The sequence below is a fragment of the Bos grunniens genome, chromosome 20 (genome assembly GCF_055505025.1).
Source record: "Bos grunniens cultivar Pamir isolate PY7600 chromosome 20, Bosgru_T2T1.0, whole genome shotgun sequence".
Lineage (NCBI taxonomy): Eukaryota > Metazoa > Chordata > Mammalia > Artiodactyla > Bovidae > Bos > Bos grunniens.
In genome coordinates this window covers 67,460,736-67,531,562 of record NC_141184.1, presented here as the reverse complement: position 1 = coordinate 67,531,562, position 70,827 = coordinate 67,460,736, and the positions used below count along the sequence as shown (strand labels likewise).

The window sequence follows — 70,827 nt, the reverse complement described above, 5'->3', positions numbered from 1 at the left end:
TGGAATCAACTTCTTCAAAAAACTCCTATTAATGATAATAGTTTTACTTTTTCCATGAATCATGAGGGTTGTTAATGACATCTAGAATGGAGAACCCTTTCCAGAATGTTTTCAACTGACCTTGCCCAGATGCATCAAAAGAATCACCATCTATGGTAGCTATAGCCTTAAATAAGAAGACCTGAATATCCAAAGCCTTCCTTGATGCATGGGCTGTAGAATGGATGCTACATTAGCAGGCAGGAAAACATTAATCTTGTTGTTCTTCTCCATCAGAGATTTTGGGTGACCAGGTGCATGCATTGTCAATGAGCAGTAATATTGTTAAACAAATCTTTTTTTCTGAGCAGTAGATCTCAGCAGTGGGCTTAAAATATTCAGTAAACCATGTTGTAAACAGACGTGCTGTCATCCCGGCTTTATTGTTGTAGTCACAGAGCACATGTGGAGTAGATTTGGCACAGTTCTTAAGGGCTGCAAGATTTTTGGAATGGTGAATTAGCATTGGCTTCAACTTAAAGTCACCAGCTGCATTAGCTCATTAAAAAGAGAGTCAGCCTGTCCTTTGAAGTTTTTGAAGCCAGGTCTTGACTTCTCCTCTCTAGCTATGAAAGTCTTAGATGACCTCTTCTTCCAGTCAAAGACTGTTTTGTCCACCCTGAAAATGTGTTGTTTGGTATAGACACATTATGAATTCTCTTAGCTAGATCTGGATAATTGCTGCAGCTTCTGCATCAGCATTTGCTCCTTCACCGTGCACTTTTATGTTATAGAGACAGTTTCTTTCCTTAAACCTCATGAGCTAAACTCTGCTACCCTCAAACTTTTCTTCTGCAGCTTTCTCCCCTCTGTCAGCTTTCAGAGAACTGAAGAGAGTTTGGGTCTTGTTCTGGATTATGCTCTGCCTTAAGGGAAGGTTGTGGCTGGTTTCATCTTCTATCTAGACCTCTAAAACATTCTCCTTATTGGCAGCAAGGCTGTTCAGCTTTCTAATCATTCATGTGTTCACTGGAATAGCACTTTTAACTTCCTTCAAGAACTTTTCCTTTGCGTTCACATGTCTGGCACAGGAGGCTAACTGTCTGGCACAGGAGGCCTAGCTTTTGGTTTTTCTTAGCTTTTGGCCTATCTTAGCTTTTGGCATGCCTTCCTCACTAATCGTAATCATTTCTAGCTTTTGATTTAAAGTGAGAGACACGTGACTATTCCTTTCACTTGAATGCTTAGAGGTTGTTGTAGGGTCATTAAACTGGCCCAATTTCAATACGATTGTGTCTCAGGGAATAGAGAGACCCGAGGAGAGGAAGAGATATGGGACCAGGCGGTCAGTGGAGCATCAGTACACACAACATCTTGTAGTGGTAGCAGTTCATGGCACTCCAAAACAATAACAAGAGTAACAAGAAAGACCCCTGATCACAGGTCACCATAAAGAAAAAGTTTGAAATATTGTGAGAATTACGTAAATGTGACACAGAGACATCAGTGAAGCTGTGTTGCTGGAAAAATGGTGTCGATAGATTTTCTCAACACAAGGGTCCCATAAACCTTCAAATTGTAAAACATTTAGTGTCTATGAAGAACGAAAAAGCAAAGCTTGATGAAACAAGGTGGCTATATTGAGTTATTGGTCTTTTTCATATCAGTCTGTAGTTGTATTTATTCTGGAAACGAGCAAGTCCTTGGTTGGTTGTAGTGTACGATGTATTTTTTCTCACTCTGTAACTTGCCTTTTAATTTTCTCACTAATATCTTTTAATAAAAAGAATATTAACTTTTAATTCAGTCAACTTTATCAATCCATTTTAATGGTTAGCACTTTCTATGTCTTATTAAAGTATATTTCGAGCCACTTTGAAGTTATGAAGATATTTTCTTATGTTGCTTTTTAGAAGTTTTCTGTTTTGCCTTTAACATTCACATCTACAAGTCCTCTGAAATTGATGTTGTGAATAGTGTGATAGTGAACAGAATAGGGATGAAGTTTTTCTTCTTATACAGGTATCCAATTGGCCTAGCACAAGTCATTGGAAAGATTGTCCCTTTCCCCCGCTGCTTGGTAATGTCACAGTTGTCACAGAACATGAGTCGATTTCTGTCTGGTATCTGTCTCGATTCCATTGGTCTATTTGTCTCTCCTTGTACAAACACCACATCTCTTACTCCGCTGTATGATGGGTATTGGGGTCCAGCAGAGCAAATCCTTTTCCTTTGCTCTCTATTTTTAAAAAGGGCTATCATTTACCCTTTGTATTTCCACACGGATTTTTACAACCTGTTTTTTAAGTTACATACACACACATATCCTTGTTAGGATTTTGATTAGGTTGTATGCATGTTTGTATAAGTCAGTTTGCAGAGAATTGATTTCTTTAAAATGTTGTATCTTTCAACTCCTGAATATGATATACCTTCCACTTAGTTTTTGGATTCCTCTCAATACTGTTTACAGTTTTCTGAATACATTTCAGGTCAACCAATTAAAAAAAAAACAAAACTCGGAAGTGAGTGGTAACACAGGCAACATTTGGCTATGGCAAAATCGTGACAACAGCAGTGTCCCCAGAATGTTTTCTTTGTACCCCCTGCCAGCTTGGTATCAAGGTGTCTTTGAGCTGTGCCTAGCCTCCCCCCACCCCAGACCCACTTCCCGTGTACACCCTGCACACTTGGAAGCTGACCCAGATCTGGTACTTAGTAAACACGTGTGAACTAAGCACTACCCACCACACTCCTGTCCCATTGCTTGAAAAAATTGATAACCCTTTAATAAAATCTTTTTAAAAGAAAAAAAAAAATTGATAACCCATCCCAACATGCTAAGGATGGGTCAGGCAGTGGTTCAGTTTCCAGATAAGATGCTATCTTTGAAAAGTAGTCTATTGAGTTCTTTCCCATTAGAAAAATTTTATGTGTGCTCATTACAGAACATTTAAAACTTACCAACAGGGACGTCCCTGGTGGCCCAGTGGTTGAGACTACATACTCCAAATACCGGGGCCCTGGGTTTGATCCCTGGTTGGGTATCTGAGATTCTATGTGCCACGCAGCCAAAAAATGAATAAATAAATAGAAAATTTTTTAACACTGCCAACAGATAGAGAATGAAAACAAAGCCCATATGCTTTATCACTCAGAGAAAATGACTCGGCATATTTTGATGCATTTCCTTTCACCTTGTTTTTATACACATTGTGTATTTGCTTATTTTGCTTTTATAAACTTGTCATCATTCTGAGTTAATAGTTCTGTGTTCAGCCTTTCTCATTTGACACTAAAACATAAGTTTTCTCTCCTTTGACTCCAAACTCTTTGGAAACATCACGGCCAGGAGCTCTGTAAGGTTCTGAGAGTGACACCTGTTTACTAACCATTACCTGTGGTAGGAGGTGTTAGTGAATTCACACTGGTGTGTACTGAAGATCTCTTGGCATTTCTTAGCTTAGTCCCCATCCATTTGGCATTACGTCCTCAAGAAAGACACTTAGATGTGGATTTCAGACCAAAAAATTGCAAACAGAAGCTTATGAGGCAGGGCTTGCCTGGTGGTCTAGTGGCTAAGACTCCATGTTCCCAATGCGGGGGGTCCACGTTTGAGTCCTGGTCGGGGAACTAGATTCCACGTGCTGCACCTAAGAGTTCTCATGCTGCAGCCAAAAACCCGTGGGCCGCAATTAAGACCCACACAACCAAAATAAATAAATAAAGTACATTTTAAAAAAGAAGCTTATGAGGCCTATCAAAGCAGAAGTTAGAACCTGTAACCATGGCTGTCTGTGGGTCACGTGTTTCTTAAGAGTTATTTCCTGACGCCAATGTAAATGCTTCAGGTCCGTCAGCTCCTTCTCTCCTCACAACCCTCTCAAGGAGTTTCTATCATTTGTCTCATTTCATAGATACAGGGGCTTCCCAGGCAGCGCTAGTGATAAACAACCCACCTGCCAATGCACAAGATGTAAGAACCACAGTTTCGATCCCTGGGTCAGGAAGATCCCCTGGAGGAGAGCATGGCAATCCACTCCAATATTCTTGCCTGGAGAGTCCCATGGACAGAAGAGCCTGACTGGCTATAGTCCATGGGGTCGCAAAGAGTCAGACACAACTGAAGCAACTTAGCGCACACACATAGATACAGAACCTGAGGCACAATGAGGTTGCGTGGCTAGACAAGGTCACAGGCAGTGAGTGCCCAAGCTGGGATTCGAACTGCAGCTCTCTGCCTCCTGGGCTCCCACTGTTAACCACTCCGGGAGGATGGGAGATAAAGTGGGCTCTTTGAGACACCCACACCTCCTCTCCTGGTCTCCTTCCTCTTGGCCTGAGGAGCCTCTTCCTTCTGCAGGTGAGAGGTGAGTCACATGCCCCATGACAGGCATGAGTCCGCTGCATCCAGCTGTGTGACACAGGCACATCCTTGCCTTCTCCTAGCTTCAGCTTCTTCATCGGGGAAACGGGCAAAGAGGCCATGAGGGAAATGTCTCGATGAGCTGGAACCTGCTCCCCGGTGCTGGGCTTCTGCAGCCCATTCGTTGCACCAGCTCTGGGGCCTCCTCCCGATGCCCCCCTCGCCCCCTGCTGGCTCAGTCCCAGCTCCTCCCATCCTGCCTGCACTGACTGACTCTCCCCAGCCAGCTAGGGGGCGACACTGCCCCAACAACGCCTGTGGGACGGAGTTTTAAAGAGTCCTCTGGAGATTTCCCCCAGTTACGGGACCAGTAGGGGAAGAGCAAGCAGGAACCAGAAATTGGTGGGGGGCAGAGTGGGAGAGAGAAGACTATATTTACCTTCCTGTATCTATTTCTCTGAGAGCATTAATGTCCCTTGTTTACAGAGTGTCCTTGTTCCCCAAGAGTTTGGCTTGTCATTGAGTCCCCATCACTCTGAGACACCAGGGCAAGTAAGAAAGTGAATCGCGATTTGAACCCAGGTCTGTGGGACCAAATCCTAGACTCCAACCTGGCCCTGTGCATCCGACTGCAAGGCTGCAATACCCATGGCCTGAGGGTCACAGCCCCACTCATCCGATCCCCCAAAACCCAGAAACTGATTTTTCATGGCCATTTTACAGATGAGGACGCTGAGGCCCGTCTGAGGTCTTGGGTGGGTAAGCGCTTAAGCCTCAAGCTGATTTGGGCTTTCCAAGTCCCAATCAGTCTCTGAGCTTCTCCAGCCAGCAGCCCAGACACCTCCTTTCAAGCTGGGCAGACGATGAGGAAGAAACTTCTGAGTGTGAACCAGACCATGGGGAGGAGCCTCCAGTATGGGTTGGAGTGGCTTCTTGGATCCCTAAATAAATAAGGAGTCTAGTCCGTCAGCCTGGAGAGCAGGCTGAGGCCCCAGCCTTTCTCCTCCTGAGATGGCTACAATAGCTGCCAGAGATGAGGAGACTGCTCTGAACCAGTCTCCACACCAGGTTCTGAAGCCACAGAAGGAATGCTGACCTCACATGCTCTTGCCAATTGGAAGGACTGATGCTGAAGCTCCAATACTTTGGCCACCTGATGCGAAGAGTCAACTCACTAGAAAAGACCCTGATGCTGGGAAAGGTTGAAGGAAAAAGGAGAAGAGGGTGCCAGAGGATGAGATGGTTGGATAGCATCATTGACTCAATGGGCATGAATTTGAGGAAACTCTGGGAAATAGTGAAGGGCAGAGGAGCCTGGCATACTGCAGCCTATGGGGTCGCAAAAAGTTGTACATGACTTAGCGACTGAACGACAGCAGCAACAGACCCTGGCCCGCCTCCCTTTTCAGAGGAAAAATGAGGCTTAGTAAAGGAAGTCGCTTGCCAGACATCACACAGCCAAGCAAGGACAATGAGGGAGTTTTGAACACGCCAACCTGGCCTCGGGTTCCTGCTGTGCTGTTGTGGTCTCACCCTCCCATCCCCCACCCCCCAACTTGCCCCACCAAGATCTGCCTCTGTTCCCTGGCGGTTACCAGCGTCACTGGGCTCCTGGAAAGAAATGCAGCCCAATCGCGCTTTATACTATAGATTGTGGTTTGGAGCAAAAGTGTGCTCCTCACTGGATCTTACTTCAAACTCGCAGTAATTCTAGCCTCAGCTTGTCTGAACTAAGCATCCACTCTGAGCCAACCTCTTCCCAGGCTGCTTCTCATTTCATTCTCATGCTAGGAACTACTGACCCCATTCTACAGATAAGGAACTTGAGGCTCAGAGTTGGCATGTGACACGCTCCAGGACCCTTGGCTGGGCAGTAGCGGGCTGGTATGCACCCAGCCGGGGACCCAGAGCTGGACTTTTTCTCCCTGCAGCGTCCCCCATCAGAGCCGGAGGAAGACCTTGCTTGCCCCCGCAGCCCAGAGCGCACTGGAACACATCCACGGTGCCTGGCCCGGCCCTCTGGACAACAGGGCCTTGCACACGGAGACACGCACACCCCAGCTGCCCTGGACCCCAGTCTGCCCCAGATCCCTGCCAACCCGGGGTCCCCACTCAGCTGCCTGCTGCAGCCCACAAGGCCCCAGAGTCTCTGTGATCCCCGTGATGCTCTGACCAGGGCAGGGCCTGAGGGTGGCAGGAAGCCACTGGTCTCAGGCCTGCCAGGCATAACCCACACCTCACATGGTCTGAAGTGGCACCACGGGTCCCCAGGTTGGCACAAGCCCTCCAATCTCCTGCTCAGGAGCCACAAAACTGGCAGCTCTGACCCGGCTCTGAGGAGCCCCAGCAAGAGAGGAGACAGCACAGTGTCCAGGCTTCCTCCACTGGACCCCGTCGTGTCCCCATGTGATAGTCTCAGGTGAGCAGCAAAGGGACTCAGTCATACATGTACATGGAGCCATTCTCCCCGAAATCCTCTACAGTGACTGAGTTTCATTGCATATTTGCCATGTGCCAGGCACTGTTCTGAGCACTTGACATGTATTACCTCATTTAATCCTCAAAACAATGCAATGAGGCTAGTCCTTTTACTAGCCCGTTTTATCCATGAGGGGAGTAAGGCACAGAGAAGCTGAGTAACACTCTCAAAGCCACACAGCTAGGCAGGAGGGAAGTCAGGCTGTGAACCCAGGGCCCGAGCCCCCAGCCAGCACCTCAACCTCTCCGGATGAGATCCAACCCCCATCCCTGGGGTTTACCTATTGATTCATCAACCCATGCATTCATTCAGCACTTGAGCACGTATTCTGTGCCACACACTTTGCAATCATAATCTCATTAGAAGTTTACAGCAGCTATCAGGTAGGCATTATTAATTATCATCCGCATTTTACAGATGAGGCAACCGATGTTCAGAGAGGTAAAGTAACTACAGAGATGCACAGCCAGCAAGGTTCAAGGGAAGTAAGTAAGTAGCGTAGCTAGGGTTTGGCCCTTTCCACATTCATTATTCCAACTTTTCTTTAAAAATCCAGGTCCCTCCTGGTGGGTCTCTACAGCTCTGGGAGGGTAGCAGCAGAGAGTGGGCTCTCACAGGCTGGGACAAGCTGTGCACTGGGCCCGGGGGTGGGTCAGCACAGGCCAGCCCTCAGGTTACTCCGGGCCGGGCTCTTTGCAAGCTCTCAGCCACCTGGGGGGTCAACAGGAGAAACACACAGACTCTGAGATCAGAGCAGGCTGGGCTCCTGTCCAGGTCCTCCTGTCTTGGCTGTGTGGTTTGGACAAGTTTCTGCACCTCTCTGAGCCTCTCAGCATACCTTATAGAATAGGTATGATAAGGGCCCCTAACCCTGCTTGGAGGAGAGGAGGATTCTAAAAGGCAAAAATACAAAACAGCTCCTTAACCTTTAACTCCTTTTCTCACTTATAGGGTTGTTGTGAGAATTAAATAAATCAGAACCTAACATGATCAGTCAGATTGTTCTCTGCCTGCGTGGCTACAGCAAGCTACCTACAGTCTCTAGGATTTGGTTTCTCCATCCATAAAATGGGCACACTAGTAACACTACTTCCTAGGGTCATTGTGAGCTTAAAGCATCTAAAGGACTTGAAACAGCATATCACACTCAATAAATGTTATTATTACTGCATCGTGATTAGCATTGTAATTACACAGTGAATGCAGGTTACTGGGATCATAAATTGATTCAAATTCAACCCCTGCCTCAGGCTTCCATTCCATGGCCATCATGACCGTGTGTCTCAGAGCATCTAAGCTCCGTCTGTATGTTATGAGAAAGCTGAGTCCAGGACATGTATGGCCCCAGTCTGTGGCAGAGCTCCTTCATTGAATTTCAGGAAAATGTCAGTGCGTGGCCTTTTCAGATGGCCAATATGGGACTCATCCATCTGAATGCTGTCGCTGTGTCTTCAGGGAGACTCTGGAGGAAGGGTCTGTCCATTCATTCCTCCTGTGTATCAGCGATGAGCTCCCCTTTGGAAATGATGCTGGCACCAAGTACTCAAGAGAACAGGACAAGAAAAAGCCACATGCCAGGGCTTCTTCCCCTTTTGGTCTTGGCTGCTGCATAAACTGTGGCCAGATTCAGTGGCTCACAAACATGATTCACTCTTTGAGGGCAGCAAGGTGTGGATGAAGGTATAGGAGCTAGAACTCAAGACACATGGCCCCTCTGCTCACCGCTGTGCCACCCTGGACGAGTGGCTTTGTTGTTCCGAGGCCAGTTTCCTCCTCTGCGTAAGCAGAGAGCTAGAAGCCTTGAGGTTCTGCTCCTCCTGGCAGGGTGAACTCGGACGTTCCTTCCTCACACTGCGCTTCACTTTCCTCTCCTGTCAGACAGGAATTACGTTAATGCTAGGCTGTGAGGAGGAGCACTCAGAGGGTCCAGCCTGATACCCGCTGCGTGGCTGGCACTTAGTAACCAGGAGCTGAAAAAGATATTGCTTTTGTGGGTGAAGACCACTGGATTTGGAAATTGAGGGTTTGATGATCAGGGTTTGCTGAAAAGTAGAGGTTTCCTGCAACAATTTGAAAACCAAGCTTTGTGGTTTGAGTGTTCTTGAGCTGCAAGGAGGAGCCTGTGCAAAGGCCCTTGGGTTCCCTGAAAGAAGGGGTCTTTTATCCAGGAGTCTACACTGGACAAAACTCTCACCAGCTCGGTGCACCTGACTGCCTGCTATGCCTGGGGCAGGATCTGCGAGGGCATGCCCAGAAGAAGCAATGCCAGGGAGCACAGCCAAGGCCCTCCCTCTACCCACTGCCGTGGGAGGCTGTGCCAGCACTGCACAATCAGGAGAAGCAGCCCCACCCAGGGGCCCCTGCAACCCAAGCATGGATCCTGGTGCCGAGGGAGGGCAGTATTGTCTCTTTGATTCTGGATGTGGCTAAGGGGGAGGGGGCTGTGTGAAAGTCAAAGCCAGGAGAGGTTATGACTAGAAGCTGCTGTCCTAGCCCAAGGATGCTCCGCATCCCCTGCTTCTGTTTACACACCTCCTGGGTGACTGGGATCTCCCTCTCCCACAAAGCCACCTGACCCACCTTTGTGAAGCAGCTTTGTCTTCTTTCTCAAGTGTGGTGCCTGTAACCAAAGCAACTTCTCCCAGAAAGGTCTAATCATGCACTGGAACAGCAAGCTCCTCCTTCGTTCTATGGACTATACCTCTGTTGATGCATCCCTGTTTTGTTTCTCCCCACACATATCACTATTGATCACACCCCAGTCCAGGGCTACTATCAACCAAATTCATTCCTTCACAACTCTTTTCTACCCTCCCTTCTTCCATCTTTCTTTCCTTTCCCCTCCCACGTCACAGCAATGCCTCTCTGCAGTCAGTTTGTTCAAATGTGTATGCTCCTCTTACTGTGGGCACTGGGGATTCATAAGTGAATATGTCCCGGGTCCTGCCCACAGGACACTTCTCATCTGCCACTAGAGAGGGTGGAAGGGTAACAGGTACAACCACTTGCCCTGAAGATGTAATGAACAGAAAAGACAAAGTGCAGAGGGACCTCAGAGGAGGTGAGCAACTACTGTATACGTGTGACTATTTGGTAACCCAAGTAAAGGTTAAGGGCAATCTCTATTCTCCCAATAAAAGATGCACAGTAAAGGTGAACAATGTAAACTTTAAGGATGGGGGTGAGATAGTCAGAAGTCTATTGTAATATTTATTTCCTTACTGAGAGACTGTTGTTGTTTAGTCGCTCAGTCGTGTCTGACTCTTTGCGACCCCGTGGACTGTAGCTCACCAGGCTCCTCTGTCCATGGGATTCTCCAGGCAAGAATATTGGAATGGGTTGCCATTTCCTCTTCCAGGGGATCTTCCTGACCCAGGGATCAAACCCGTGTCTCCTGTCTGGCAGGCAAATTCTTTGCCACTGAACCACCAGGGAAGACCTTACTGAGAGATAAATATTTTAAATCATCTTTATATAAAACATTAATTTGGAAAGAATGCTTTAGTCTAAATTTCAAGAAACTACTTGGGTTCACATTCTTTGCACATGGCTTTGACACCAGTGTCACCATCACCTGCTGGAAGAGCAGGGGGAAGCCTTCTTGGTTTTCCAGAGCACACCTTAACCACAGGGACCAAGATGTTAAACACGGCTCTTTTGGATCCACGTGTCAGGTGACCACGGGACACTGCTCCCTCTGCAGGTACCACCTGCAGAGCATTTGGACAGTTGGGGCTTCATTTGCAGGCGTGCATTTTTTATTTGCACAGCACTGCCACTTATTTGAGCGCTCTGAAAGTGACCTTTAAAAGGCCTGTTGACAACACCCTCCCTTTGTGACCTTCCCTTTGGAACACTTGTAGTCACAAAATACTGTTTGCATTGCACTGTTTTATATGAGGAAACTTTTCTAGACTCCTTTTATAATAATACTGACCTCTGTATGCATCCCAAATTCACATGGATTGAGGATATATGAAACTAATGTACCTTTCCCAAACAGGACCTCATGTTTCTTTTTTTTTTTTTTTTAAAGAAATGACTAACAGAGCACCCATAATATGAGAAATCAGTAGCTCAGACACCAGACAACCTTATGTTCAAGCATGTGTGATAAATCAGGGGTGGTGGGGAATAGAGACGTCTTCCCAGAGGTGGAGGCTTTCAGCTGACCTTGAGGAACAAAAACCCTTTGGGATTGACCAGGCACTCCAGGCAGAAAGCACCAGAGAAACTGAACTTGGTGCAAGGGAGGTGTCTCTCCCAGATACCCACCTTTCATTCACACAGCTCCAGTCAGCTTTACTCGGAAATTTGAGGCACCTGTTCTCCACTCTCTGAGGCTCAATCTGCCTGTCTGAGAAGTGGGGGTAATAACATTTCATAAAGTCACAAGGAAACAAGAGCATGGAAAATAGAGTCGGAAAAAACCTGGGTTGAAATTAGCTTTTCTTGGGCAAGTCATGCACCTCCCAAGCCTCAATGTTTTTATCTGAAAAATGGAGCCCTGTCCTGTGAGGCCAGGGGCTAGCAGGCTTCATGCCCTGCTGAGTGTGATCTGGGTTCCCCTACTGGGGAGGTGGGGTGAATGAATGAATGGGGAACGCCTGTCACTCTCTCTGCCGGGGACGCAGCCCCAGCTCTTCCCGTGCTGGTTCTTTGCTGCTCCTCAGATGGAGCAAGCCTTGCTCCCAGGTTCTCCCTAAGCCCCACAGTCACCCCCTCAGTCCTGTTTTATTTCCGTCCTGGCTTTGATCGTTGTATTATCTGATCCTAATTGTTTGTTATTGCTGTCTTCACCACTAGCATGCATTGTCTGTATCTGCAGTGCCCGGCACAGCGCATGGCACCTAGGATGTGCTCAATACATATTTTAATCAATGATTTATAGGTTCCCTCCTCCCAATCTTTGGACCCGGCCTAGGTTTTTCCCACTTGTGAGTGCAAGGTCCCACCCCTACCCGTCACCCCGGTTGGACTGTTTTTAAGCTTTTTACACTGTCCAAGGTGACCTTGTGCTGGGTGTTTTCGTTCCAGACCCTTCCCACGCCCCCACCCCCGCACAGAAGCTCTGCGGGCGAGGGGCTGGCCCCCTGTGGCCCAGAGCCTGGCATACATTAAGCTTTCTCAAAACGTTGGAATTAATGACTGAAAGGCCAGCTGGCTGACGAGCCTGACACCCTCAAGGGCACCCAACTGCCCAGCGCGCCTTCCTGACCCGGGCGCGGGAGCGGCGAGAGCGGGATGCTCGGCGGTTCCCCTCCCGCCTCCCGGAGCAAACTTTCAAAAGATGCGGCGGCCGCGGTCCCGCCCCTCCCGGCGTGGTTGGAGGCGGCGGGAGGCGGGGGCGGAGCCGGCGGGCCCGGGCCTGTGGCTCCGCCTCCTCCTGCTGCCGCCGCTTCCCTCTCAGCACCCGCCCCAGCTGCAGCCCGCCGGCTCGCCGGTGCAGCCGCGATGCCCCGGAGCCAGACCCCGGCCCGGGTCCCCGGCCCAGCACGTAATTAGCCTCCCTGCGTCCCGAGGGCGCCGGCGCCACCGCCAACGCCGCGCCCCGACGCAGCGATGGGCAACACGGTGCACAGGACCCTTCCAGGTACGCCGGGAAGCCCTGCCCGAGAGGCAGGCGCTGGGGTTCTCCTCTCCTCGGGGGACCCTCTGGGTGACTTCCGGAGAGCCACCCCACCCCCACTCCCCTTAGCGCTCCGGCGGGCGCAGTGGGCTAGAGTCTCCAGTGCCTCCCGACTCCCGGCTTAGCGCGCGCGGAGCGGCTGGGCTTTGCGCTCCGGGAGGGCGGGTACCGCGTCCTGGTTACCTTGGGGACCCCCGTGCTCCTTCTCCCGGCTTTGGTTAGATGCGCGAAGGGGCCGTTGGGGCGATGCTGCGCGCCCCGCTTTGCCTTTGTTCCAGCCCGGGGGCGCTGATGAAGGAGCCCGGGGCGCTCCGGGGCGTGAATGAAGCCAGGCTTCTCAGAGCTTCCGACGGCCAGAAGCCGCCGGTTGTGTCGGGACTGCAGCGGCTGAGAGTCGGGGGCGGGGGGTGCTCGCAGGCGTACCTCAGTTACCAGCCGCTCAGCGCCCCCGCGGCACATGCTGCTTGGTTTGGCCACGTTCCCACGCGCACCCCGGCTGCGCCCCCCTCTGGTGTCCGCTCAGCTGGGGGCTCTCTAGACCCCTCGCAGTCGCCGCCGCTGAGCGCATCGCCCTCTAATTAATACAACCCCAGAATTTTCAGGGCCACAGTAGGGGGATTCAGAGCTGGGAAGAGGTGGGCGTGGGCTAGAGAAGGCTTTGCTAGAAAATACCAGGTAACTGTAGGAATAAATCAGCGCTGCTCAGAGGCTTGGAGGCTCAGTGCCCAGCATGCAAAGAAGCTTCGCGGTAAAGATGTGTATCCCAGTTTTATATTGAAGAAATTGAGGCTCTGTGGAGGGGAAATGACACACCCAAGGTCATGTTGCTGGTGTTGGGGGGGGGGCCGCGTTGAGATTGGGATCTGTGTCTGTCTGCCTACCCTTCTCCCCGCCCCCAAATCTTTAGAATAAGTCTTTATTCTGCCTTAAGGCTGGGCATTTGTAGCATCCTGGGCAGAAGGTGAGGGTCACATATGTGAGGTTTTAGGAGGAAAGGAAGGTATCACCCCATCTCTGCTCTAGAGCTATATCCAAAAATAATTATATATAAAAAATAATTGTTTCTTCCTCTGGGAGGGACTGAAATGCATGGTGCTGAGTCCTGCATCCCCAAAGCTGGCTTATAGAAGAGGAGCCTCTCCTTCTGCTTATAAGCCCCTGGGTAGCTTTCAGGCCAATGCACACAGAATTCACCAATTCTCTGGGAGGTGAAGTTGCCAGCAGAGGGTCACCAGCTAGTCAGTGACAGAGGTGGGATTCGAATCCAGGTCTTCTTACCCGAGTGTGGCCACGCCCCCTATGGCCAGGGCTATGGCCCTAACGGGGATGGAGAGAACCCACCCACCCAGTCTGGAGGTGTCCAGGGATGTTGGCAAATAGAACAGCAGGTGTCCTCCCAGCCACAAAGATACGAGCCCCCTTTGTGAGATTTCTTAATTAAGAAACATTTATGCTCTTCTAGTAAAAAAAAGCCATTCTGCCACCTGTGGGTCGGCTTTGGGGTAGATGAAGGGACAGACGCCTGCCAGGCAGGCTAAATATAGCTGGATATTTATGAAGTCTCCATCCCACTCAGCCCTCTCTCTGTGGACTGGGTCACCCCGGGGCTGGGAACCTGGGGTTAAGGTTGGTTACTCACAGCAGTAGCTAAGCGTGAAAAATTCAGACTCCACTGGGACTAAAGCCTGCACTGCGTTTAAAACTGGAATTCCTGCGCCACATCAGGCTGCAGGTGCCAAGAACACGAAGAACCATGTGTTGTTTTCTGACCTGCCTGTACTTAGTTTCTCACACACGCGGTGCCGTTTTCTACACCTCTGTGCTCAGTATCTGACGCTCTCCACACCCAGAATATCCTTTCACTGTCTAGTCTATCTTTCAAAACCCAGCTCTGTCGTCACCTCCTCCAGGAAGCCTTCCCTGACCACCCACGCCCAATCCCATCTGTTACTCTGCCACCCCAATACCTTCTTGTCTCTGCATGTTCATCGGACCACTTTGCTTTGTCATCACCCACCTCCATGACTCTCCTTGGGGCTACCTGAGGACAGAGACCACATCTTGATCATCTTATATCCCTGGTTGCCCAGCGCAGAGCCGGGCTCAGTGGGGCCCCAAAACTGGTGGTGGAGCTCACATGTTGCCTGCATCTTAGGCGGAAAGAGCCCTTGGCTCAGCATTGCCCTATAGAAATCCTTGCGCTTTCATTCTCAGGGAAAGGACACATGCGTGGTGTTCCTTCTATGGGACTTGAAATAGAGAGCTGGCATTTGCTGAGCACCTGGATTCCATGCCAGGCTTCCTGCATATGTGGCTTTATTTACATGCCAAGCACACTTCTCCTTAAAGCTCCTGCACTTGCCGTTCCCTCTGCCTGGAACATTCTTCCCCCAGACCTCCACATGGTGTCTGCTCCAGGCAGCTCTTGTCATTGCCCCTGCCCCCAGCACTCCCCACTCCCTCCCCTGCTTTGGGTTTTTCCTTAGCGTGGATCACCACGTGCTACATGGGCTGTGTAGTTAGCTGTTTATCGTCTGTCTCCCCCAGGAGGAATTTGCCTATTTTGTTCACTGCCATATATTCAGCATCTGCAGCAGTGGGTAGGACATAATAGATGTTCAGTAAATATTTGTTGAATGAATGAATGAACTGAGTTCTCGCAACTGCCCTGTAAAGTGGGCATTATCATCTCCATCTTACAGATAAGGAAACCAAGGCTAAGAGAGGTAAAATGACTCATTTCCCTTCACATGGCTTATCCAATTGGCAGAACCAGGATTGAAATCCAGGTTTATTTAGCTCCAAAGTCCTGCAGTCTTCCCATGACATGCAGTAGCCTCCCAGCTGATGGTTCAGATACCATTTATTGAGTGCCCCAGAGTACACCTGCTGTGCTATTGCATGTGATAAGGAAATGCCCCCCCAAAAGGAATGTCTTTTGTGATCGACTGAGGGGCAGCACCGTTACGGTCCCTTGCAGTGCCCTATAAACAAGCATTAAGGGTCAGCATGGGAACTCAGGTTTGCTATGCTCTTCCTGTGTGCATTACCCATTCCCTTTCTAGTTTCAGTTCAGTCCTGCAAAATAAGTTGTCATTCTCTTCCACTTCACAGATGAGGAGACTGAGGCCCAGAGAGGTTGCAACACCTGCCCCAACTCACACAGTTAGGCAGTGGCAAAGCTGGGCTCAGCAGACCCAGGCCTCTCTTCTAATACCACCACATGGCCTTTTTTTTTTTCCTGCACTCCGTTAGCCTTAATCTGGGTTTTGCAAGGGGAAAAAAATAAGAAGTGTACACAGGGCGGGGGAGGGGAGAGCAGAATTCCACAGGGAGGGAGGGAGGGAGGGAGGGAGGCACTCTCCCCCTTCTCCCACCAGCCCATTTCAGTCCCTTCCCTCCGTGCACCCCTGGGGCTCACTCTAGGACTCACTGGTAGTTCTGGTTGGAGAAGAGGCTGAATTCAAACTGCTGGTTGGGTTTAATCATTAAGCCAGTCCATGCTTGACCAAGTCAACAGCCCTCTCTAGTGTTACGTCAGTGAGCGGTGTCCCGAAGCTCCGGAGTATGGGAAGCATGCTCAACCTGCTCTGTGCCCTGAGTCAGGGGCTTTACCCACATCACCTATTTCAGATCCTCCTAATGCCCTTTAGAGGGTCTATATTTATCCCCATCTTACAGGGAGGCAGATGGAGGATTGGAGACATAAAGGATAAAGGCATACCAGTATAAGGGGGAGAGCCAGTCTTCCTAACCCGGACAGTCAATCTGCAGATGCTGCGTCCAGACCAGAAGCACCTGCTGCCCCAGGGCCGCTCTGGGGCCCTCCCTGCCCGGCCTCTCTCTCTATTTGGTGGATCCAGAGCCGTGTTAGGCCGTGTTAGGTGTTAGGCCTCCTGGGTCTTCGGCCCTCTGGCAAAGGGGGCCAATGCTCCGAGGACCCAGCAGCCACTTTTCTCCTTAGACCTGGACTGTCTCAGCTCTAGGAGGACAGCGGCCTTTCTCCCATCCCGGCGGCTGCACGGATCACCCAGCCAGTGCCGTCCCTCTCTCTCTGCACCTCTCTTCCTCCCTTACCCAGTCACAGTACGAAGTTCGGTTGGGCCTGCCTGCCTTGTCTGGCCCCATCTGCCTCCCTCCCACAGGTCCTGAAGAATCACTTTTGTAGCCCTCCATCTGAGGCCTGAGCCTGAGCCTGAGCCTCTCGAAGTGACAGTGGTTCCTCCAACAGCCCTGAAACCTGCCAGGCTGTCAGCATGTGGTTAGGGACCCTGACCAGTCAAGGCTCCTTGGTGATGGCCTGTGAGGATGCTGGGGGCGGGGCAGGGTAGAGTGGAGCAGCAGTCTTACTCATCCGTGGAATTGAGAAAGAAGGACAGTCTGTCTAATGCATAGGAAACGTGGAGAAGTTGCCATGGAGAATCTGGAGCCAAAAGGAACTAAGGCCTCCCTCTGTTTTTACCCTCTTTCTGATCCCACTTCTTTTCCTTTCCTCTCTGTCTCCCCTGGCAGGAAAGGAGGGAGCCCTGGGGTAATGGGGGTAAGTAAGGCTTCCTGGAGGAGGCGACATCTGAAGGAAAATCCCACTGCATGTCTGCCTTCCCCAACTCAAATGTCTTCTTTTTCTGTCTGCCTTCAGGGTCTTCTGTGGCTCAGTTGCCCTAAATCTGATCTCTCAGTTGCCCCACCCTGATCTCTGCTTAAGTGCTATGCACCCAGGCTGGGATGACCCTGGGGTGCGCTCTGCTCTGCATTTTCCCGAGTGCGCATCTTCGTTCCTTTGTCTAACATCTGTTGGGCACATCTTGTGTACTAGCCCTGGAATGAATGAACGGACAGCCGCTGGCAGCTCCCCTCCCCCGGGAACTGGCCACTGGTGGAAGAAGGATGGAATGCTCTAGTAAAACAGTCAGGTGGTTGGTTATATCACTGCAGAGCAGGAGGCGCCGTCACCCTGTGCCTCAGAGAGGGAGGGGCTGACACCTAAACAGGGCCTGGCCACCAGATCAGGTGGTCTACTGTGGATCGTGTGAGCCCAGCTTTTAAAAAGCCTTTAACGACATGAAAGCGACAGTGTTGGTCGCTCAGTGTGTCCCACTCTTTGCGACCCACGGACTGCAGCCCACCAGGCTCCTCCGTCCATGGGATCCTCCAGGCAAGAATACTGGGGTGGGTTGCCACTTCCTTCTCCAGGGGATCTTCCCAACCCAGGGATCAAACCCAGGGTCTCCTGCAGTTGCTGGCAGATTCATTACCGCTGAGCCACCAGGGAAGCCCTTTAGTTACCTAGACTAGGATAAAAAGTAAAATATCGAGTGTATTCAGGTGGGAAGTATTCTTTTCTCTGAAATTTTTGCTTCCGGTGTGTGTGTGTATGTTGCATCTTACAGTACAAATGCGTTTCTCTCTGGGGTGGCAGCGGTTAAGGGCTGTGATGAGCATGGTCAGTGGCTGGCAGCAGTGGGAGGCCTGGTGTCCTGGTCTAGACGCACCTCGTCGTCAGACTGCCTGGGTCCATCTCAGCGTGACCATTTCCTAGGGCAGTGATGGTGGGCAAGGACTCCACTCTGTGCCTCAGTTTCCTCAGTTGAAGTGGGGGTGCACAGCTCCCTCACAGTGGGCGGGGTGAGTGTTAAACAGCATAGAGCAGGCAGAGGCTTTAGCATAATGCCCAGGGCGGCCACTGTCGTGGTTATTGTTGCCTCCATGGAAAGGAGAGCCCTCATGCCCGTTCCTGGGGTCCCTAGAGGGGGGTGACTGACAAGTGCCCGTCACTTCCTGCCTTGACAACCCTGCCCCAGGTGACCACAAGGCTTGAGTCAAAGGGCTGGGTTGAGAGGCCTCCCTTTCATAGCATGGACAGCAGCTCCCCCAGGTTCCTTGAGCCCTGTCCAAAACATCTCATTTCTGATGAGAAGAATCTGCATGGCAGGTTGCATTTTGCAGTTTGCATTGGCCCCCCAGACCGCCAGGTCTAGTGGGAGAGACTAGCAAGGACAAGGCAGTTATGATAAGTTGGGGAGGGGAACACAGGGGCTGGGAGGAGAAGCAGGGAAGGCTTCCTGGAGGAGGTGCTGTCCAGCTGAGACCAGAAAGCAGAGAAGTTAGCCACAACGGAATGGGAAAGGCTGCTCAAGGCAGAGGATTAGATGTGCAAAGGCCCAAGGAGAGGGAGAACAGGGCATGTAGAGGGGGAGATGCAGAGTTCTGGGGGTCCCAGTGCAAGTGGGGGTGGCAATATGAAGTCAGAGTGGTGGGAGAAGATCAGGTCAGAGGAAGAGGGGTTTCTGGCCTGCAGTCAGGAGACTCAGCTTCTCAGATGCCACACTGCCCACTGGGATGAAGCTCTGTGTCTGCTGGGCTGGGCCACAAAGGCTGCTCAGAACAGGCCGTTTAATCTTCTCCGTGGACAGAAAGAGTCAGCTCTCTCCTCTTTTGGACCAAAGGGCTCTCTGTACTTGGTGGTGCTCTATGAGGGCTGAAAATAGAAGCCCAGAGGCCAGGCGTGTGGCAGGAGCTTAAAGCAGAGAGGGAAGAGGAAGGGGGCCAACGTGCTGTAGGCTGTGAGCACCCATCTGGGGGGTGTAGCCAAGTGGTCAGCACTGCAGCACGCCTGCCCCATGCCGGGCCCTTTCTCTGTTTCATCCCCTTTAAACCATCAGGACACGTCTTCCAGACGTTGGCTCCCACTTCACAGATGAGGACACTGAGCTCAGAAGGATCCTGAGAACTGCCCCGGCCTAGGAGACAAGGAAGTAGCAGAGCAGAATTTGATCCCAAGCCTGCCTGACCCCAAAGCCCCTTCCCCGTCACTGTGGGACACTGCCCCCGGGGCCTCTTGTCCTCATCCTGGGCTCCTGAACCCCCCTCCCCACAGGCTGTCCTTCCCGCAGGCACACTTTCTTACTTTCTCTGTCCTGGGGAGGTGAAGCACCTCTGTGCCCAGCAGCCAGAGTGAAACTGCCTATAGAAAGGCCCAGCCCCCAGCCCCACCCGCCTCACCCCCGGCCTGGAGACTCTAACTCCTAAGGTGGAGGTGGCCTCTGGGAATCTTGCTCTGGAGGAGACGGGGTGAACTGGAGCTCTGCACCCCTTCCTCCTGCCCCATCTGCCTGATAAAAGCTGGCTGTGCCTGGTCACCCCCAGCCCCACTGCCACCCGCATCCTTCCCACTGACGGGGCTCAGAGCCACAGGCAGCCCCTGCCAGTCCCTCAGCAAGGGCACGTGGCCCGAGCAAGGGCACTTCGTCACCCCGCACCCGGGCTCTCCTGCAGGCCAGGAGAATCCTGTCCCCATGCTGTGCTGTCATCATTGGCAGAGCTGGTGGCAGCATGGGCTGGGTGCCCCCATCCCTGGGTCTGAGTCTTATTCTCCAGACAAACGCTTTGACCTCTCTTTGCTTCGATTCCCTTTTCTGCAGAGAGGAGATAATGATGTTACGTCTCAGGCCTGCAAAGTGTCTGACAGATAGTGAATGCTCAGGGGGGCACCTGGTATGATTGTGTAGTCACTAAGCAAGCCAGCCCCTGCTCCCTGCTGAGCCCAGCACTCCCAAGGGAGACAGACACAAAAGAAGAATAATAACCACCAGCTCGTATCACTCAGCCAGTCTGTGCCAGACACTATTCTCAGCAGGCACCTGCATCGAGCCCTCAGGACAAGCCCTGTGAGACAGCTACTGCTTTTAGCCCCATATAACTGTTGGGAGAACAGAGAGGGAAAGTGACTTGCCTAAGGGCACACAGCACACGTAGTCCAGTGCGATTCCGATGAGAAGGAAGGGGTGTTGATGCTGGATGGATGACTGCCGGGTCGGGACAGGGGGTCAGGTGGGGGCATTTCACATCTGCCCTGGAAGCCTTCGGAGTGTTGAAACTGTGAACATTTGTATTTGTCTGGCAGTTTTCTTTTTAGTTGCTCTTCAACTTCTGTAGTTGTCTGTCTCACATCCTACATGTCTCAGATGCATGAGGCAGGGGAGCAGACTGATAGGGAAGGGCACTACGGACCAAGCACAGACACGACCAGACATGTGTGGACATCAGTGAGATCCCAGCTCAGTCAAAGGAAGAACTTTCTAACTGTGGAGGCTGTCTGGCAGTAGGGCAGGGGGGGAATTGTCCTTTGCTGGAGCAGCACTGGCGTCAGGCCCGACTGGGGCTTGACATGGACGTGGCAGACACAACTGGAGCAGCAGACGGGTCTGGGATAAATTGTCCGCGAAGGTGCCTTTTGACCCTGTGGTCTTATAGGAAGTGCTCCCCAGTGCTCATCTGCTGAACACATGGAGGGCCCTTCATAATCTCTCGCTTATATGATCCCCCTGCCAGTTCTGCATATTGGGAGGTTTTAGGCCCATTTTATAGATCAGGAAGCTGGGGCACAGAAAGATGGAGCAACCTTCCCCCTTCTGGGTCTGTACCTTCCCCGTGACCTCCAGGCCTCAGCACTTTCCCACACTTAGCAGCAGGTACTTCTGAGTAGCAGCCATTCTTGGATGTCAGTCCCAGCTCACTCTCATCCCTTCCCTTTCATTCTCCTTTTTACTGGGGCTCAGGGCAGCCTCTCGTCTCATGCTGGACAGAGGGGAGAAAGTTCTTTAATGAGTAAGCCATTCGGGGGTATGGGTGGGGTGGGAGAGTCGGGGCAGCACTGGCAGTTGGCAGAATGCCCACAGCCATTAACATGTGTGTTCTGTTTATGTCCTCAACATTACGCGTTGTTTATATCATAATTATGTCCCGCAGACACACATTTTCTTTCCTTTTCTGCAAGGATGATGGATTTATGAGATGGGTGGGCACCCGCGTGCCCTGGGTCTCCAAGCCCGGTTTGCTTGGTATCTTTCCACCCCACAGGGGCAGATCCTTACCCCCAAAAGACATTCCCTTCCCCTTAAGACTCTGGGTGCTTCAAGGGCAGAGCACGGAACAGCAGAATTTCCCTGTCTCTGGGGATGGTGTGGACCTTCATCCCTGCAGACAGGTCTCTCAGGGACTCTGTTCCCAGGACTAGAGAATGCTTGGAATCACCATGTCCCACCTCCCATCTGACAGATCAGAACACTGAGGCCCAGAGCCTTACAAAGGGTCACAGAGAGACTGCAGATGGGGTCTTCGGCTGGAATCCCTAAGAGAGGGGGTAGAAAGAGCACTGGTTTTGGAGGCAGTCTTATGTTCAAATCTCAGTTCTATATCTAAGCTGTGTGACCCTGGCAAGTCACTCCCCGTCTCTGAACCTTGCTTTCCCATCTTTAGGGTGGGGAGAATGATGGTGCCTCCCTCATGGGAGTTTGATGAGGAATAAATAGGAGACTCCATGAGAAGTCTGAGCCGATATAAGATGGGGACTCCATAAGTGGACTTCAAATTCACTGAAGGCAAGGAATCTGTGCTCCTGAAGCTGGTGAAGCAGAGAGGAGCAGTAGGACCCAATAGTGTGGGGTCACACTCTCAAGGCCCTGTGACGAGTCCAAAAGTACTCCCTGGCTGGCTAGGGAGGCGATGCCACATAGTGTCAAGAGCAGGCATGGCTTTGGATTCAAATCTGAGTCAAATCCTGACCCAGCTGTCTGCCTGCACCATGACCCTGGGCCAACCCCTCCCCATCTGGACCTATGTTCTCATCTGAGAAACAGGGTCATAGGGATGTAGAGAGGCCCCAGGGAGCCAGCAACTCTAGGATCGTCAGTGCTGAGGATGTATGAAATGGAGATTCTTATCAGGACTCCGGAGTGTGTATTTCCAACATTTGCCCTTTACCCCTCAGGTCAGAGGGCAGAAAGCCATGCAGACTCCTTCAGGCATCCTCAGCCTACACTCACCAACTTGGAGCCCTCGGGTATTTGCAGAAAGGCCAGCCTGCCGGGTCTGGGGCAGAAGAAAGAGAAACCTGGATCTTTGGAGAAGGGAGGAGAGTGGGAGGGGTGCCCTTGAGGTGCTTCTCTGCGGGCCTCAGAGACAAACATGGCAGGGAAGGACTCGACTTTAGCTGAGGACCCACGCACTGTGCTGCTCCTTCCCTGTAGGGATAACGTCTACCCTTTGCCCGAAGCACCCAGAGCGTCTTCTTCCTAGCCGTGGGCGCCCGGCTGGCGTGTGTTCTGACACTGACTGTACCACTTCCTGGCCCAGTGGCCTGGGGCCGCTCTCCCAGCCTCTTTGAGCCTTCCTTCCTCAGCGGCAGTAGGTCTGGTAGCAGTCACCTCCTTCAGTGCTCTCAGGAGGGTCATAGGACATCTGGTGGGCAGAGGACCAGCCCCGGGCTCTACGTGGCCCCTGGGAGTGTCCCTCTCTGATCATGCCCACCTCCAATCCCCTTTTCTGACCTTGGGGCCATTAGGCACTGGGGCTCCACCCCCTGCTATAATCTGCTTTCTTTTTTTAGATGCTGCTGATTTTTCATCCCAAGTTCTGCCATCCCCTGACCTTTGAGTTGCTCAAAACAGGCTGATTGATGACAAGCAACACCACCCCTGCCTACGCCCCCCTACCCCCCGAGACCAAGCCAGGCCTTACTCCACCTTTGTCTCTTATACATAGCCATTTTTTTTTTCCTTGCAGTTCAGGGGATAAGTGAGAAACCTTGGGGAGGAATGAGGCATAAAACAGGAAGGATGAAACTTCCAGGGTCAGACAGGACCAGATTCAAAGACAGGCACTGCCCTCACAGTCTGGGTGGCCTCTGGCCCAGATGTCTGCCTCTCTGGGCTTCAGTTTCCTCTTAAGGAAGCCACCTGGCAGGGTGAGGCCATAAATGAATGGGCAGCATGGTTCACCCTTGGTATACACTGGGAGAGCCGCAGGGGTAGGCTCCCACCCCTCAGGGCCAGCAAACGCTACCCAGCCCTGACGCTTATGAAGAGCATTTCCTCAGCTCCAGAAGCCAGAGCAGTGAAGTTCTAGGAGAGTTTCCAGCTGCATTTGATCCTGAAAAGTAGGGCCAGTGGATCTGTTGTTTCAAAGTTGGGACCGGGTCCCTGCAGGCTCCCCTAGGGCTGAGGCTAGGAGTGAACGGTCAGGCTTCTGGGCCCCACCCAGGCTGGGGGAGTGGCTGCCCTCAGGGCAAAGAGAAGGAGCCTGCTGGCCAATCAGCTGGCTTATCAGCAGGCGGCTGCCAGAAGCTGCCTGGAGGAGAAGCAGGTGCCGAGGGCAGGACTGTGCCAGCCGTTGGAAGCAGTGTTTGAAACCTGGCCTGGTTTTCCCATTCCCGCCCTGCCAGGTCCTTCTGATAGGCAGGGAAGAGAGGAAAAGACAGTTTCTATGGGAAGACCCAGGACTTGAATCTCATTCTTCAGAGAGATGGATCCTTGGGGATTCCTTCCTCGCTTACAGCCCTTCAGAGGCCCCCAGGCTTCTTGAGGACCTTAACCTCCTCTGCTCAGCCTTTAAGGCCCTTTGTGATAGAGCCCTTGACTCCCTCTCCACCCTCCCTTCTGCCTTCTACACTCTGTTCCCTGCCCTTCCCCAAGGGCACTCAGCTTGTTCTCTCCTCCAGGCCTTTTTCTGTACTGTTCCCTCAGCCTGAAACACAGTTCCCCACTGTTTGTCACCCCCCAGAGTGGCCCCCTGAGAAGCTTGGCTGCAGCCCTCGGTGCTGACCCCCACATGAAATCATGGTGTCTGTGTCCACCCCGCACTGGTCTCGGCTCTGCGTGTGAGTCGTCAGCGCCTGCAGCCAGCGCAGCCCCGGCCTGGAGCAGATGCTTTGTAAATGTCAGATGCAGGAGGAAGTGATGTCCTCGAGAAAGAATGAGGGTGCATCCCCCCACCATCCTCCACAGCAGGGGGCCCTGACCCTGTGAGCCGGCGCTTCTGAAGTTGGAGTTTCCCGGGCCCCTTTATCAAGAAGAGACCTCAACCGAGGGGCCCAGAAGAGGGTCAGAGCCAGCTTGGGAATCCCAACTCTGCTGACCAGACTTGGGGGTGGGGGGTGGGGATGACCTCACCCCCTGGGAACTCAGTGCATCAGAGCCCACTTGAGCCAAGAGGGCTGCCGCTTAGACCTGGAAGGAGCAGCCTTTTCTCCCAACGAGCAGTGCCGCGTGACCTCCAGCCCCGCTGCCAGGCCTCCTCGCAGCTGTCGACAGGAGTGTCAGGCCGCTGCACTGCACTGACCGGACTCTGTTTGCAAAGAATAGGAGCGGGGAGGAGCCGGGTGGTGGTTTCCAGCGTGGGCTGGCCCCTTTCCACCCCGAGTGCTGCCGACCAGGCCTCGGAAACAGAGAACAAAGTCCCATTAGGCTGGCATCTGTCTCCTGGGTGCATGTCACTGCTCTTTTTGGCAGAGGTGAGGGAGGCGTGGTTGTTTTCTTTCTAACCCACTTTCAAACCCACCAATAGAAAAGGTGTTCTGTTGCCGAAGGAGACCGACATCCCTGCCCTGCTTTGGGTGACAGAAAGCCTGCCAATACCGGCCTTGCCTTTTTCTCTTTAGAGTGTGTGCACGCATGTGTGCGCGCGCACACACACACACACACACACATGTGCACTGTGCTGCTTCCTCCCATTGCCACTGAACCAGAGACTTCTTACTGAAGGTCCACAGTTTGAGGTCAGATGTGTGTGGGTTCGGGAAGCCCCAGACATTGTCCATCAAATTGTGTGAGTGGCGTGTGGGTGTGTTCCGGGGAGAGAGGCTGGCACAGCGTTCATCACCCTTAGCAAGGCCCCGGCCATCTTGGAGAGGAGCGGGGGTGGGGAAGGGCCCCTCCTGCCACTGCCCGGCTCTGCTGCCTTGGCCTCCTCATCTGGAAAGTGAAGGCAGTGCAGCTTCCCCCTGAAGGGTTGTAAGACTGTCAGCTCTACACACAGAGGGCCATGCGGGTGTGTACCCAGGGCTCAGTAAAAGGCTAGTTACATCCTCTAGGGAGAGGGAGGGGGCAGGATAGACTGTCCTCAGGGTTGGCAATTCCCTTTACCGGTGGAGTGGAATCTGCTGAAAGTCTCAGCCAGAATGCCATCTGCTGAATGCCAGCACGCTGGAGGCCGTCAGCTCGGCATCCAGAGAAGCCAGAGCTGTGCTTCCTGCCATCCTCCTGGCGGTAAATGCCATCTCCTTGGACTCTTTTTAGATCAAAGGAAAGGCTGGGTTGGGGCAATGAGCGCCATCATTCAGAGGGTGGTACAGTGCGCGTTTGGGATGCTGCTGGGGTGGCTTAAAAATAGGCCTCTGTCCTTGGACACAGGGAAACTGACCCTGGGGTTTTCAAGAGGCCTTTCCTGGCCAAGGTTTCCAGCCCTCCAAGGGAGAAACATTGCAGGATGTATTCTCCAGACCCACAGACAGCCATCTCTGACCCAGGAGTAAACCTTTTCTCCGTAAAGGAACAACAAAAGGCAGCTAAAGGGAGGAAGCCAGGGTTAACTGAACAGCTACTATGTGCCACATGCCATGTCTGACTAGCTGGCCTCATCTGTCCTCACAGCAATCATGCAGGGTGGAGGTGACTCTTACCAGTTTTCTAGGTCTGGGTGGGGGGCGCGGAGAAGTTAAGCATGTACCTCAAGATCACACAGCTGCAAAATGGCAAAAATCAGAATTTGAACCCTTGTCTGACTCTAAGCCTGTGCTCTTTTTAACCACTTCTCAAATTGAGATCTAGGCAATAAAAGTGTGGGAGAGATGGCGTGAGGGGCTTGCCCAAGGGTTGGACCCCGATGTTGCCCATAAGGGAGGGGGTGAATGTTCAGTGCTCGTCTGTGGTGTGCTGGGACTCCCGCTGGGCGCTTTCTGTGTTTTCACCGCCTGTCCCTGCAGCCTGCGGGGCTGGGCGGGGTGGGGGGAGCGGGGGGGGGTGCGGTGAGTGGGGGGGGCGGGGGGGGCGGGGAGTGGGGGGGGGGGTCTGTGTTCACACACCATCAACAGGTGGTGACTTGCCCAAAGGCCCCTCAGGCTAGTGAGCAGCCAAGCAGGGCTCAAATCCAGAGCCCATGAAGGCTGTTCTAAAGCACACGCGAGTAAACTGCAGAGCCACCCCTGAAGGACCGGCTCAGGGAACAGCTCTGCTGTCCCCCTGCCTTCTGGAACAGCTAGCCCAAGGTTGGCAGTGCCAACACTTGTTTTTCTCAAACAGAGCCCCTTTCTCCTTAACTGCCACAGCCACTCATCCTCTAGCCCCCACATCTCTGCTCATACAATTTTTTTTTATTGGCCATACCCCATGGTGTGCAGAACTTCCCCCAACTGGGCATCGAAGCTGCGAGCCTTGCTGTGAAATGCAGAGTCTCAACCACTAGACCGCCAGGGAAGACCTCTGCTCCTACACTTTTGAGTTGGGGCATTGCTTCTGTGACTAGATGTTGGAAAGCCCTGGCCCTCTGTTCTTGGCAGGCTGGAGCAGCCTTTGGTTAATTCTGAGGGGTGGGCCAGGACGGTGCCCTCCCTCCTACCCATAGGAAGGGACTCAGGCAGAGATCTCCTCTTGGTTCCCATTGCAGAGAAGTCTCCTCCCCCTGCCTTGTTCTTGGAGTCCCAGGACCCAGTTCCTGGCCAGAGGGCAAGGGGGCTCACCGGCCAGAGGCAGCACCCCCATGAGGCCAGCTGGGACTCGGCCTTGTTTGGGGGGAAAGGTCTGGTCCCTGGCGTGGGCTGTGGCCCCTTTCTGGCAGAAGGTTTTCTCACCAGTAAGAAGGGGTCCATCTGAATCTGGTCCTGGTACCAGCAGCCAGGAAACTCTGTGCTCACGGACCCAGCCATTTGGGGAAACAGCTGAAGTGATCCCCAGGAGGGGAACAGTGGGGGGCCTTTTGGCTCTCAGTGGAATATTCTGCAGCCATGAAACAGAACAGTGAATGCTTGGGAGCCATGTGCGGAAAATGCTTTTTATGTAATGTTGAGTTAGAAAAGGCAGGAAGCAGAATTAACTGTGTTCTCTGATTGCAAGGAAATTAGAAAGAGTGCTCAGTACTACTTCATGCTTAGTACTTCCACACTGCAAATGGAGGAAAGTCAGGCAAGAGGAAAGAGCACTGGTTTGGGGTCAGACCGAGCTGGGTTCACATCTCAATGCTGCTCCTTAGATCTGCAGGAAGTGTTTTCTCCTGGAAAATGCAGATGAGAATCCTGTAGGTGAAGATTTGTTTTGAGAATTAACTACAACCATGTTATCAAAAGGCTTCCTTTGTAGCTCAGCAGGTAAAGGATTTTCCTGCAATGCAGGAGACCCAGATTCCATCCCTGGATCAGGAAGATCCCCTGGAGAAGGGAATGGCAACCCACTCCAGTATTTTTGCCTGGAGAATCCCATGGACAGAGGAGCCTGGCGGGCTACACTCCATGGGGTCGCAAGAGTCGGACACGACTTAGCAACTAAACCACCATCACCAGGTTATCAAAAGGTTTCCCAGGTGGCTCAGTGGTGAAGAATCCACCAGCCAATGCAGGAGACGTGGGTCCGATCCCTGGGTCTGAAAGATCCCCTGGAGAAAGAAGTGGAAACCCACTCCAGTATTCTTGCCTGGAAAATCCCGTAGTCAGAGGAGCCTGACAGGCTACCTTTCATGGGGTCACAAAGAGTAGGATACGACTTAGCGACTAAACCACCACCACCACCATGATAGCAGAAACATGCGGCTCCAGACGTGGCGCATAGTGAGAGCAGAGCCAGTGGTGCTTCTGTGGATGAGGGCCAGTCAGGGACGATGCAAAATGTATTATGAGTTAAGGTGAGAGTGTGGGGAGATGGGAATTTTTCTCCTTCTTCCCAAACTTTCTCTAGGATGGCTGTAGTGTTTACTGCTGTAACTTAATAAAGTTCAGGTTTTCTGTTGACATCCCCGGACGGGCCCCCTGGGGTCCACGCCGCAGTTTTCTGTTTCGTGGAGAAGCTGCTTCCCCTAAGCTGACACGGGTGTACAATTTAAAGACAGCTCCATGTTGTTCCTTTAATTTAAGCAGTTTCAGTTTGAGTAAATAACACTTCCTCTTATAGACTTTTCCACTCTGGTTTTCTTTATCTCCCATCAGGACTCTGGCCTCAGAGGAGGGGGGAAAAATAGTGTTTATCCCTCATTCCCTGAAGGAAGCTGGATCTTATAATCAAAATTAAACAAATACGTAAACTTCCCTGGTTTCTTGGCTGCCTTTTATCCTAACATATAGCTGGTTTAGCAGGAAACTTCCCCTTATAGTAACAAAGCAGCATTTCTCCTGACTCCAGCATCCACCAAAATCACCAGGCCACTCTGAAGGGACATCTACTCAGGGTCCCCAAGCCAGTTTCCTTAAGAAACTCTGATGAAGAGATAAGGTCAGAAAAACAACAATGATGGGAGCTGAGATAAAAATCATCAAATAAGGGTGGCCTGTGGTCTTTGGTGCTTTTGATCTGCGGTCCTGTTTAATGTTTCCTGGAGAGTCTGCCAGCCACGGGGACCTTGGAGAGAGTCCGGTCTCTTGGACACTGGAGGACGCTGCCATCCAGAGTCAGGTGGCTGGCACAAGGCCGCAGCGGGCATGGAGAACGCAGGCTCTACCGTCCTGGGCAGCCTCTCCTGACGGTTCACACTGGGCAGTATTTCTCCCAGCTGCTTGATTTTTGTCCCACGGGTGTTGCTGTCCAGCGGGCCCTTGCTTTCATCCCTGTGGTTCTGCAGATGGCCCACAGCCTGGCTCTGTGTGCACCCTCCTTGCGCCTCAGGGACCTTCCCTAACAGACAGTGCTGGCCTGCTCTGCTGGAAGCCTGTGGCTCCCTCTGCCCATGCTGTGTACTCTGAGCCTCCCTGGCAGGCATTCAGGGCCCTCCCATCTGGTCTCCATGACGTTGACCGCACCCTCACCCCTCGGCCCTCACCCCTGCAAAGCAGTGGCTGCCTAACCTCAGATGCTTTCTGCCACACCTTCCATAGGACTAAACCTTCCTTCCAGGTCTAGCTTGCCCAACCTCTGCCCCTACTGCCTGGAGTATTTCATCTCCTCCCTTAACACCTGGCTCTGCGGGCATCACCCCCTGCCCCCCAGCCCCTGGCTAAATCTGGGATCTCCTCTGGGCCTGATAGCTCCCCGGTCCCAATGCCTAATGTGGTCTCTATTGTTATTATTCGTCCCTAATGTTCATGTCTATTCACCTGTGTGTCTTCTCTTCCACGGAAAAACTCAGATCTCCACAAGGGCAGGATTGTGCCCTCACCTCTGCTCCCTCAGTGCTTCACTTCAGCAGATATATCCTCAGAAAAGATGGATAGATGGGTGGATGATGGATGGATGATGGGCATATGGATGAATGAATGGATAGATGAATGCACTGATGGATGGTTGGATAGATGGATGGGAGGATGGTTAGATGGATGGATAGGAAGATGAACGATGGATGTATGGAAGGATGGATGGATAGGTAGATGGAAGATGACTGGATGGATGGATGGATGCATGGACGCATGGATGGAGAGGTGGGTGGATGGATGCATGAATAATGGAGTGAGCATCTTCCCTGCTGCCCTCATATACCTGTCCAATGCTTAGCAGACCCACCTAGGGGTACAAGGAATCAATAGGTGGCTTCTTGCTTCCCTCTCTACATCAGGGATCTACAGCTCATTCTGTCCATCCTGTGTTGATTCCTAAAGGGCAGAGAGAATATGGTAAAATAGCTCAAAAGGCCGATGGAGGTCACACAAATGTGGCTTCAGTCACAGCTCTGCCTTTAGCTAAGCCCGCTGTGTGACTTTAGGCAAATAACTCAACCTCTCTGAAACTCCATGTCTTCATCTGCATAATGGGGTTAATGGTCGTCCTTACCTCAAAGGGTTATAAAGATTAAATGAGGAAATGCATGGTAAGTAGCCAGGCCAAAGCTGGTATTCCATACAAGGTTATTGAATGCATGGTAACTGTCAGTCAGAACAGTTTTGTTTGCAAGTATCAAAAACCTAGCTCAACCTGGATTATAAGCAAAAGAAGGCTCCCCTGCCTGAAAAGTTTATAGTGATCTGATTGGCCAGGCTTGAGGCACACCCCAGTTTCTGAGTTGGGATGAGATCAACCCACTAGTTGGAGAGATGCTAGATCTCTCCTCCCTGTGGAGGAGGAGGGAGGGGCAGCATGTGCCCACAGAGCTGCCCTGCCATGGGCACTGCAGAACCTGGACCTCTTTCACGATGGCCCAGGGCCTGTGGGAGGTGGTGCGTGGCCAGCACCCCCCACCCCCGCCCAGGGCTCTCCTTACCCTCCTTGGGTAGGAGTGACCGCTGACATTCTGCCTCCCTGTGTCAGGGGTAGTCGGCCAGAAGAACCCAGGAAGGGGTTCCTGCCCGGGCCCTTAGTGACCTTGAGATTGGGCGGGTTCCTTCTCCCTCTGTGGACCCATTTTTTTCAATCTGCAAAATGGACTTATTCAAGGAGATGCTCTCCAAAGTCTGCTCTAACTATAATAAAGGCAGCAGCTGGCATTTATCAAGTACCTGATGTGTGCCAGGCCTTTGCTGGGCACTGGAATCACAGATGAAATAGACAAGCCCCTGCTTTCCAGGATCCACGCCTGGTAACGCCCATCCTTTCCTTGCCACTTCCAGTATCTGTCATAGAACCAAGACGCCTTTTTAAAAATGTTGTATACTTTTAAAATATAATTTAAGCTGTATTTATTGTATACAGCTTAAACATCCAGAGCAAATACAATCATTCCTCAGTATCCTGGGGTCAGGAGGATTAGTTCCAGGACCCCCCACAGATACCCCAACTCTGATGCCCAAGTCACTTATATAAAATGGTGTAGTATTTGCATATAACCTACACGCATCCTTCCTTATAACTTTAAATCATCTCTAGATTACTTATAATACCTAATACAATGTAAATGCTATGTAAATAGTTGTAAATACAATGCAAATGCTATGTAAGTAGTTTCCGGTTCACAGCAAATTCAAGTTTTGATTTTGGGAATTTTCTGGAATCTGTTTCCCCTGAATATTTTCAATCCGTGGTTGGTTGACTTCAGTGACACAGAGCTGGAAAACACAGAGGGCCGACTATGTGTTGAATGTTTTTTATTTCTCTCATGAAAAACTAAACCCTCCAAATCTGTACTACCTTCAAAACATATCCAGAATCAGACCCCTTCTCACCACCTTTACTCACAGCTCCCCACCCCACATTTGAGGCACCATGATCTCCACCCTGGAGGAATCCTGCAGCCTTGTCCTAGCCCCTAGCTTCCTTGCCCAGACTCCACCCCGCCCTCCCGCCCCCCACCAACAGTCTACTCTCCACCCTGTGGCCTGAACTTTCCTACCATTTCTTTGCTCTGCGGCTGCTGCTAAGTCACTTCAGTCGTGTCCGACCCTGTGCAACCCCATAGACATCAGCCCACCAGGCTCCCCCGTCCCTGGGATTCTCCTGGCAAGAACACTGGAGTGGGTTGCCATTTCCTTCTCCAATGCATGAAAGTGAAAAGTGAAAGTGAAGTTGCTCAGTCGAGTCGGACTCCTAGCAACCCGATGGACTGCAGCCCACCAGGCTCCTCCGTCCATGGGATTTTCCAGTCAAGAGCACTGGAGTGGGGTGCCATTGCTCTAAATCTCCAGTAATGTCCCATCTCACTCAGAGTGAAATGGTGAAAGAAAAAACAGACCACAACCAGAGGGTCTCTTTCCCAGCCCATCCCCCACCCCCCACCATTCCTGCTCTGCTGGAATTTCCACCTCTGGTCACTTCCTTCCACACCAAACCCACTGACACCATTCCACCCACACGAGCACATTCCCACCTCAGGGCCTTGACTTGGTGTTACCCCTGCCTGGAATGCTCTTCCCCCAAATACCTTCACCTTTGGGTCTGCTCAAAAGTCACTCATCAGAAGGACTTCCATGGTGATCCAGTGGTTAAAACTCCACACTTCCATTGCAGGGGCGCGGGTCCCACCCCAGGTCAGGAAACTGGGATCCCACACGCTGCAAGGTATGACCAAAAAAGTAGGAAAAAAAAGTCACTTATCAGAGAGGCCCTCCCTGAAAACTCCTGTCTGGCATAGCACTGCTTTCTTCCCCCTCCTTTGACTGCATCCCATCAGGTATGATTTGTTTATTGTCTTACTTTGCCCACTGGAACGACAGCGCCATCCAAGTGGGAACCGTATCAGTCTTGGTGACAGCTGCATTACCAGTGCCCAACATGGCACCTGGCACTTTCTGGGTGCTTGCTAAACACCTGCTGAGTGGATGAATGACTGAAGCCTCAGGGTTACTTTTCCTTATTTCCTCTTGGCTTTCCTGCTTGTTATTTGTCTTCCGTGGGTCGGTGGCTTGCGTCTGCGGCAGGGCCTCCGGCAGGAACCCTTGCCTCAGTGACCGGGGCCTCCGTCCCCCCAGGCCTGGGGGCCGTGATGTGCCTGCGTTCTCACTGCCTGTCCCTCTTCGTTTTCTCCTGTCCTCACTCCCCAGAACCTTAGTGTTAGTGGAACCCCACGATGCCCCCCGGGCACAGTGAGCCCCAGGGCTGGTGTGGGAAGAGTGATCCTGCAGTGGGCTCTCATTCCCCATGGTCGCCATTCTGTAGACCGTTGTGTGCCAGGGGCTGCTGTGAGTTGTGAGCCTTTGCCTTGAAAATTGTTCTCAGCTGCTGTTGTGAGCGAGCACTAGAGACTTGTGCAGTAATCACCCACCTGGCTACCTCCCAGGCTACCGGAGCCTCCCAGGAGCTGCCCCCGTGATGGAGGAGGAAAGCTGGGAAGGACGATGCCCCCACCTCCAGACCGGGTCACCCCAGTTTGTGGCCAGCGACCAGATCCTTTGTAAGGAGACTGTCCCAAGTTTCTCCAGGGCCTTCAGGGCACAATCCCCATAGAAATGAATTATGAAAGGTGTATGTAGAAAAGCCAGCCTTGCTTATAAAGAATGCCTTCCTCTTCTGTGGGTAAAGGGGAGGAGAAGTCAGAATTCTGGCTCGGGTGTCTTTTGGAACTCAGTATTATACTCGTGTTATTAGTTGCCTATTAAACACATGCTCTGTGCCAGGCAGTCTTCGAGGAACTCACCCACATGATCTTTTAGCAGCTGTGTGAGTTAAGCTGATGTTCCCATTTTACGGGCAAGGAAACACGCTAGAGAAGTGATTGGGTCTGCTGTGTGTCGCACACCAGAAAGTGCCAGAGAATTGAGATTCCAGGCTGTACTGGGGATCCCAAGAAGGCCCCCAAGTTGCCTTTTTAATAAAAATTACACAGAGAAAAGCAGCCAAACACCTTCCACTACTCCTCAAGAATCCAAGGCTGCTGTAGCCTTGAGAGGGACTTTGCAGTCCAGAAGTGGCTTTTGGAGGAAGCCTCTAGAAGTGGCTTCCCTAGTGGCTCAGCTGGTAAAGAATCCACCTGCAATATGGGAGACCTGGGTTCAATCCCTGGGTTGGGAAAATTCCCTGGAGAAGGGAACAGTTACCCACTCCATATTCTGGCCTGGCGAATTCCATGGACTGTATAGTCCATGGGGTCCCAAAGAGTCCAGCACGACTGAGCGACTTGCACACTCTTTCTAGATGTGGAGGGTTTTGATGGGGACAGAAAAGTCAGTTGGCCGCATGCTGGCTGTCGTGACAAGCTCACTGGTTTGGCCTGTCTGCGAGTGAAACGGCTCTGAACAGTGCTTCACTGGACGGACCCAGACACACTAACCCTTGCTCTTGCTCATCTGTGAAGTGGGCAGAGTGAGTTTGCTGTAGCAGTCTTGAGCAGTTTGGAGTGACTGAAACTTGCAATTACAGGTCAAATTAAGATGGAATTTAAAAACAACATGATTAAAGACAAATCGGGGCCACAGTGTCGCCAGGGGGCCTAACCCTCCTGTTTGTCTCTTCCCGCAGAGTCCAGCCCGCCGGCGCGCCTCCTGGCCACCCGGCCTTGCTGCGGCCCCGGCCCGGAGCGGCGCCCGGTGCTGGGCGAAGCGCCGCGCTTCCACGCGCAGGCCAAGGGCAAGAACGTGCGGCTAGACGGCCACTCGCGCCGAGCCACGCGGCGCAACAGCTTCTGCAACGGGGTCACGTTCACGCAGCGGCCCATCCGGCTGTACGAGCAGGTGCGGCTGCGCCTGGTGGCCGTGCGCCCGGGCTGGAGCGGGGCGCTGCGCTTCGGCTTCACGGCACACGACCCGTCGCTCATGAGTGCCCAGGACATCCCCAAGTACGCCTGTCCCGACCTGGTCACGCGGCCTGGCTACTGGGCCAAGGCGCTGCCAGAGAACCTGGCGCTGCGCGACACGGTGCTGGCCTACTGGGCGGACCGCCACGGCCGCGTCTTCTACAGCGTCAACGACGGCGAGCCCGTGCTCTTCCACTGCGGCGTGGCGGTGGGCGGCCCGCTCTGGGCGCTCATCGACGTCTACGGCATCACCGATGAGGTGCAGCTCCTCGGTAGGTCGTGGTCCCCACTGGAAGGGAGATAGGGTGGCCCCGCCGGGACCAGGTGCGCATGAGGGTGTGTTTCTTTAACATTCACGAATACCCAGGGCTCCCTTTGCCAGGCGTCTTCTAAGCAGTTTACACATTTCCATTCATTTATCTTTGGCAACAACCCACCATCCCCGTTTTAGCGATGAGAAGACTGAGGCCCGGAGTGATTCAACGATTTGCCTTGCAAAACCTGGATGGGAATCCACACGGGTGTGGCCCAGAGTCCACTGTCCGGTCCAGGCCCCTCCACTTGCTCCTTCACTCAGTTGTGTCCTCACTCGCTCACTCATTCTTTCATCCGTTCCGGGGTGTGCTCCTTCACTCCCTTGTTCACTTGCTCATTCATTCATTCATGCAAGCATTTATTCTTTTGCTCACTCATTCATATATTCACTCATTCACATATCTGTTTATGCATTTGCTCATTCATTCTCTCACAATCCACTTCCTCACTCAGCAATCAAACCCACGACCTAATCTTCTAGTCCCTACACTGCCCAGGCAGTGGACAGTAGGTATCATATCAAGGTCCATGGTTAAGGGGCTCAGGGTCCAGTGCGGATGCAGGCAGGTAAGTGTGGCCCTGGCTCCAACAAAGGAGGAGTGACTAATGCTGAAGTCCTGGTGGTGAGAACTCACGGGATACAAGTCTGTTGCTCTTAAGACCCTATTTCTCTCTGTTTTCAAAGTTTTTTAAAAATTGAGGTAAAATTCCCTTAACACAAAAGTAAAGTGTCCAGTTTTGTGGCATTCATCATACAGTTTTGACAACCATCACCTCTGTTTAGTCTCAAAACATTTTCTTCACTGCAAAGAGAAATCCATACCCATTAAGCTGCCACTCCCATCCTCCCCCCAGCTCTTGGCCTGCTTTCCCTTTGTGGCATTAGCTCTTGAACTCGGGTTGCACGTAAGCAGCCCAGCCTCCACTTCTGGGGGAGAAAAAGGAGAGCAGGTTTCTCAGGGGACACAGCCCTGTATGTATTTACCTGCAATGAATGCACAGATCTAAAGTTTGAGTTTTGATGGAATTATACACTGTACACCATAAGCCAAGTTGCTGCCTGCCCCTTTAAGGTAGCCCCCTCCCCACCAGGGCAGCCACTGTTCCGATTTTTCACCATAGACTATTGCACCACTACTTGAACGTCACATAAATGGAACCATGCAGTATATGCATTAGTGTCTGGCCCATTAATCTCAGCACAAGATCTTTGAGATTCATCCACATTGTTACTGTATCAGAAATGTGTTCCTTTTTCATTGCCCAGAAGCATGCCTTGATTTGGATGGAGTACGGTTTGTATATCTGAATGTCTGGGCGGCTTCTGGTCTTTCAGCCCTGCATCTTGAGGGAAAACCCTGGCCCTGGGCTCCTTGCTGCCCCCGCCACTGCCCACACCACCACTGGGCAGGGAGGGGAGATGCATGCATTCGGGCCCCCAACTCCCCAGAAGAAGAAAGGCGGCAGAACCGAGCAGCTAGGAGCAGAGGGGTGGGAGTCCCGTGGATCTCTGCTCCACACCTGGCTCTCCACTTGCCAGCTGTGTGGCCTTGGCCAGGTGACCAAACCTCTCTGTGCCTCAGTCTCTTCATCTGTAAAATGAGTTCATGATAGTACCTACCTCATGGGAGTGTTGGCAGGGGACATGAGATGGTGTATGAAGGGGACACCGCATGATGCCTGGCACATGGAAGGCGCTTAAGAAGTAATAGCTAAGAAATGAGAATCTCTGCCCGTCTGCACGGGCGCTGAGGCACATGTCTGAAATCCAGGCTTAGGCAGACCAAAGTATAAATAGCTACCCATCCTCCAAGCTGGGGCCTTACTCGGGCATTTTAACCATGTTCCCCCATGCTCTTTTCCATGGAAGGTTCTGGTTTTTTACCCGCAGGAAATGCAGGTTTCTAAAAACCTCCTCTAGACCCCCTGTCTAGACCCCGCTCTAGACCACTCTTTTTTGAAGCTCTTTATTCCTATGGAGCGGGGAAACAATCGGGCCTCATTCACCTGCTCCTTCAGACAACCCAAGTCTTGGTACCAGCCGAGAAATCATAGCCACTCCATAATCAGCACAAGTGGATTAGGGTTTTTAAAAAAAAATACAAATTGGAAGCAGCCTCTACTGATGACTTAATGAACTGAACAGACCTGTGAGGAGTCATGGACTCTCACCTCCCTGCCTTTACCGAGCCTCTCCAGCACCCCACGCCCCTGGGAGGAAAGGAGAGGGCCCGTGGAGCACCAGCGTCAGGGGGCAGACGGGAGTCTCCGTTTTCTAATCTGCCAGTAGTGCCCGCGATGGGCGGCTGATGCGGAGCACCCAGCACTGGTGTCGTGGGACGATGTTCACAATGACACACGGAAGGGAAGATGAGATCAGAAAGAATGCCATCCATGGGGGAAGGAGCATAGGTGAATCTCACTTCCTTCTTTATACCTCTCTGAGTTATCTTTTTAATATATATGGAAAGGGCTGATATTGCTTGTACAAGAAGAAAGGGCAATAAAGTTACTTTCCTTTCTGAAGGTTATATGAGATAATGGAGAACTTATTGACATGTGATTGAGGCTCAATAAATGTTTCCTTCCCAGGGAAAGAGCAAATTGACATTGGTTATATCAGGGTGAAGGGGTTATGGGTGGGTTTTTTTTTTCTTTTTTTTTCCTCTCCCAAGTTATCAACAATGATTTAAATCAGAAAAAAAAAGTTATAATAAAAATAAGGAAGTAAAGTAGTCATGATTCTGTATGGTTTGAGTCTGGGCAGTAGGTACTCTGCTGTTGCCAGCACAGCATGAGAACCACAGAAATCCCACCGTAAGTGGGGTCCCACCCTCCCAATTCCTGGAAGAACTGGGCTTCTGAGGGTGGTGTCCACTGTACTGCCTGGATAAATAGGAGGCTCTGGCCTCCTTTTTCTCACAAGGAACAAGAAGGTTAACAGTTCCTCTAGTCTTAGCTGTGAGACTCCAGAATAAGGACCCCTCATCCCCACCTCAGGCAGCGCTAGTAGTGAAGAATCTGCCTGCAGTGCAGGAGACACAGGTTCAAACCCCAGGCCCAGAGATCCCATGGTGAGGGAAGGGGCAACCCACTTCAGTCTTCTTTCAGGGGCAATCCCATAGACAGAGGAGCCTGGCGGGGTCCGTGTGGTCCGTGGCGGGGTCCATGTGTCTGTGGGGTCACAAAGAGTCAGACACGACTCAAGTGTAGGACCATCCATCTGTCCCTCCCTCACCTCTTGGGTCCCACTGGATAGAGCCTCAATGCCAACAAGCTACAGCAGCCTCTGGGTAAGGCTGTCAGGTTTAGGATGCCCAGTTACACTTGAATTTCAGAAAAATGATGAATAATTTCCTGAAGTATATCCCATGTAATATTTGGGGCATATTTAGAATTTGGTTTTTTAATTTTTATTTTGTATTGGAGTATAGTTGATTTACAAGTGTACAGCAAAGTGATTCAGTTATACATATATCCATCCTTTTTCAGATTCTTTCCCCATATAGTTTATTACAGAAAACTCGGTAGAGAAGAATTTGTTGTTTATCTGAAATTCAAATGTAACTTTGCTTCCTATACTTTATCTGGCAGCCCTCATCTGATGGAATGGGGGTGCACTGTATTCACCCTGGATCTTGAGCCAAAATTCAGTCTCAGGAATAAAAAGGGATTCGTAGTCCTTGCCTGCTCCTTTCACATGCTGGAATTGTGCTTTCAGCCCAGCCTCCTGCACGGGGCTCCAAGTGCAGCAGAGAGCACCGCCTCTCTGAGGCCAGACCCTGGGGTACCCCCTCTTGTGACGTTCAGTCTTTCCTCAAGACAGGGTGACTTAGCCCCTTTTTATTTATTTTTATGGTTCCACTATATATTAAAATTATTTTTTAAGTAGATAAATTAAGATTTTTAGTTGGAGTTTCAGTATCAAGCTCTCAAAAATTAATAGAATGAATATACAGAAAAGTAGAAGGGTATAGTAGACCTGAAAAGCACCATGAACCAATTCAACATAATTAGGATTTATACATTTTTCACACAACAGTAGGATACAAATTCTATTCAGGTTCCCATAGACTGTAAACTAGGAGACACTGGACATAAAGTACAATAATTTCATGGTCTAAAAGTACTGAAATCATAGGGTCTGTTCTCTCATCACTGTGGATTTATGTTAGAAAGACTTCCTTGATGGCTCAGTGGGTAAAGAATCCACCCACAATGCAGGAGACACAGGAGACATGGGTTCGATCCCTGGGTCAGGAAGATCCCCTGGTGGAGGAAATAACTTAGGCTTGGAGAAGGGAAGTATCTTGGTTTGAGAGTGACAGAACCAGGATTAGAGGCCAGGTGCATCTCCCTTTAGTTTGGTGGGTCTCAGCCTTGGCTGCACATTGAGGTCACCTGTGGGGGGGTGGGGGGATCGTGGCTCTCAAAACTCCACTTCCCAGGCTGCACCCAGGCCAATTAGATCAGAACCTAGGGGTTGGCTCCGGGCATCCAGGTTTCTTAAGGCTCCTGGGGTGATCCCCAGGTGCAGCTAGGACTGTGATCACAATGATCCTCTCTGCACGAGCTCCTGTTCCTCCTCCCTTTCTGGTACCGAGTTGAGTTCCTCAGACCTCTAGTTCAGGGCATGGCAGCATCACACAAGCTCCTTCTCTTGTTCTGACTTTTCTGCTTCATCTCCAATCCCGACTCCCACTCACGCTTTCCCCTGCCCAGATAAGCACCACTCTTGATGTTTGGCATAAGTCCTTGAGCATGTATTTTTAAAAAATACATAGAGCTATTTTGTATGTTTGGCATGCATAGGTGGATGGTATCGTGCTAAAGATCTTACTCTGTTTTCCTTTTTTCACCTGCCCTTATCAGTCTGTCTGTCTGGTTCTGTGTTTCCTAACTGACGGATACCTGGGTTGCCCCCGTGCAGACAGCATTACTGGATACATTCTTCCCCAGGGCTGCTCTGTGGCTGCTGGGGTTACATTCTCTGGGGCACTGATCAGGACGGGCTTAGTGGGGCCCGGAGTGGTCCATCCTGAGAGCCTGTGATTTCCCTGGATGCTCCTCTGGACCAAAGAGAAAGAGCAAATTACTTTCTGCTGAGTCGAGCAGTTCTGGGACCCAGGAGAGGAAGGTTCAGCCAAGTCATGCACACCTGTCCCCCTTCTCCTGGCCCCTTTTTCTCTGAAGAAGCCCTTTCCCCAAGCTCTGGAGTGGAGGCCTCATGCTGTCCTGAGGCAGCCCTGTCCCTCTTGTGGGCAGCTCGGGAGTGGTCCACGTCAGGGCCGCTGCCCAGTGGCAGAATGCTGGTCAGAATGAACAGGGGACGCCAGCCCAAGGCCACAGCATCACAGACTGTGCTTCAGAAAGCTTTGCTTTCAAGAGATGGAAACTGGTTCAATCTCACTCAAGCAAAAATAAAGGAAATTAATGTCTCATGGACTGCAAATTCCAGGAAGCAACTGCTTGTTAGCCTGGCTCAATGCAGGGGCCCGAGGAATAGCACCCAGAACATCGGCCTGCCTCTACCCCTTTTCCTGTCTTTGTGTCATCCTCCAGCAGGCTTTCCCTTTGGGGTGGGGGCAAGGCCACCAGTATCTCCAGTTCCATGTCTCGTGAACTTAACAAGTCTAGCAGGAAAGCTGCTGCAATCTCAAGATCTGGCCTCACTGATCTCCATGGCCAGAGGGATGAGCTAGAGGGACTGGCCAAATTAAGGCTCCCTGCTCAAGGTACTGAGTGGAACGGGGCGGGGAGAAGTTCCCTCTAAAGAAAAGCTGGTGCTGAGACCAGAAGCAGCAGGGACTGGATGCAAGAAGCCAGTAACAGCAGCTCTCCAAAGGCTTTATATGGGAGTCATTCACCGACCTTGAAAGCCTTGAGCCCTTCTGTTAACTTACTGGACCTACTCAGCCCAGGCACCATGCTGAGGGCTTTACCTGGTGATGACCTCCAGTCCTCACAAGAACCCCATGAGACAGGAAACAGTTTTGTCCCCATCCGCACACCCAGCATGGATGGATAACTTGGCCAAGGTCACCTAATGGTTGGTGGTTCCAGAGTCAGTATCTGTTCATTAGGGTTATGAACAAATTATGTGATAAAGACAAACTTGTCGATCTAAATCATGACCTGCTGGTCTGAGTGCATCACTCCATGCTGCAGATGAGGAAACTGAGGCCCAGAGAGAGGTAGGGACCTGCCACCTCACCAGTGGCTGTGGGGGGTGATAGGGTGTGGCCCGGGACACAGAGAGGTGCCTTGGTGTGGGACCTGTGAGCACCAGCATCAGGCTGGCAGTAGTGGCTGCCGCTGGCTTCATCCGGAGCCTGATGGGGACCGGCTCAGAGCAATGCGCTTCGGTAGTTACTGTTTCCTTTACAAACAGCCCAGCCCAGCGCCAGCCCCGCCCCCACAGTCAGGCCTCCGCCTGGCAGGCTGGCCTGAAGGCTTCTTTCCCCATCAGGAGTGGGATCACCGCTCTGTGGTTATGTCCTACTAGGGGCCCTGAAGGCCCACTGTGTGCTGGGTGCAGCGCAAGGCACATGGGTACTCTTTCCACAGCTCTGCCATCCGTCCTCCCCACAGGCCTGGGAGGCGGGGGTGGGGCTCCCCACACTGCAAGGGGAAGCTGAGGCCACAGCCGGCACTGCCAGGGACCAGCCGAGGTCTGTCTGTTGACCTGTCCAGCCGCCTTTGGTCGGCAGCTAGGCGGCATGCAGAAAAGCGCAGGCTCAGTGCCCGACATCCTCACTCCGTCTCAGTCCCCAGAACCCTGCCTGCTGCCTGCCCTCCCGTGCCCATGGTGGAAGGAGTTCTGCTCCTGTCCCCTCTGCCTGTTCAGGGACATTCTCTGGTCATTTGTCCCTTTATCCAGCCTCCCGCTCCCTCTCCGCAGAACCATCCCCATGAGCACACACAGGTAGCTCCCATCTTTAAAGAAAACGCCCTTGACAATCTCTTCCACTGGCTACTACCATTTCTCTGCTCTCCTTCAGAGCGAAACTTTCTTAAAGGTGTTGTCTATACCACCCCCTCCCGATCCCTGCTTCAGCTCAGCCCAGTGAAATTTAATTTAAAAAAAAAATGTTGAATGTGAAATTAAAAAGACACAAATAGAAAGCAACTTTCTTTAACATTGTACAAAACAGTATAAGTAGACCCCAAAGGAAGTGAAACATTATCACCTTTACACCACCCTCTGATTTCTCATAATTACTATTCAAACAATACAAAGTATAGCTAGCAATTTAAGAACTGGGGAAGAGATAAGCTCAAAACCCTCTTCGACCATGTTTGTTCTATGCTGCGTATCGCAGTGCTTCCAGACAGTTTCTGCTGTTTCTGCACTGACACAGGACTGCAGTTGTGGGGAAAACTGAATCTGCTTAGGAGCTGAAGGACACAAGAAATGGTGGGTCCGTAGCCTGGTGTATCGTCCATTCAAACAGTGGGGCAGGTACCAGCGGGGCAGGTACCAGCCGGTAATTTTTAGGTTCTGCCAACAAGGCTTTCTCTTGAAGTTAAACCAAAAACAGCTGCTTATATTCCCAGGCTTTGTCATATGTGCAGCAATGGATGGATCCTGAGGAGGTTCAACACTTGATCTCTACCAGTTACCCACGTAGTCATCAGTGATCCGATCTGGCCTGACTCACCCCACGCCCCTATCTCGGTCAGCGTTAGCCCTTCAACTTCGTCTTCTGGCTATGGCACCCTCAGGTGCTGCCAAGCCCAGAGTGGTCGTCCCCATTCTCTCACCAGGCCTCGCTCCTGCCCCAGGTGACCTCTCCCACCTCCTGGGCCTCTCCTCCGTGGCCCACTTGCTGGCTCCTCCCTGCCTGGCTCCACATGCTAAAAGCCGCAGGATTCTGTCCTAGGCCCTCTTCATTCTCTTTCCTTCTCACTATTAAAGCGTCATCTTACTTAAATATGCATGGAGAAAAGTGCATAAACAACCGTACAATTTAACAACTGCTAAGTCACTTCAGTCGTGTCCGACTCTGTGTGACCCCACAGATGGCAGCCTACCAGGCTCCCCCGTCCCTAGGATTCTCCAGGCAAGAACACTGGAGTGGGTTGCCATTTCCTTCTCCAATTTAACAACTGAGGCAAGGCAATTTCTATTTCAGTTCAGCTCAGTTGCTCAGTCATGTCCGACTCTTTGCAACCCCATGGACTGAGCATGCCAGGCCTCCCTGTCCATCACCAACTGCCAGAGCTTGCTCAAACTCATGTCCATTGAGTTGGTGATGCCATCCAGTCTTCTCATGCTCTGTCATCCCCTTCTCCTCCCGCCTTCAGTCTTTCCCAGCATCAGGGTCTTTTCCAATTAGTCAGCTCTTCACATCAGGTGGCCAAAGTATTGGAGTTTCAGCTTCAATATCACTCCTTCCAATGAACATCCAGGACTGATTTCCTTTAGGATGGACTGGCTGGATCTCCTTGCAGTCCAAGGGACTCTCAAGAGTCTTCTCCAACACCACAGTTCAAAAGCATCAATTCTTTGGCACTTAGCTTTCTTTATAGTCCAATTCTCACATCCATACATGACTACTGGAAAAACCATAGCCTTGACTAGACGGACCTTTGTCAGCAAAGTATTTTTTATCATCTCCCCTTTCTTCAGATGATCTGGCCCTTGAATCCCATGTCTAAGCTGCTGGCTCCCAAATCCATATTCCCAGCCCTAATGCCACACGTGAACTCCAGACTTGCCCTCCCTACTCACATCTCCTCCTAGCATCTGAAGAGGCTTCCCACACAGAACACATTCAGACAGCCGTCACAGTGGATGGCACCACCCACTTGGTGCATCGGTCCAAACTTCAAGAGTCATGCTTGATTTCTCATCCAGCACCCCTTCTGTCAGACTGTTCTGTCACGTCTGCCTCCAGGACACATCCCAAAGCAGCCCTTCTGAGACACTGAAGTGACTGAGGGGTGGGCCCTTGTCTCCGGTTCTTCAGTCCTCATTTTCATCTTCACACAAAGATAGTTTCTCTCGTGGCATAAATTCTGCTTTACTGCCAGGCCCAGACATGGTTGACCTGAGAAAGCCAGGCAGAAGGGGAGGAACTGAACTCCATCGCAGACCAGCAGCAGGCCTGGAGGTGGCCTAGAGAGAATGGGAAGTCAGGGCACCATCCCAGCTAATCCAGCCTCCACGTGCCCCACCTGGGACTGCTGCTGTGTGGCGGTGCTTGGTGGGTGATCGTGGAGGAAAGGGGTGCCCGTTGGACGCTTCCTCAGGGAAATCAGGTCCCTTGGTGCCCATTGGACGCTTCCTCAGGGAAATCAGGTCCCTTGGGGACAACAGCTCCACCTGGCCTGGGACTGAGTTCCCGCGCTGGGCAGCTCAAAGAACAACAAAGATAGCTACATCTGGGGGGCAGTATTGCTAGTCATAAGGAGCCTGGCTTACGAGTCACAGCCTGAGATGGAATCCCATTTCTGTCAACCCTGGCTAGGTGACCTTCAGTTACACTCTACCTCACAAAGCCTCAGTGTCCTCCCACTGTGAAATGTGATTGCATGGGATAGTGGTAAGGATTGCTAAGGATAATGAACACATGGAGTTGCTTCTGACTGATGCTTAAGTAAATGGCTGTATGTACTTTCACCAGGTCCAGAGAGCGTGTTTGGAGTCAAGTCACAGGTTAGAGCCAGGCAGTTTTGATAAGCTTCCGAGGTGGTCTCTTGATGTGGCTGGATTTCTGCCTGTAGCCACCTGTCTGATTTCTCCAGAGAATCTTTGATAGGTAGATTCTCAAGTGTCAGGCGTAAACCAGCACTCTGCCATCCTGGGCCTGTCTCACTCAGGGACGATGCCTGATGGGGACAGAGCGCCCTATATAAAGCAAGGAGACCCAGCCTTTCTGAGGGACTACTGGGGACCAGGTCCGAGGTGAAGTGCTATCACACACTCTAATACTAGCCTGGAAAGCAGACCAAGCTTGCACTGCTTCCGACTTCACACATGCTGTTCTTTCTTCTGGAATGCTCACGCTCCACCCCCAGCCACCATTCCCGCAGCCTTTGTGTCTTGGCTCCAAGAGGGCTGTTCTGACCCATTCTCAGGCCCCACTTCTGACCTTCGATACACTCAGAGAATACCAGTTCTGTCACTGCCTGGCTGCGGGACCTGGAGTAACTCACCTCGCCTCTCGGAGTCTCCGAAGTCCCCTACTGGCATGTTCCCATTTTTCCAGCGTCGTGAGATGGCAGCTCTCACCTGTGATGGCGGCACTCATCACAGTTTGGAAGAAGAGTTAGTTTTCTGTTAGATGCTTCATCACCGTCTGTCCCTCCCACTGGAATGGGAGCTCTGTGCCCGCTTGTTCTCTTTGCCCAGGGTCCAGCACACTGCTTGGCACATGGCAAGCACTCTATACATTTTGTTAATAAATGTTGAAGGAATAATGATAATTAACATCTTTTGAGCACTTACTCTGTGCCATGCTGTGCTAGACTCTACAAAAGCATCTAATTTAACCTATGTAACACCATGGGTAGGAGTGTGGAGGGCAGGTATCACCATTATTCCATTTTAAGCTGAGAAAGTTGAGATTCCAAGAGCTGAAGTGACTAACCTACAGTTACGCAGTCAGGAAGGGCTGAAGCCAAGACTTGAACCTCAGTGTAGCCATCTCCAGGCCATGATCTTGATTAGGGTGCTCTGCTGAAGAATGGGCTCTTCCGTGGAGCTCTTAGGGGCAAGGAAGAAGAGCTCTGGGCATGGCCTCACAGGATGACTGTGGTAGGCAGGGAACCCTGGGAAAATGCATTACACCAAGAGGCTCCTGGAAACATCCACTTGTCTTAAATGCTTCTTCAAAAAAAAAAGTGCTTATGTTAGTCTACTCTTATTTTTTTTTTCTGATTACATAATCAGTTGTTTTGTTGAGTCGCTAAGTCATGTCTGACTCTTTTGCAACTATAGCCCACAGTTGCAATCCTCTGTCCATGGGATTCCCCAGGCAAGAATACTGGAATGGGTTGCCAATTCCTTCTCCAGGGGATCTCCCCAACCCAGGGATGGAACCCATGTCTCCTACATTAACAGGTGGATTTTTTTTTACCACCAGCTCCTAGGGAAGCCCCAGAAAATCAATATCTGTTCATTAAAGAAAAATGAGAAAATCTGAAAACTCTTAAGAAGCAAATTTCTACCCAGAGACAATCACCGTCAAATCTCTATGTATTTCGTTCCTTCCTGTGCATCCCATGCACACATTTCCCACATAATTAGAACCAAATCATACAGTTTAGTATTCTTTGTTGTTCAGTATCAAGGCATTTTCCCACATTGTTAAATATTAATTGAAAACTTGATTTTTAAAAATATCAGGGGTTTTGATAAAACTTTGTAGTATCCATGTTTACTGCAGAAAAGTTGAAAAATACAGAAAAATCTGAAGACAATTCCTCATAACCTTACCCACCCTCATAACCTTACCTGAGAAATAATAACCATTAACATTTTATGTTTTCTAGACCTTGATATCCTCTGCACATATAGTAGTATAGACAGATAGAGACACACACACACATATATACTTCTTCTAAGGACCAAACGGAAATCGTTCTTCTTCCTTCATGTTACGGGGAAGCATCCTCTAACACAAGACAAACTCAAACGTCCACAGAGCCCAAGCAAGTAGCCGAGATGGGCAAAGGGGCCAGCTCAGGGTCGTGGGGAAAGGGAGCAAGCTTTCACCCACTGGTGACATGCTGGGATCCAGACCCTTGCGTTACCAGAACTGATTTTCCAAAAGAGGCTGCAAATCCAGTTTAAAGTGAAATATCCTGAATCACAAGTCTTGGCCACTAATTTAAAAAAAAAAAAAAAATTTTTTTTTAAAGACCAAGTGTTGATTTGTTTAACAAACCAACAGAAGGGGGAAAAAGAAGAGACATCCATAGCTTAAAAGAGACCAATGACAATGAGTGGATTTTATTTGGATCTTCATTCAGACAAACTGGGAAAAAAGCATATTCTCACACATAATATTGACAAGAAGTCTTTAAATTTGACACAGACATGCTGAAATTTGTAAAGATAAAATGGCATGTCTAGGATTTGCTTCAAAATAATAACAGGAGGGAGAATGATGGGGGCATCAATGAAACAAGATTGGTCATGAATGATAACTGTGAAATCTGGGTAAGAACCAATGATTAGGTATGTTTTCTATAATCAATTGTATGTATTTATTTTTTTCAAAAAGTTTGAAAAACAAAACCAAGGTAGAACACCAGTAGGCCAACCAGACAGGTCTGTGAACCAGCATCAGAACTTGGATGGCCTGCCCTGTACATGGAGGGAGTTGTTCAGTCCCTCAGTCATGTCTGACTCCTTGTGACCCCGTGGACTGCAGCACACCGGGCTTTCCTGTCCTTTACCATCTCCCAGAGTTTGCTCTAACTCATGGCCACTGAGTTGGTGATGGAGGGAGTCGGGGTAGGGAATAACGTATGAGGCTCTCACCAGGGGTTCGAGCGTGCTTTTTGAAAATCATGTTTACTGTTATGATTTAATATTTGAAAAACTAAAGAGAAAGAAATGTTTTTTCCCATGATATAAATGACAGAATGCTAAGAAAATCTTAGCTGGAGTGGTCCAGTTTTAAAAGTTTGAGAAAACACTTTTTCTTGCTTCATTTACTTGTTAACAAGAATATTTTTATCACAAAAACAATTTCAAAATAATTCTTTCTTTCCCTGATATCTCTTACTGACCGGCAGTCAGACTCTTCTAGAGACCTCATTCACTTACTCATCTAATATACTACATAATAATGAACGCTATCTGCCAAGCACTCTGCTAAGCCCTGAGACTTGGTGGTAAACAGACTGTCACAGACGCCGCCCTCCACGGACTCACGGTGTAGGTGGGGAGATGATCAACAAGTAATCTACCAAAGCATGAAGACCTGTATTACCTGAATAACAAACACTATAGATCAAGACATTTTTTCATATTACTAAGTTACTCAAAAAATATTTTCATGACTGTGACTCTTAAAAAACTCCCCCTTGCTGTCCTGTTCTATAAAATGAGTCCCTTTCTTGCAGAAACCTTACACATTAAAAGTTCGAACAGCACCCAGGTACCGTGCTCCCTGCTGCAGACACATCAGTGAGGAGGACAGGCCTTTCAGAGGCAGCATGGAACCCGACAGCCCCGGGGTCCAGTCCTGACTTTGTCACCTAGTTGCGGGGCGACCTTGGTCATGTTCCCTAGCCCCTGTGCATCAGCTCCCTTCTTTGGTGAATGAATGGTGGGTGGTAACGGTACACACCTCAGAGATAGCATGAAGACTAAATGAGAATCTGTGAAAAGGAACGTAAAGTAACGCCCTGTCAGAGTAAGGCCACAAACTCAAGGGTTTGCTCCTTCCCTTGGAGCTTATGTACTCGTTGGGGAGACAGACAGTAATGATTTTTAAACGCCCTTTAAATCTTCAAAATCGGGGGGGGGGGGGGGGGGGGAGGGGGGCGGGGGGAGGGAGGAAGAAGAAGGGGCAAAGTAGAAGAGAGAAAGGAGGGAGAGGAAAGGATGGAGGGATGCGAGTAAGAGAAGGAAAAAGGGATGAAGGGCCTGGTTGGACCACCCCAAAGATACGATTATGCCAGTGTGCTCTCGGGGCGATGCTTAATTCAGTTCTACGCACCGGGAGATCTTAAATAAGCTCAGGAAGGAATCAGCAAAGGAAACTGGCGGGCCGGGCGGGATGGGGCGCGGGCCTGCTCTGCGGGGTCTCGCTCACCGCCCTTCTTCTGCCCTCCTCGCGCAGAAAGCGGGTTCGCCGACACGCTGACGCCCGCGCGCCTCGGCCAGGCCCGCTTCAGCGCCTGCCTGCCGCCCAGCAGCCACGACGCGGCCAACTTCGACAACAACGAGCTCGAGAACAACCAGGTGGTGGCCAAGCTGGGCCACCTGGCGCTGGGCCGCGCCCCAGGCCCGGCCCCCGCCGACCACGCGGCCGCAGCCATCCCGTGCGGGCCCCGCGAGCGCCAGCGGCCCTCGTCGTCGCCGGCGCTGCTCGAGGCCGACCTGCGCTTCCACGCGACGCGCGGGCCAGACGTGAGCCTGTCGCTCGACCGCAAGGTGGCCTGCGCGCCGCGCCCCGACGGCGGCCGCACCCTCGTCTTCTCCGAGCGCCCACTGCGGCCCGGGGAGAGCCTCTTCGTGGAAGTGGGCCGCCCGGGGCTGGCGGCGCCCGGCGCGCTGGCCTTCGGCATCACGTCGTGCGACCCGGGAGGGCTCCGGCCTGCCGAGCTGCCCGCAGACCCCGACGCGCTCATCGACCGCAAGGAGTACTGGGTGGTGGCGCGCGCCGGACCCGTGCCGAGCGGCGGCGACGCGCTCAGCTTCACGCTGCGGCCCGGCGGCGACGTGCTCCTGGGCGTCAACGGGCGCCCGCGCGGCCGCCTGCTGTGCGTCGACACCACGCAGGCGCTCTGGGCTTTCTTCGCCGTGCGCGGCGGCGCCGCCGGCCAGCTGCGCCTCCTCGGTGAGTCCCCCGACTGCGCGTGCGCGGGGCTCGCCCCCGGAAACCCGGCGCCTCTGGATAGGTAGCCGCTCCTGCAGCCGCTGAAGCCCAGCCAGCAGTCCCCCAGACTTGAGCGCGCAGCAGAACCGTCTGTCCTCCACTTAGAGTTTCCGATTCAGTAGGGGAGGGTCCCCAGAAGATGCATTTTAACCAGGGCCCCGGGGATGCTCATCCCTGGACCACACCCTGTCCATACCAACCCAAGTAACCCGCTGGTGTTAGGACCTGGCAATTTTCCCCCCCATTATTATGCTTTATTATATGCATATTTTCACATTATATAGAGTATGTTACGTGCCAGAGATAAAGAAAATACAGCTACATTTAAAAGAGGAAAATGAGAATAACATCATCCACAGAAAATAGGGTGCAGGCTGGACCCACCACGTTTTCAGATTGATTTTTGCATTCATTCATGCTGCACATAAACACGGAGTGCACCCCGTCTCCAGCTATGGGCCAATCTGTGAGCTCCCAAGATGGGCAGGGCAGAGGACTGGATACAGACCTTGGACCTCCTCACATCCTCTCTGGCACCCAAATGGAGATTTGCACGGTGTGATGTTCGCTACAGCAGAGGGGCTTCTCTTTGCTCCAGCTTGGTGGAGCCAGGCTGGTGATCAGGGAAGGCTTCCAGAGAGCATAGCTCTGTTTTCAAGTTTTAGAAAGTCCAAACAATGACAGAAATAATGAACGCTTCATATGTCACATCATTCAGTTTGATCCTCCTGATAACCTTGTAAAACCAGTATCATTATCTATGAAGATGCCTTCAGTGTAGAAAGGGAGCGATGACCTGCATCGTGCGTTTGTGAGGATGAAATGATCAGGTGCATATAATGCTTTTAGCAGGTAACTGCCACATGCAGCGTGTTTAGTAAGTAGCATTAGTAATGACAGTGACTTGCTGTTTAACCGAGGACAGAGGAACAGGGTGGCAGTGGTTGTCATTTGGTTGGTTTGGGGTTTGTTTAAGGGACCATCAAATACAGTCATCATTTCAGCCTGAAATAAGTTGCCTGAGTTCCCACTGGGGCTTTGCAAGAACTAAGCCTAGAGTCCTTCTCCCTCTCCCCAGCTCCCCTAGGAGAACCAGAATGAGCCTTTGAGTGGTCAGGAGGAGAAGATAGAACAGCATTTAGAGGCCAGAGACTTGCCCTCCTGATCCCTATCTGACAGCAGCTCTGGTGCTGTAATCTGTCCATCAGTCCTCTAGTAGGGCACAGAACGGGGTGTGTCTCTTCACGTCAGAAGTAACCATTATTTCCTGAACCAACAGTTCAGGGAAGAAAACCCATCCATGTTGAACACTAGTCAGGAGTCTTGTAGTTGCAAGTAACAAAACCCCACTCACGGTGCCATAAGCAAAAGGAATTTGGGGAGTACCCACATACCTTAGAAGTCTGGGAGTGTATTGGATGGATTCAGGGACAGCTGGATCTAGCTGCTGAGAGTATGTCATCAGGATTCTACTTCTCTTTCCATCTCAAAGCTCTACTTTCCTCTATGTTGCCTTCCCTCTCAGGCACACCCTACAGCACCAGGCTTTTCTCTCGATGGAATGGGTCCCTTCTTTCCTAGTGGTGCTAGTGAAAATCACAGAATTTGGGCTTGCAGGCCTCGCTTGAGTTATGCGCCCTTCACTGGTAAAGAATCCACCTGCAATGCTGGAGACCCTGGTTCAGTTCCCAGGTCAGGAAGATCTGGAAAAGGGATAGGCTACCCACTCCAGTATTCCTGGGCTTTCCTAGTGGCTCAGATGGTAAAGAATCCACATGTAATGCAGGAGGCCTGGTTCAATCCCTAGGTTGGGAAGATTCCCTAGAGAAGGGAACGGCAACTCACTCCAGTATTCTGGCCTGGAGAATTCCATGGACAGAGAAGCCTGGCAGGCTATAGTCCATGGGGTCGCAAAGATTCGGACACGACTGAGCGACTTTCACTTCCACTTTCCTTGAACCACCATTGAGACCAAGGGTAGAAGTTCTTTCTCATTGGCTTGGCCTGGATCATGTGCATGAGGGTGAAGTAGGACCTCCAACAAAATTCCAGTGGTGTTTCTGAAACAGGAATGGAGGTCAGGCAGACACAGACCAGATGTCTACCCCACTTGTACGATGCCATCAATTCTCAGCAGAATCCTATGCAGTAGCTCTTGTTCTCCATTAGATCCATGTAGTGAAGGTGCAAAGCAGTAAAGAGCCAGGGGCTAGCAGAGCAGAGCCCACCTCCCACGTCCCTGATGGATTCTCTGTGGTCTCAGGAACACTGCAGTCCAGCCCTGCGACCACATCCCCATCAGGGTCCCTCAGCGGCTCCCAGGACGACAGCGACTCCGACATGGCCTTCAGTGTCAACCAGTCCTCCTCGGCATCTGAGTCATCCCTGGGTAAGGACGTGTGGACCCTCGGGGGTGCAGGGAGATGGGCTGCACTGGTGGCTGTGCCAGCCCCTCCTGCCCTTGCCCCAGCCCCTGCACCCTTTCCTGGAGGGAGGACAAACATCTGGACGTGGCATTCCAAAGGGCGATAACGGTGCTCGCTGCTTGGGGGTAGGAGCATAGGAAAAGGGGCCAAACCCAGAGGAAAACTGAACGCCGTGTCTCCCAGAGTTGCCCCCCATGGCTTCTGGCACAGAAGCTCTGCCCTCGTGGGGTTGCCCAGCAGAGCCCACCTGGGACCGTGAGTTGAGGTCTGCCTGTTCTCCCTCTCTGCAGTGACGGCACCCAGCTCCCCGCTGAGCCCACCAGTGTCGCCCGTGTCCTCCCCGCCGGAGCTGGTGGGCAGCAAGAGCAGCGAGTGCACCGTGTGCTTCGACGGCGAGGTGGACACGGTCATCTACACATGCGGACACATGTGTCTGTGCCACGGCTGTGGCCTGCGGCTCAAGAGGCAGGCCCGGGCCTGCTGCCCCATCTGCCGGCGGCCCATCAAGGACGTCATTAAGACCTACAGGCCGTAGCCTGGCCCGCCCACGGGCCTTGACCAGAGCAAGGTCAGCTTTCTGAAGCCCACCCCCTGGGCCAGGCAACCACCATGGCCGCCAGGGAGCCCAAGGGCACTGCCATCTCGTCCGCCACCCTGCAGTGGTGGGCATGGCGTGACAGTCATGGAGATGAGGCCCCCGGGGGCCTGAGTTCAAGTGAGGGTTGCTTCTGGCCTGAAAGTGCTGTGCCCCCAAAAGGCCGTCCCCCGGTGGTCTCAGCTGGGAAACTGTCCCGTGCGCAATGCCTCCTGCTGGGGTTGGTTGAGTGTGAGTGCGAGAGGGGGCAGGCTGAGAATGACTGAGAGAAACCCATTGGTATTTATCCAGGGATCCTGGCTCTGGGAGGTTATTTAACACTAAGGAATGTGCAATCTGGAGCCCAGACGGCAGTGGGACAAGAAGCTGTTCACTTTCTGGGGCTATGACGTCAGCTGGTTTTGAATATACGGAACCCGCACCTAAACAGAACTCCCACGGATGGTATAGGAAAGGGACACTCAGATTTTCTAAGGCGAGGAAAAAATAGCTCATTGTTTACAGCTCCAAAGCGGCAACTCCTTGTGGGGGGCAGGGGGAAGGTGGGTGGAGAACCTAAAAGAACAATTTGCTTTTTTAGTATCTAACTCAGTCTCTCAGTCTCAGAGAGCAGTTTTGAGGAGTGCTGGGGCCAGAGCTCTGGGTGGTGTCCCCTCTAAAGCCTTGTCACCCCTCCACCCCCAGACCACCTAATAGTAAGTGCTACACCCCTTGACTCCACCCACAAATGCTTTCAGTCTGTACCACCCTCACCATCTGCAGGAAAATAAAACAGCAGGTCCGCTTTTCCTGGGGGCGGGAAAGAATCCTAGACGCCAGTGAGCCCCCTGGGGTTGGAAAGGGCCACTCCTCAGCTCTCCACATTTCCTGCTGAAATGCTAGGCCTGGCACTCGCCAGCAGCTGTGAGCATCACCAAGGTGACCTGCTGCCAAGAAGAGGGAGGAAGCGCGGCTTTGCCACCATCTTTGTTCTGATTCTCAGCTCATCTTCCTCTGCTGATTGCTGAGATGTTAACTGATTATTAGGATGTTAGCTAGGAACTGAGACACTCTGAAAATGCTGACCTTGTGACTCTCCCCCTCCCCAGGGCAATTTGCTGGGCATTTTCTAGGCCCCTGGCCCTGCTTCCCCTCCCTTACCCACTCACCCCTGCCCAGGCCCGTCTCTGCAGACTCCCAGACCACGCCTGGGTTGACGAGTTGGCCAGCCTGCAGTTCCCATCTGGGCCCCAGTTCTGGGCCCCACCTTCCCTGTCTTGTGCTGTATCTTTAGGGAGGGCCCCGAGCCTCTCTGTTTCTCACTTCCCGATCTAAGAAGAAACCTAGTACCTGCCCACTCCGGAGCTCTTGGGAGGACCAGCGCAACATTCTACAAAGCCCAGGACACCTTGTGAAGAACACGTATTTTTAGTCCAGTTCCTAATCTGTTCATCTATTGAGGAAGACAAGCAAAGGAGGACGTTCAGAGTTTATGCATTCATACGACACATTTTGCTGGGTGTCTGGAGGCCCCTTCTGTAGATCAAGTCTCCTAAGGCCAGTCAGTCCATGCCCTTGTGGTGCTCTGGGTCTTGGACTATCTGCTTCTTCACCTGGTATTCTGACCTGCTCTCAGCTTCAGAAACCCTCCTCTTGCCCCTGCAGGAATCCCTGATTGTTTGTTTTTTTTTTTTTTTTCCCTTGTGAACTTGGGAACTACATCCAGATTTTAATTTCACAGCAGAACCTTCAGGGGAGCAACTGACACCTCACCATTTGCCAGATTAAGAGTCTGCAAACCTAGGCAGTGCTCAGCAGCCAGCTGAATTCTTTTCCCCCTCATGTTGGGTGTGGGCAAAGCCACACACAGGCCCCAGGAGAGAGAGCTCATCACACCCCCAGGCTGGTGTTCTCCAGGCAGCAGCTCCCCTGGCTGGACTGAGCCACAGTCACAGCCCCGGAAGTCTCTGCAGCCAGCGCCTCTCTCCTGTCACCTCAGGTTCCAGCCGGGCTCAGTGCAGCCACGGCCAGGAATCCAGGGACCTGGGGCCTGGACCCAGGGCAGACCAGGACGTGTGCCTGGCGACTTGTCACCTGGGAAGGAGGGAGCTCGTGGCCTGTGTAATTCGCTCTGCAGCCGCTATTAGTAGCATCCCCATTTCCAAGAGGAATTAAAGGGGTGTTTATCTGTTCAAAACCAGACATTTCCAGTTTAGACATTTCCTCTAAACTGATTTATTCAGCACTGCAGAGAAGCTGCCCGCACTGCCCTCTAGGTTCTGTCTGGAGAAGGGGCAGGAGTAAAGGGACAGGAACCATGCTCCTTTATTTGGCAGCCCTGTGTGCCCTGCACGGCGCTGCAGAGGTGCGTCCCCACGTCACCCTGCGAGGCAGGTCTTTGTACTATATTGAAGACACCACCGATTATAAAATACACCATTCTGTGTGCCACTAAGGGAAAAACACTGCCAATTTTAACTGTAAGGTGCCACAGCTATACAACTCATTTTATTCAGACATGTTATGTAGAAAAGCTGTGTTCTTTACAATCAGTGGAATCTGCTATTACCCCATTTGGCAGGTGAGAAAACTGAGGTCCACGAAGTGAAGCAGGAGGTGGCAGGACTGGGCTTCAAGCCCAGTGGTGCCTGGTGCCGAACCCCACGCTCTCCACTGCCTCTCCCCAGGTCCAGAAAGCTCAAGAAATCGCTTGAGTTTTCTTCCTTGAAGCTTACCTGGGCAGCCCCTGGAGAGAGCCGGGCACATGCCCCTGTGTGAGGGTTCCAGCCCCAGACTGACGCCTCTTTGCCACCCAAAGCCTGGGAAGACTCCTGTCCTTTCTTTCAGGCTCATCTGCCCACTGCCACCTTCTCCTGGCCTCTTCCTATTATATGTGGGCACCCATCTGGGGCAGCCCGGGGGAGAGCCTTGTCCTGTTCACCTTCCTGGGCCCTGTGACCACTACCCTCTTAAGCAGGGCCCCCTGGGGGTGGGGAGGGGAGACCAGAAGATGCCCCCTTTGTTGTGATCTGGTGCCACCAGAGAAATCTGGCTGTTTCCAAGTCAAGACAAACACCTTTGTCTAGCCCGCTCTCAGCCTGGGAGTCTTCTGGAATTTAGCTACCTGGGGCAGTGCTCCCCGAAGTGTAGCAAGACTTCTTCAGCCATCTACAACTCCTGGTCAGCGTGGCCTGTGTTCTGGACACAGGGACGGGAACTGGGTCTAAAGACAAGCCTGCGGGCAGCTTGTGGCGCAGAGCAGGAGGTGGGCAGATTTGTAGACGTGTATTTGGCCCGTCCAGTGCTGGGTCCTGTGATGGCACATAGTAGGTACTCATTAAAGGTTTCCTGAGTAGTCCAGAAATCCGGTTATGAGTGTTCAAGGATTTGGTAAAACATCATGTACACGTGCACACAGTCATTCAGTGAACATGTGCTGAGCGTCTACTGCCTGTGGAGTACAAGGAGGACCAACCGAGGGACAGGAGCCCAGCTCTGACATCAGAGGAAGGACATCATGAGACATTTGGGGCAGAGTTCGAGGGCTCTCTTGGCCCTTCTGTTGCCTCGGGGGTCTATCTTGGTCAGTACACAACTGCTTTCCAGACCCAGAGACCCCTGCACACTTCAAAAATCCTTCTCTGCATTAGGAATGCCGGGCACCTTATAGGCAGCAAACTTCTGCTGAGATGGCCTTTGGCAGAACCGTTCAGGGCCCCACCAACTAATGATTGCCCTCAGGCCTTGCCAGGGAGGGAGACGGGAGAGGGCTACCTGCTTCTTTCAGGCCTTGGGACTGGTGGCTGGAGATCAATCCCCAAGTGGCCAGGGAACCCGCAGTCATTTCCAGAATAGGCGTGTACAGAGTTGGCAAATGAGAGGCAGTCTCCTTCCGCCGTTCAGTCTGGTCTCTGCCCTGGCTCTGGCAGAGAGGCTCTGGCTCAGGAACACGGGGCCTCTCTCCGTGTCTAATTGTCTCACCGTCTTTCTAACGCAATGACTTGTACAACAATCTGTCCGTGCCTTATGAAAGTGTCTGTGCACTTTTAACCCTCTTTAAGAGCAACTTTAAAAAGTGGGCCAGCAAAAAAAAAAAAAAAAAGTGGGCCAGGGACTAGCATACATGGTGGTGTTCTAGAGATCTGTGGTGATCACTGAAGCTTCTGCCTCGTGTGTTTGATGTTGGCGTGAAGAAGTGTATGTTCCCCACTCCACCCCTCCACTACCTGTGTACAGACCTTTTAAAAAATGTGTTTCTCTTATTTTTCTGATTCGATACTGTGACCTCTCCAACACAGACTAATCTTTGGGGGTCTATAATAAAGGTTTCCAAGCCTGAGGGCAGTGGGTTGGGAAGGGTTTGCGCTGGTCCTGCGTGTTGTGCTTTTGTGTGTTGTGTGTTTCGATTTGTCTGTTTTTATTTGTTTTATATTAACATAATTTTCCTGTTTAAAAAAAAAAAACAAATACAACTTTGGCTTGTTAAAAAACAAAGTCTCTTCAGGACTGTTTTTAAAAATCACAGTTACCTACATTGTCGGGAAGTGGAGGTGAGGGATACAAATCATTGCCCGCCTTGAGAAAATAATTTGCAAAATGTCTATAGAACCCTGAGCATATTCAAACCTTTTGCTTAGGAACTCCTAAGAAAATATCCTCAGGAATTAATTCTTATTGAGGATAAGCTCCATATTTAAGGATGGTCATTACAGCATTATTTATAATAATGAAAAACTAGAAACAACCCTAATGACCAACAACTAGGGTTTATAGTTGTCCCTCATCATTCTTTGCTCACAGGATTGGCTCCAGGACCACCACCACCCCACCTTGGGATAGCCACAGATGCCCAGATCACTTATATAGAATAGATTAGTATTTGCATTTGACTTATACACACCCTCTGTATACTTTAAATCATCTCTGGAGTACTTACAATACCTAACACAACGCATATGCTATTTAAATGCTGCCCGTGCAACAAATTCAAGTTCTGCTTTTTGGAAATTTCTGAAACTTTTGTTTCAAACACTTTCCATCTGAGGCTGGTTGAAGTCACAGATGCAGAGCCTGCAAATACGGTGAACCAACTGTTCTTATCAGAGATCTTGGATGCAAGTGACAGAAACCCAGCTGGCATGAAGACTGGTTCAAGACGGTGGAGTAGAAGGACATGCACTCACCTCCTCCTATGAGAGCACCAAAATCACAGCTAGCTGTTGGACAATTGACAGGAGGATGCTGGGACCCACCAAAAAAACGTACCCCTACATCCAAAGACAAAGGAAAAGCCGCAGTAAGACAGTAGGAGGGACACAATCATAATAAAATCAAATTCCACTAGGTGGGCAACCGCAAAATGGAGGACAGTTCTACCAAAGAAGTCCTTCCAGTGTGGTGAAGGTTCTGAGCCCCACAGCAGGCTTCCCAGCTTGGGGATCCAGCAAAGGTAATAGGAATCCCCAGGGAACCTGACTTTGCAGGCCAGTGGGACTTGACCATAGGACTTGCACAGACTCCAGTCTTGACACTAAGTCTTGTGCACACCAGGACCCAGGGGAAAGGAGCAGTGACCCCATAAGACACTGAGCCAGACCCACCTGCTAACGTCGGAGGCTCTCCTGTGGAGGCATGGGTTGACAGTGGCGGTGGCTCGCTGTGGGGACTGGGACACTGGCAGCAGCAGTCCCGGGAGGTGCCCCTTGGCATGAGCCCTCTTGGAGGTCACCATTAATCCTACCATAGAGCCTATAGACTCCAGGGCTGGGTTGCCTCACACCAAACAACTAACAGGGAGGGAGCAGAGCTCCACTCATCAACAGACAATTGTGTTACAGTTTAACTGAGGCCTGCCCTGTCCACCAGAGCAAGACCCAGTTTTTCCCATCGTTAGTCTCTCCCATCAGGAAGCTTACACAAGCCTCATCCACCAGAGGGCAGACAGAACGAGCAAGAAGAACCACAATCCTGTAGCTGCCAGAATGAAAACTATATCACAGAAAGTTAATCAAAATGAAAACGAAGAGGATTGTGTCCCCAGAGGAAGAGAGAAGATAAAACCCCAGAAAAACAACTAAATGAAGTGGATATAAGCAACCTTCCAGAAAAACAATTCAGAATAATGATAGTGAAGATGATCCAGGATCTTGGAAAAAGAATGGAGAAGATGCAAGAACTAAAGAGCAACCAGAGATGGATAATACACCAGAAGGAATCCAGAGCAGAAAAACTGAGGCAGAAGCATGAATAAATGACTTGGCAGACAGGACGGTGGAAATCACTGCAGCAGAACAGAATAGGGAGAAAAGAATGAAAAGAAATGAAGACAGCCTAAGAGACCTCTGGGACAACATTAAACACAAACATTTGCATTATAGAGGTCTCAGAAGAAGAGAGAAAGGACCTGAGAAAATATTTGAAGAGATGGTAGCTGAAAACTTCCCTAACATGGGAAACGGAGAAGGCAGTGGCACCCCACTCCAGTACTCTTGCCTGGAAAATCCCAAGGACGGGGGAGCCTGGTTAGCTGCCGTCTATGGGGTCGCACAGAGTCGGACACGACTGAAGCGACTTAGCAGCAACTTGGGAAAGGAAATAGTCAACCAAGTCCTGGAAGTGCAGAGTCCCAGGCAGGATAAACTAAGGAAGAACACACTAAGACACATACTAATCAAACTAACAAAAATTAAAGACAAAAATAAAGTATCAAAAGCAACAAGGGAAAAACAACAGATAACATACAAGGGAACTCCTATAAGATTATCAGCTGATTTCTCAACAGAAACTCTAAAAGCCAGAAAGGAATGGCATGATATATTTAAAGTGATAAAAGGGAAGAACCTACAACCAAGAATACTCTACTCAGCAAAAATCTTGTTCAGATTTGACAGAAAAATCAAAATCTTTACAGAAAAGCAAAAGTTAGGAGAATTCAGCACCACTAAACCAGTTTCACAACAAATGCTAAAGGAACCACTCTAGGCAGGAAATGCAAGAGAAGGAAAAAACCTACAAAAAATAAACGCAAAACAATTAGGAAAATGGTAATAGGATCATACATATCAATAATTACCTTAAATGTAAATGGATTAAGTGCATCAACCGGAAGACATAGACTGGACTGGCTGGGTGGATGAGAACGTGTTCATGTATGCACTTCCACTTACCACATCAGTCTCCTTAACCCCCCAGATTGTAATTTATATTGTTAGGTTAATCATGTTTCCATTATGGCTTGCAATTGTAGTTATCTTTTACTTTTTGTCTGACTGTTGATTGTGAAAACTGATAAACATCTTTTACTATTCTTAAAAAAAAAAAAAAGAAACCCAGCTGGAACTGGCTTTGGGGAGATTAAAAGGCTCAGGTAACTGAGACTTCCCATATCAAAACCCAAGAACTCACTTTGGGTGCCTTTTGACCTGGAATCTGAAAAGCTGCGACAGGATGTGGCCTTTCCCCTTTTACCTCTGCTCTCTTCTGTCCCCCGTTCCCAGGAAGCTCCACGAGACAGCCGACAGCAGGTCCAGGCTACACCCTGCCTTTGAGGAAATCCCCGAGTGGACCAAAGTGCATCATGTGTCCCTTCCTTAGCCAATCATGGAAGCCAGGGAGATCCAGGGCTCTAACTGGTCAGACATGCACTCACCTCCACCCCATAGCCACACCTGTTAAATTAAGAGTTGGGGGTGGGGAAAATTGGAGCAATGAAGAAGGAAAACTGGGCAGGGAGGAACAACAGATGTTTAAAGAATGTTGAATAAAACATGATACAGATACATCCCCAGGTAATAATGTGGACTGTGAAGCCGGACAGCCAGGTCCTCACCACGACATTGGGCCAGACGCTTAACCTTTTTGTGTCTCAATTTCCTCACCTGCAAAGCAAGAATAATAAGAGTTCCTGGTTTTAGAATGAATGTGAGTATTACTGAGCTCATTCAAGTGATGTGCTAGGCACAGCATCTGGAACTCAGCAAACAGTTTATAACACAGGAACATGTTTATATTAAAATATACTGGGGAAATCAAGATATAAAACTGCACATAGAAAAACAACCCAACAAAAAATGGGGGAATATCTAAATAGACATTTCTCCAAGGAAGACATACAGATGGCCCAAAAGCACATGAAAAGATGCTCAGCATCATTAATTATTAGAGAAATGCTAATCAAAACTACAGTGAGATATCACCTCACACTGGTCAAAATGGCCATCATCAAAAGATCTCCAAACAATAAATGCTGGAGATGGTGTAGAGAAAAAGGAATCCTCCTACACTGTTGGTAGGAATGTAAATTGGTACAGCCACTATGGAGAAAAGTACGGAAGTTATGACCCTGCAATCCCAATCCTGGGCATATACCCAGAGAAAGCCATGATGCAAAAGCATGCCTGCATCCCAACTGCAGCACTATTTACAATAGCCAGGACATGGAAGCAACCTAAATGTCCATTAACAGAGGAATGGATAAAGATGTGGTACATATATACAATGGGATATTACTCAGCCATTAGAAAAAATGAAATAAACCATTTGCAACAACATGGATGGACCTAGAGATTAACATATCGAGTGACAGTAAGTCAGACACAGAAAGACAAATATCATGTGATATTGCTCATATGTGGAATCTAAAAAAGGAGGGGGGTGCAAATGAACTTATTTACAAAACAGAAGTAGAGTCATGGATGTAGAAAACAAGCTTATGATTACCAGGGGATAAGGAGAGGAGGGTGGGATAAATTGGGAGATCGGGGCTGGCATATACACACTGTGATGTGCTGTGCTTAGTCACTCAGTCATGTCTGACTTTGCAACCCCATGGACTGTAGCCTGCCAGGCTCCTCTGTTCGTGGGGATTCTCCAGGCAAGAATACTGGAATGGGTTGCCATGCCTTTTTCCAGCAGATCTTCCCAACCCAGGAATCGAACTGGGGTCTCCTGCATTGCAGGCAGGTTCTTTACCAGCTGAGCTACCTGGAAAGCCCCATATAAACACTACTATGTGCAGAATAGGTAACAAATAATAACCTCCCGTGTAGCACAGCGAACTCTACTCAATGCTCTGTAATGGCCTACATGGGAAAAGAATTTTTAAAAAAAGACTGGATACATGTGTATGTATAACTGACTCACTTTGCTTTATACTTGAAACTAATACAACATTGTACATCAACTACACCTCAATAAAAATTCAAAAGACAAAGCGAAAACAAACAAACAAAAAACAAAGTTGCACCTACACTCTGATCTCATGGATGTTTTAAAAAATTAACGACCAATAGCCTCAAAATCTGACCAAGCATTGGAATGACCAAAAGAAAAGAAGCAAAATGCCCGTGGGGATGTATCTGGGTGACGGCCTTATTGGTAACTTTTTTCCCATTATGTTTTCCAACTTTTCTTTAATAACCAATTATTACTTTTAAACTTCTTATGAGGAAAAATTACCTCTCTACTCTGCAAAAACCAACAGGAACAACTGGCCCTTGCTGCAGTTCATCAGAAATTCCCAGGCTGATTGTCTGCATTTGAGATCCAAATTTAGTCAGGGTAGAGATAAGGACCTCTAAGTTTCTAGGTGAGGCCAGGCCAGGCTGACCAGTTTGGTTGGGCTTCCTCCAGGACAGGCTTTAGGGCCCAGATTTCTGGGGTGGAACTTTGCAGTGCTATCAGGCATGGGGCAAAGGGGGAAGTGAGATTACTGCCCAGGCATATTTGTCCTGACTTGTTAGAACAGCCCAGCTTGGTGACATTGAATTTTAGGGGCAAAAGAGAAATGAACCAGGATTTATTAAACAGAAGAAATCATGATTTGCACACATTCTCTCAATGAACCTTCACAAACATATTTGTCTTTTTAACTGGCAGGGGGGAAACCAGACCCCCTCCAAGGTAAAAGTAGTATTAGGCCCCAGGTATGCCTGCTCCCACAGAGGGTAGAGGAGACTGGCAGGCTGCAGTCCCTGAGGTTGCAAAGAGCTGGACACAACTTGGCGACAACAACAAATGCCTGCTCCAGAGTAAAGGCCAAATCTGTCAGAGGTACAGTGTGCACCCATCCCTTAGGTCTCGACGACAGAGTCTGCCCAGAACATGGGCATCTTTCTCTCCTCCTATGTCTCCTTTTCATGATATTAGCCACTTGTACTGGGCCAGGAGATATTTTCACGGATGCCATCTAATAATCAAGATTTTTTTTAAGGAAACTGGAGCGGGGGGAGACTATATTTATCTTGGTTCTTTTGGTTATAAGAGACTGAAACCCATCTCCAGGAAAAACCTAACCTAAGAAACAACTCACACAACTAAACAAGTCGTTCTAGCTTCAGGAACGGCTGGATCCGGGTGTTCACATGGTGTTATTGGAAATCTGCCCCTGTCTCTCTGTTCTGCTGTCCTCTTGGCTGACATCACGCTCAGGCAGGCTCTCCCCTTGTGGTAACAAAGAAATCCTCCAGTAGCTCCTAGCTCATATCATGCCAGCTTAGTACTCTTTCAAAAAGTTTCAGGAAAAGTTTCAGGGCTGTCTGTATTTCCATCGACCACTTCGGTGAAAAGCTTAATCCCCTGAATCAATCTCTGTCACATACACACACCTGATACCAAACTAGGTATGACATGCCCTTTTCCCTCAAGAATCAACCAATCTGGAAAGGGAAGGGAGCCCCAAACCAGACACGTTCAGCCCAGTGAAGTTCTGAGGCTCCTGGATCAAATCCAGTCACAAAGGCTCTGGACCATTTGGTGATAATTGCACTAAGCATCCTTTTTCCTGGAAGTTCAAGCTGAACCACACACCCAGTCACATCATATTCTTGTCTAATGCTTCAGCAGACAAAGTCCACGCCCTGACCCCGAGCATCCCTGATGCAGCTGGCCTCAGAGGAATTTTGCCACAGTATATACATGGAGATTTCTCCTTTCCTCGTTCCCTGGGTTCCTGCATGACAACAATCAATGATAATAGCAAATCACTTAATGACTACTTACTATGTGGTAGGGCTTCTGGTGGTGCTAGTGGTAAAGAACCTGCCCCCCCCAGTACAGGAGACAGCGGTTCAATCCCTGCATTGGGAAGATCCCCTGGAGAAGGAAATGGCAACCCACTCCAATATTCCTGGGAAATTCCAAGGACAGAGGAGCCTGGTGGGCTACAGTCCATGAGGTCGCGAAAGAGTTGGACATGACTTAACAACTATAACACTAAAACAAATGGAGAGAAAACCAAGACTCAGAGAGCTTAAGTAACTTTTCCCCACGGTCTATGGCCTCTCAAAAACAAAAGAATTTCTTCACTTTCTTTTAGTAATGATTTCCCAGAATCTAAATTTAGTGATTTTTCAAGGGCAAGTGGGCCTGAAACCTATGCACCTGTGTTTTCATTGACCCTACAAACAGCCATTCAGGGAAGTATTATGGTCCCATTTTACAGACAAGGAAAGAGAGGCTCAGAGAGTACACTGCCCTGCCTGAATCACACAACTTCTGAGCTGTGGAGCCCAGGATAGGAATCAAGTCTGGCTCCTTCCATGGCATCACAGCTTGTCTGTGAGTAAATTATGTGTGGGGAGGGGAGGTGGGTGCAGAGGAAGAGAAGAAGGGGAAAGAGAAGAGAGAGAAGGAAAAGTGAGAGAGGAGGGGACGGAAGAGAAGCGGAGAGGAGAGAACCAGACTCAGCATCTAGAAGGGGAAGGAGAGAGAAAAGCTGTGTCAGGCTGGGCCCTTAGCTTACATAATGTCCACTAGTCCAATTCCAGGGACAGAAAATCTTTGCCTCTCCCTTCAGGCTCGTCTTCTGGCTCTTGGAAGCTGATCTTGGCTCCCACACAGAGATGTGGAAAACATGAACTTTCCAGGCATCCAGCTATGGGAACCAAGCCCCAATCTTGGCTGTTAAATGCACCCAGGAGAAGCTTCCAGAAGCCCCTGGGGCAGCTGCAACAGAGTGCTCTGAGCAGGCTGGTCCCACTTCCTCAGCCCCTGCCCCTCCTGGATATGACCTGCCCAGGTCTAAACCTTTCTCTCTGAATTCAGAGCCTCAGACTCCCCTCTTGCCTGTCTCCCATTCTAGGGAAAGACTTCAGCCATCCTTTGAGGAGTCTGGGGGAACTACTCAGGAGTCAGCCAGACAGGCCAGAGGTCATGGCCGCACTCAGAACAACAAGCTGGGGTACTTTGGTCTCCCCAAGATGCCTCCAGGGGGGCGCTGTTCATCTGGAGTCTGTGTGGATGAGAGTGGGAGGCGCCTTCTCTGCGCCTTGCGTCACTGCCTCTAGGTGGGGCTGTAGAAGCCCTCACTCCCCAGGTCCTGAACAAGCTGGTGTTAAAGCGTTAGTCGCTCAGTCCTATCCGACTCTTTGTGACCCCATGGACTGTAGCCTGCCAGGCTCCTCTGTCCATGGAATTTCCCAGGCAAGAATACTGGAGTGGGTAGCCATTCCCTTCTCCTGGGGATCTTCCCAACCCAGGGATCAAAGCCGGGTCTCCTGCGATGCAGGCAGAGTCTTTACCGTCTGAGTCACCAGGGAAGCCCTTTGAGGGGGCTACACCCTGGCTTCTCAGTTCCCAGCAGGTGGATCCAGTGTGATGAAGTCTAGCATGGGGTGGGGGTCAGGGGATGAGAACGCAGGCTTGGGAGACAGACAGGCCTGAAAGTCCTGTCCTGCCTCTGCTGTGGGGCAAGTCACGGGCCCTCTCTGAGCCTCTGCATCCTTGAGGGAAGGGTGTCAGCCCCCGTGGATGATCAGGACGCTCTGCGTCAGGAAGTGGCTGGCACGTCGGCGGCGCTCAGTGTGGTGGTCACTGTTTCTACCGGGACTGTAGGCCACCACGCCGCTCCCCTCTCCCTGTCGCAGCCTGGCGGGGATCCACCTCTGCCCCCTGAAGTCCCTTGGACCTCCCTCTGGGCCTGTACTCCCTCAAGGAGTGCGCTCAGGACACCGCTGGAAGCCTCTGCAGGTGACCAGCCCAGGGCTCCCAAACAGCAGAACGTTGGTTTCAACATCTCCCTCCCGCAGCGTGGAATTTCTGGCAGTAGCCCACCTCCTACCCACAAGGAATAAAAGTGAGGGGCGATCAGGTGGCGGGGGCTCCCAGGCCTCTGAGCTGGCCCCAGCCCCTCGCCCCTGGCTTGTTTTGGCTCCCTGTCAAGAATGCTGGCCCAGGCCTGGGAGGCTGACTGACCTCAGACTCCAGAGGGAAAGTCACACTTTCGTTCAATTCCCCGGAGCAACCCTGCATTCCAGGAAGGGCGTGGGAAGGGCCAGGCCTCCCCCACTGACTGAGCTGAGCGGGGAGCTGCCCGCCCCCAGGACCATCCTCAAATTGGCACTGGCCTGCATCCCCTTTGGCATCCCCTAAGGGGGACCTGCCCCACCGTGGAGCCATCCTTCCGGGGGAGGATGCCCAATGCCACCACAGGGCAGGAATGCAGGGAGGTGCCGGGTTCCCGGGGAGGATGCCCAATGCCACCACAGAGCAGGAATGCAGGGAGGTGCCGGGGAGATGCTCTGGTGGTCCCCATCTACCCTCAGATTTGCTGCTGCCTTTGCTAGGGTCATCCCCACCTCCAGAAGAAAAGGAATCTTCTCTATAATTCTGAACAATCCAGGTCTCCCTCAAGCCTCTGTCCCCCAACAGGTGGTCCCAAGGCTGTCTGGAGCCAGCTGCAGGGCCATCTCTTCCAGCCCAGCCTTGCTGTCGGCCCTACTCCCTGCTCCCAGGCTTGTTCTCAGAGGTGCCAGTGCTGGCGGAGGCTTCCCTGGGGAGGTCGCCCAAGAGCTGGGCCATGGAGGATGGACAGCAGTTGGCAAGCAGAGAGGATCAGACCGAGCAAGTGGGGTCAGCAATAGAGTGGTGTGAGCACAGAGGCTGCGGGCAGCTGTTTAAGGAGCTGTCCAAGGCGGGGCAAAGGTCCCCAGAGACATTTTCCTTCTGCTCCAACCAGCCTCTCTTCCTCCAAGAGGTTCCCACGACTCCCCTACCCGGAGGCTCCTGGACAGACTGAAGACAGGGCTCCAGGAGGGACAGACAGAAGGGTGGGCCAAGGGCCAGGGATTAGCCCTTGGAGGGTAGCCTTGTGATGCTGGGTGGGGGCGCCCTCTCCTGGGATCACCTTTCCCCATTCCCACCATTAGGCAGTGACCTGGAAGTCCCAGGCTCCAGAGAAGGGGGCTTTCTTGGCTCCTCCTTGAGAGGGAGCAGAGGTTTCTTTCTAGAAGATGGAGCACTGTTGCCCTCTAGTGGCTTTGGCACAAGGTGGCAGAAATCAAAGTCAAGGTCCACGTGCTGGGTGGGCTCTACTGCCTCCCACCGCATCACCAGCAGTGTTCGGATGTCCCCAGGTGACCCGGGAATCCAGGCTTCTGCAAATGGCACGGTGGATCTGCGTGAGCTTACGGAGAGGCATGTTAGGGTAACGGTGTGCTGAGGTTCCATCTGAGTCGGGTCGGGCTGGAGCTGAGGTGGCGGACACAGTGGCAGGGGACTCAGGCTGGGGCCAGGACGGGGTCCTCCCCAGACCCCGCGGTGCTGGGAGGGTGGGACACGGCCCCCAGCTCTGGTCCCCACCTCGGGCCACCGGTCTGATCGGCTCTGCTTAACCCACATGCAGCCCTGTGTCAGGCACATTAAAGGAAGACAAGGAAGACAAGAAAAACCCTCGAGCCCTTATGCTAAGTGAGATAAGCCAGTCAGGAAGTCTGATGTAGGTTTGTGACAAGCTATGAGCCAGTAAACGCAACCATCTTTTGGGTGGAAGTGGAGAAATCCCAGCACGAGTAGCCTGCGTCATGGAAGCAGTGGATGGTACTGATGGCCAGGTGTGGAGTGGAAACCCACAGGTGAGGCTGGACGGGGTGCGGCCGTGACCGCCTCTGCACACGGCAGTCCTGACCCCCCAGGGCCACACCCTCCCAGCTTCCACTCAGAGCTCCTCTACCCGGCATCACAGCTCAATTCCTGCGAGTCCACCTCATTGAAGCACATTTAACAGGAGAAGAATATTGATGAGCTATTAAAAGGGGAAAATACAGATCCTATAAACAAATTGACAACATTAAAATAAACAACAATAAAATCTCCTTCAGAAACCCTTTCCCGGCAGATCCCACCCCTTACTCCCACACCACCGGGTTGGGTTGATCTGCGGTAATTTGCTTACTTCTCCATCACCTTCAGTAAACCCTTCCAGAAAAAAAGCTGGAAGAAGTATGCCAAAATGTGAACAGCGATTAACTTGATGGAGAGATGATGGTGGTGCCCTGAGTGGTTTGATTTTCTTTTGCTTCTCTGCATGTAAAAAAAAAAGTTCTATCAGGAATATACATCACCATTAGAACAAGAAAACTACTATTACAGTTATTTAAGGCAAGAAAGGCCTACGAAGAGAACTGGCAGGAGGGGAGAGTGGGCAAAGTGCGGCCCTGTGAGCAGGCTGATGCGTCCATACACACAGGCCCTGTCCATACCAGCCTCACCGTCAGAGGGCAGGGGCAGACACGGAGGCAGACGGTGCAAGAGCGGCCCGCGCCACAGCTGGGGTAAGCCCAGGAGAATGTGGGCGCACTCATCACGGCTGAGACGGTAGGCGAGGCTTCCAGGAGGAGGGAACTCTTGAGGAGCATCTTGAAGGGGGACAGGTGGTTTCCAGGTACAGAAGAGGGAGGGTTTCCAGGCAGAAGAAACATCCGTGCGGAGGCCCCGAGGCAGCTTCCTTCCAGCCTTGGTGGCTCATCGGGCCAGTAACAAACAAACAAAACCCGGGCTCCCCGGTGGTCTACTGGTTAGGATTTGGCGCTTTCACTGCTGTGCCCCAGGTTCGGTTCCTGGTCAGAGACTCCCGCAAGCCATGTGGTATGGCCAAAAAACAAACAACACCATCAAAGATATCACATAGGAACCAGTTAGGAGAGGGTGATATACTCCACTTTTGAGGATAGCTTTTGGAATAGTCCCTTTTATTTTCCCTTCACTTTTGTTTTCTACTTCACATAGAACAGCAAACACTTAAGCTCTAATTCACTTGTTAAGCCTCTCCCCAGAGTTGTGGTTTCCTTGTTAAATTGCAAATTGCCCAGCTAATGCTAAGAAGGTAAGTTCAATTAAATCAGAAGCGGGAGTCTCCTTCTCCAGGGCTGTGTATCATTCCCTACTTGTCTGCCAGGGAAGACGTGGTGCCCTGGGTTGGGGGTGAGAGGTGGACGACTCATCGGCACCTGTTACCCTCAGTTTCTCCGATGACAGGATAGATACATGAGAGCACCCAAAGAACCTAGAAGACCTCCTATTGCATGATTTGATTAGAGTGAGGTTGTGAGACCCCAGGTGCCTCGAAAAGCCCACCCACGTCCTCTGGAGAGAGCAGTGACAACTGTCGAGTCCTGGCCACCCCCTTCTTCATGGATGAAGGACAGAGGATGTGTGAGGTCCACCTCCCCTTGTTCCTCCACCCCCACCAGCTTCCACTTTGCTACACACTAGCCAGAGCACACTGCCTTACAAATGCAGAGGGCTCCTACTTGTTAAATGTTACCTGAGTCTCCCTGAGCCCCGCACTTCCCTCCCGTACCTGGGGTCTCTCTCTCCTCCCTCCCACAGGGCAGGGAGCAGCCAGGGCGCAAGGACGCAGTGCACACAGATGGCCTAGGACTCTTCTGCTGCCATAAGGGCAGCTGGAGTTGAGAATCAGCTCTGTGTCCCACGCCTACTCCCCAGCAACATCTTGGCATGGCACAAACCCCTGGAGCCTGGCCGTGACCCTGCGGGAAGAGAGAGAACCCCAGCGGAATGGGGTCTCGAAATAAAAATGAAGTTCATGCATGCCTGGGTTAATGGAGTGAGAGTCATTCCCATTGTCCACATGCTTCTCGGTCTGTCTGGAATGTTCCCCCACCCACATACCAAGTGCATATACTCACACAAACACACACACACACACTCTCTCACACACATACACACACACTGTCTCTCTCTCTCACACACACACACAAACACATACACACTCTTTCTGTCTCACACACACACACATACACTCTGTCTCTCCCTCACACACACACACGGTTTGCCTGGATCACGCCTACTCACCTGCTTTCCATTCAAACCTCACAGTTTCCATCTGATCTCCTTCAGAAACCCTTTCCCGGCAGATCCCACCGCTTACTCCCACACCACCGGATTGGGTTGATCTGCGGTAATTTGCTTACTTCTCCATCACCTTCAGTAAACCCTTAGCTTCTCAAGGGCAGGAGAAATATCTAGTTCATTTCTTTAAGCATTTAATTTGTGTCTTTTTGACTGCACTGACTCTCCGTGGCTGCGGGTGGGCTCTCTCTAGCTGTGCGAGCGGGGGTAACTCTTTTCCCAGTTGTGGCGAGCAGGCTTCTCACTGCAGCGGCTTCTCTTGCGGCAGAGCACGGGCTCCAGGCACACAGGCTCAGTAGTTGTGGCTCACGGGTTTAGCTGCTCCCTGGTACGTGGGATCCTCCCAGACCAGGGATAGAACCTGTGTCCCCTGCGTTGGCAGGCGTATTCTTAACCACTGGACCACCAGGGAAGCCCCTCTAGTTCATCTTTTCCCCAGGATGCTCAGAACAGCGCCCAGCTCCTGGTAGACGCCCCACAGACACTTCTTCACTCTAACAAAAGACTGCCTGGCGGGAGAGGAAGGCCGGCCTGGGGGAGGTCAGGCCATGCCTGGGGCACCGTGGCTCCTCTGCGAATGCTTTCTGAAACTTTCTTGCCTCCTACCCGCTCAATGGGTCCCACTTTTCCCCTGCCTCCTTTCTGGGAAGATTCTCCACAGAAAGGCAGAGTCAGGTAAGCACCAGAGGCATGCAGGGAGGACGGTGGAATTTGGGAGACAGGGCGGGAGCACTATGGATGGGAGAGGAAGGCAGGAAGTTAGTCCTTTTGATGGTGCCTGGGAGATACAAGTGGAGGAATCACACTGTGTTGACACTGCTTTTTCTGTTTATTGGACTCTGGTCTTGATCTCACAGCAGTTTTCTCAGGCTGGGCCAGGTGGGCCACAGCTCTGTAGGCAAGACATCCTTGAGGAACCACCGCAGACAGCTCTTGCCCCTTCCCTCACTCTCCTCCCAAATCAGCAGAAGGGAAGAAAGATTCTCTTTCCTGGTCTGCACAGCCCTTCATGTTTTAGATCTGTGTTAGCTTTCCATTCAATAAAGTTTTCTTGCTGTTGCTCAGTCACTCAGTCGTGTCTGACTCTTTTCGACCCCATGGACTGCAGCACACCAGGCTTCCCTGTCCTTCACCATCTCCTGGAGCTTGCTCAGATTCACGTCCACTGAGTTGGTGATGCCGTGCAACCATCTCATCCCCTGGGGCCCCCTTCTCCTGCCCTCAGTCTTTCCCAGCTTTCTTGAGCCCCCATATATCCCAGCTGCGGAAGGCCCTTTACTTTCTC

At 51.2% G+C, this 70,827-nt stretch overlaps 1 protein-coding gene and 1 long non-coding RNA gene across 2 annotated transcripts; one reads left to right on the top strand and one right to left on the bottom strand.

The window, feature by feature from the left end:
• Positions 1-12,214: 12,214 nt before the first annotated feature.
• On the top strand, positions 12,215-56,888 carry NEURL1B (neuralized E3 ubiquitin protein ligase 1B). The gene is made up of 5 exons (XM_086362199.1): positions 12,215-12,417; positions 34,245-34,790; positions 48,636-49,355; positions 51,658-51,783; positions 52,111-56,888. The coding sequence occupies exons 1-5, from the start codon at positions 12,387-12,389 to the stop codon at positions 52,353-52,355; spliced, it is 1,668 nt and encodes a 555-aa protein (XP_086218325.1). The 5' UTR covers positions 12,215-12,386; the 3' UTR covers positions 52,356-56,888.
• On the bottom strand, positions 56,499-59,931 carry LOC147350590 (uncharacterized). The gene is made up of 2 exons (XR_015148998.1): positions 59,799-59,931; positions 56,499-57,661 (listed from the first exon to the last, which is right to left on the bottom strand). It is a non-coding gene; the product is annotated as an uncharacterized LOC147350590 (long non-coding RNA).
• Positions 59,932-70,827: the final 10,896 nt, after the last annotated feature.

Excerpts from the sequence above, each read along its gene's own strand:
- NEURL1B (XM_086362199.1), top strand. The coding sequence starts at position 12,387 with ATGGGCAACACGGTGCACAGGACCCTTCCAG. Across the intron at positions 49,356-51,657 it reads CGGCCAGCTGCGCCTCCTCG|GAACACTGCAGTCCAGCCCT; the intron begins GTGAGTCCCCCG and ends CTGTGGTCTCAG. Across the intron at positions 51,784-52,110 it reads GGCATCTGAGTCATCCCTGG|TGACGGCACCCAGCTCCCCG; the intron begins GTAAGGACGTGT and ends CCCTCTCTGCAG.